This window comes from Mauremys reevesii, linkage group 1 (genome assembly GCF_016161935.1).
Source record: "Mauremys reevesii isolate NIE-2019 linkage group 1, ASM1616193v1, whole genome shotgun sequence".
Taxonomy (NCBI): Eukaryota; Metazoa; Chordata; order Testudines; family Geoemydidae; genus Mauremys; species Mauremys reevesii.
This window is the reverse complement of record NC_052623.1, coordinates 225,110,938-225,182,418: the sequence shown is the minus strand read 5'-3', so window position 1 is coordinate 225,182,418 and position 71,481 is coordinate 225,110,938. Positions and strand designations below refer to the sequence as shown.

Genomic DNA, 71,481 nt, shown 5'->3' with positions numbered 1-71,481 from the left:
GAGCCATGGAGAAACTGGTGCCCGAACACCTGCACCTGGCATGCTGAAATCAAAGGAGACTGGAAAAATGAAGACGTTTGAGGGACTGCACTAAGGAGCCTTTCACTTCTATGTCATGGCTATAACAAGGACATCAGTTTGTAGTGAACAAAAGTCATTTTCCTCACCGAAATCAGCACTGCACTGGGCATTAATGGTCCCCTTTGTCAGCTCCTTTGTCAAGATAGCCAAAGACAGAGGGTGTGCTAAATCCTGCCCCTCTCTTGGAGATAGGTGCCTAAGTCTGGGCTGCAGGGAGGTGCCTCTCTCTGGCAGTGATTCGCAGCTGTGAACCTTCTTTTGGTGTGAGGCACCTGTGACACAACAAGGTGCAATTCAGACCAGTGGCGGGACAGCCTTGGTTACACTGCAGGGTGACCCCAACACGCCCTCCCAGTCTTAGATTCCCCCCCAGTAATGTATGTCCTCTACTGCCCAGCACTCTCCTGGATGGTTCAAATATTTTTAGTCCATTATTCCTTTAAGGGAATAATATCCCATCTTATTATCTTAAATAGAGCTACCCACACACTTCAGTTTAAACACACTGGATTAGATTAAACAATAAAACAAGTTTATTAACTACAAAAATGGATTTTAAGAGAGTACAAGTGTTGAGGCATAAAGGTCAGAAATGATTACAAGACAAATAAGGATAAAAAGCTTGCGAGTGCTTCATTAACAAACTATATTAGATTTAAGCAACATTTCTCACCACATGCTTCCAGCAAGGTTATTGACCAAAACCTTCAGGCCAGGATGTTCTTCCCCCAAAGTTCAATAACTATTGTCCTTTGTCTTCTTAGGTGTGATGCCAGGGACAGACAGGAAGAGAGAGAGACTGTCTTGGAATGTTTCCCCTTGCATTTTAGACTTTCAGTCCCCCTCTTGAAAAACATTTCCAGTCCAAGTGGAAGGATGTTCCTTGCTGTCTGTTTTCATTTGTTTGAGCTTCCTTTGTTTTCCCTTCCTGCTTAATGACTCTGTTTACTGTTTAATTGAAAATTAAAGCAAAGATACACACCTTTGTTCAAAACAGGGTGGTTTGATGCTGCATGAGTTTTTAACATGCACTCTTAATGTCAGTCAGGGGAATCATATAACTTCACGTAAAGGTTGCCACACACATTTTATCAGGAGAATTCTGACCAGCAAGTTATGAGTTTTCAAATGATACCTCACAAGGCATACCTGGTACATAGATCATTACACTAGCATGTGGGATGTGACTACAGGGGTATATTCCAACACAGCTCCCAAGGAGCTATTTGTGAGAAGTTGGCGGAAGAAAGTGAGGAGGCAGAAGCCCATTCAGAACTTTGAGCCCAGTGGGTGGGAAAACTATGGCCTGCGGGCCATATCCGGCCCCTCAGGGATCTGGCCCGCGGGATTGGCACCCCGTAGCACTACAGGCCCCACACCTCTCCAAGAAGCAGCCAGCACCGCATCTCTGTGGCCCCTGGGGGAGGGGAGGCAGAGGGCTCCGCAGGCTGCTCTTGCCTGTGGGTACCTCCCCCGAAACTCCCATTGTCCGGGAACAGGGAACCGCAGCCAATGGGAGCTTCGGGGGAGGTACCCACAGGCAAGGGCAGCGCGTGGAGCCCTCTGCTCCCCCACCCCCAGGGGCAGCAGGGACATGGTGCCAGCTGCTTCCCGGAGTGGGGCGGCGCCGGGGCCAGGCAGGCAGGCAGGAAGCCTGCCCTGGCCCCAGTGTGTGCCACTGCCACCCTGGAGCCACTCCAGGTAAGTTGTGCCGTGCCGGAGCCCACAGCCTGAACGTCTCCTGCACCCTGCACCCTGACTCCCTGCCATGAGCCCCCTGCCACACCCTGCCTGCACCCCAATCCCCTGCCACACCCTGCACTGCTCCTGCATCTCAACCCCCTGCCCTGAGCCCTCTCCCATACTCCTCCCTGCACCCCTGGCCTGAGCCCCCTGCTGCACCTCAAACCCCTCCTGCACCCCAACCCCCTGGCCTGATCCCCCTGCTGCACCTCACATCCCTCCTGCACCCTAACTGCCTGCCCTGAGCCCCCTCCCACACCTCGCACCCCTCCCTGCATCACTGCCCTGAGCCCCCTCCCGCACTGTGCATCCCCTCCTGCACCCCAGTGCCCTTCCCTGAGCCCCCTTGTACACCCTGCATGCCTTCTCTGCCCCAACCCCTTGCCTTGAGCCCCTTCCTGCACCCCACACCCCCTCCCACACCCCGCACCCCAACCCCTACCCCAGCCCTACATTCATGGCCTGGCATGCAATTTCCCCACCCAGATATGGACCTCAGGCCAAAAAGTTTGCCCACCCCTGCATTATACAATACATTAACCTCCTCCAGAGGGCCTAGCGCTGGTCCAGGTACCTTGTGGTGCCAACTGGCAGAGGGTACAGCAAGGCATAAGGGTGCAAGAGATCCCCTGGGTCTGGTATTTACATATCAGGTCACCGAAGAATGTCACGTAAGGGTCTCTACTGAGTCACACTGCTCATCATCATCCTTGTGAAATGTATGTGCGAATAGTATGGAAGGAGCTATGTACAGATATAGGAAGTTATGTTCTTAAAGCCTTGAAGTTAACAGCAGATCACCCAGGAGAAGGGAAGGCCTTTGGCTTGGCTGTACCTTACTAGACAAGAGGGCACCTTGTTAGTTAAGTTTAGGCTCTTGAATGTGTGTTATGATTTTATTTTATCTGTAACCCTTTGGTTCCAATATTTCTGCTTCCTCTCACTGCAATCTCTGTGCTTTGTTAAATACATGTACACTTGCTTTCTCTATAACCAAAGTGAAGGGCTGTGTCTAAGGGTACGTCCATACTACCCGCTGGATCGGCGGGTAGCAATCGACTTCTCGGAGTTCGATATATCGCGTCTCATCTAGACGCGATATATCGAACTCTGAACGCGCTCCCGTCGACTCCGGAACTCCACCACCGCAAATGGCGGTGGCGGAGTCGATGGGGGAGCTGTGGACTTCGATCCCGCGCTGTGAGGACGGGTAAGTAGTTCGAACTAAGGTATCAGAGTAGCAGCCGTGTTAGTCTGTATCCGCAAAAAAAACAGGAGTACTTGTGGCACCTTAAAGACTAACAAATTTGTTAGTCTTTAAGGTGCCACAAGTACTCCTGTTTTTTTTGCGAACTAAGGTAGTTCGACTTCAGCTACGCTATTTGCGTAGCTGAAGTTGCGTACCTTAGTTCGACCCCCCCCCCCCAGTGTAGACCAGGCCTAAGTGGAGCTGTAGTGGCCTATGGGGTAGCTGGTAAGCAATGCAGCACTGTTCCTTTGGGAATGGCAGATCTGGGAATTCTGTGAGTGTCCAGTGGATATGGGGCAGGGCACTGCAGGGAGTTGCTCGGAGGGCTCAGTGGTTGGTGTGTACCAGTTGCTGACCTACACAGGGACAGTGGAGTCCACGTGAGCAGAAAATGGAGGGCTTGTTTTTCTTACAAAATGGTGGAGCTGGGAGCTGACCCCTGGCAGCAGTGCTTGATATTTAATGAAAGATATGCCGGGGCTCAAGCAATTTTTTAAAATTCATAACTGATGCAGCAAGTCCAGAGGTGCCAGGCTATGAACTGCCAAGCCCAGAGATGCCGGGGCTCAGCCTTGGCAAGCACTGCTGGTGCAAATTAATCATTACCTTGCAGGTACAGACCAGGCTTCCTCATGCTAAGGGCCAGTTGTGGCGAGGTGACTCACAAACCTGGGTACCTCCAGGAAACATCACACTAGCTTCTAGAATCATAGAGTCATAGGACTGGAAGGGACCTCGATATGTCATCTAGTCCACTCATGGCAGGACCAAATATTATCTAGACCATCCCTGACAGGTGTTTGTCTAAACTGCTGTGACCAATCTACAATAATGGAGATCTCAGAACCTCCCTAGGGAATTTATTCCAGTGCTTAATCACCCTGATAGTTTGGAAGTTTTTCCTGATGTCCAACCTAAACCTCCCTTGCTGCAATTTAAGCCCATTGCTTCTTGGCCTACCCTCAGAGGTTAACGAGGACAATTTTTCTCCCTCCTCCTTGTAACAACCTTTTATGTACCGTATTTTCTGCACCATAAGGCGCACCGGATTATAAGGCGCAGTCTCAATTACGGGATCTATTTCTGTACTTAACCCATACATAAGGCGCACCGTATTATAAGGCGCATGCTAAAACATACGGTCTACAAAAAAAGGTAACGGTGTTCATAGTGTAGTAAAAAGGTAACGGAAGCAAAATAGTGAGTTTAGTTGAACTTTATTCTACTATTTAACAATACACTCACATTATTTTTTAATCAATCTTCTCCCACAAATCCATCAAAGTCCTCATCTTCTGTGTCTGAATTGAACAGCTGGGCAATTTCACCATCAAACATGCCGGGTTCTGTCTCATCATTGTCGGAGTCAGTCTCGTTGCCAGGTGGCTGTTCAGCAATGATGCCGGCTTTCGCGAAAGCTCGGACAACAATTAAAGCAGATACCTTAGCCCAGGCATCCACAATCCATTCACATATGGTGGCGTAACTCGCCCGGCGCTGCCTCCCAGTGTTAGTAAAGGTGTGTTCGCCATCTGTCATCCATCGCTCCCACGCCGTTCGCAACTTCACTTTGAACGCCCTGTTTACACCAATGTCCAGCGGTTGGAGTTCTTTTGTTAATCCTCCCGGAATGATGGCAAGCTCCGAATTCATTTGCTTCACTTGGTTTTTCACAGTAGCGGTAAGATGGGAATGCATGGAGTCGCAGATCAACAGGGACGGTGATGCGTGGAAAAAACCATCCGGTCTCTTTACATACACCTCTCTGAGCCACTCTCTCATTTTCTCCTCATCCATCCAGCCCTTTTGATTGGCCTTAACGATGATTCCAGCTGGAAACTTTTCTTTTGGCAGCATCTTCCTCTTAAAAATGACCATAGGTGGTAGTTTCTGTCCATTACCGTGGCAACCAAGAACAACAGTGAAAGCCGACTTCTCATGCCCCGTGGTGCGTATCGATACCGTGCTGGTCCCCTTTTTCTCCACAGTATGGTTCACGGGGATGTCAAAAGCGAGGGGGACCTCGTCCATGTTGGTGATGTGGTTGGGCTGGATCTTTTTGTCGGTAATCTTGTTACTGCAGTAGGTGCGGAAGATGGCCAGCTTTTCTTTGTAATCCGCTGGCAGTTGCTGCGCCATGGTAGTTCTTGCACGGATGGAGAGATGACGCCTTTTCATAAAACGAAAGCACCAAGACGGACCTCCTTGAAAGTGTTCGATCTTCATGTCTTGTGCTATCGTTGTTGCCTTCAGTCGAATGGTGACTGTAGAGACGCTTCTCCCGGCTGTTCTTTGTTCAATAATCCATTGTTCAAGTTGGTCTTCTAACTGTGGCCACCTCGATTTGTTCCCGCGGAAACTCTGTTTCGTCTTCTTAACTTGGCGCAGTTCATTTTCTTGCTTCCTCCACTTCCGAACCATAGATTCATTGATGTTGAATTCTTTCGCAGCTGCTCTATTCCCATTTACAACCGCGTAACTGACAGCCTGTAGTTTGAATTGTGCCTCGTAAGCATGTCTCTTCACTGGTGCCATTTTCGGGGGTCCTTAGACAAACAAATGTTGTTTTGCAGCATACCGGTAGTATACCTACCGGAGGAGTGGAGAAGGTAAACGTACGTACTGTACGTATTACGTAATGTTCTCTGATTGGTTTATCGCTGCCAGCGTACGTAGTTTACGTATTACGTCCCTGTGTCAGCGAAAAATGGTCCGACAGTCAATCAAGCAAAGCGCTTACCAAAGTCGCACAACAACATTTTTACAGATTTTGGAACTCAGTGCACACATAAGGCGCACCAGATTATAAGACGCACGGCCAATTTTTGAGAAAATTTAAGGCTCTTAGGTGCGCCTTATAGTGTGGAAAATACGGTACTTGAAAACTGTTATCATGTCCCATCTCAGTCTTCTCTTCTCCACACTGAACAAACCCATTTTTTTCAGTCTTCCCTCATAGGTCGTGTTTTCTAGACCTTTAATCATGATTGTTGCTCTCTTTTGGATTTTCTCCAGTTTGTCCACATCTTTCCTGAAATGTGGTGCCCAGAACTGGACACAACACTCCAGTTGAGGCCTAATCAGTCCAGAGTAAAGTGGAAGAATTACTTCTTGTGTCTTGCTTACAATACTCCTGCTAATACATCCCAGAATGATATTTGCTTTTTTGCAACAATGTTACACTGTTGTCTCATATTTAGCTTGCAATCCGCTATGACACTCAGGGTATGTCTACACTACAAGACTATTTCGAATCAACTTAAGTCGAATTTGTGGAATCGACCTTATGAAGTCGAATTTGTGTATCCACACTAAATACACTAATTCGACTGTGTGAGTCCACAGTAACGGGGCAAACGTCGACTTTGGAAGTGGTGCACTGTGGGAAGCTATCCCACAGTTCCCGCACTCCCCGCTGCCCATTGGAATTCTGGGATTTCCCCCCAATGCATGCTGGTGGGGAAAACTGTGTCGAGGGTGGTCCTTGGTAACTGTCAGCATTCAACCATCACTCCCGCCGGCGGGAAATCAGTTTGCGCACTTTTCCTGTTATAAGTGACAGCGCGGACGCCACAGCACTCCACTGCGATCATGGAGCCCGCTGCGATCATCGCTGCACTTATGGCCGTTGTCAACTCCTCGCACCTTATCGTACACCTCTTCAACAGTCAGAAGCTGAGAAATCGGGCGAGGAGGCAACGGCAGCGCGGTGAGGACATGAAGTCTCAGACTGGCACAGACCTGTCAGAAAGCACGGGACGCTGCACCGTGGAGATCATGGTGGCACTGGGTCATGTTCATGCTATGGGACGGCGATTCTGGGCCCGGGAAACAAGCACGGACTGGTGGGACCGCATAGTGCTGCAGGTCTGGGATGAATCACAATGGCTGCTAAACTTCAGGATGCGTAAGGGCACTTTCCTTGAACTGTATGACTTGCTGTCCCCTGCCCTGAAGCGCAAGGACACCAGGATGCGAGCAGCCCTGACAGTGCAGAAGCGAGTGGCCATAGCCCTCTGGAAACTTGCCAGGCCAGACAGCTACCGGTCAGTAGCGAACCACTTTGGCTTTGGCAAATCTACCGTGGGGGTTGCTGTGATGCAAGTAGCCAACGCAATCGTTGAACTCCTGCTCTCAAAGGTAGTGACCCTGGGAAACGTCCAGGTCGTCATAGCTGGCTTCACCGCGATGGGATTCCCAAACTGCGGTGGGGCTATAGATGGGACTCACATCCCTATCCTGGGACCAGACCACCAGCCCAGCCAGTACATTAACCGAAAGGGCTGCTTTTCAATGGTGCTGCAAGCACTGGTGGACCATAGGGGACGCTTTACCAACATCAACGTCGGGTGGCCAGGCAAGGTTCATGACGCGCGTGTGTTCAGGAACTCTGGTCTGTTTAAATGCCTCCAGGCAGGTAGTTTCTTCCCAGACCACAAAATAACTGTTGGGGATGTGCAGATGCCTACAGTGATCCTCGGGGACCCAGCCTACCCGCTAATGCCCTGGCTCATGAAGCCCTATACAGGCGCCTTGGACAGTGAGAAGGAACTCTTCAACTACCGGCTGAGCAAGTGCAGAATGGTGGTGGAGTGTGCTTTCGGACGTCTCAAGGGGAGATGGCGGAGCTTACTGACTCGCTCGGATCTCAGCGAAAACAATATCCCCATTGTTATTGCAGCTTGCTGTGTGCTCCACAATCTCTGTGAGAGCAAGGGGGAGACCTTTATGGCAGGATGGGAGGTTGAGGCAAATCGCCTGGCTGCAAATTACACTCAGCCAGACACCCGTGCCATTAGAAGATCCCAGCGGGAAGCACTGTGCATCCGGGAGGCTTTGAAAGCTAGGATCCTCAGAGAGCAGGGTAACCTATGACTGTCCAGTTGCTTTACAGAGAAGCTGAACCTGCCCCTGTTTCTTTACCCATTTACTGTTGACTCTCCTCTGCAGTCTCATACCCCGTTCACCCCGTTTGCCCCCTTCCAACACACGTGTAAAAATAAAGGTAATGGAGCATTGTTATTTAAAAACCTTTTCTTTAATAATGATTTCGCGTCAAAGGGTTGAAACAGGGATGCGGACTGTGGTGGGTAGGGTGTGCAGTGATGTAGAGACCGCTTCTAGACTCTAGGAATGATAGCCTACTGCTCCTACAGCGGTCTCTGGGGGGAGGACGGTTACAGGTGGGTGTGCAGGAAGGGGTGAGGGGTGTAGGCTTTGGGACGGAGTTTGGGTGTAGCCTCAGGGCTGGGGGTGGGGGCGTAGGAAGGGGTGAGGGGTGTGTGGGAAGGGGGAGGAGGCGTAGGGGGTTGCGGGCTGTGGCTGGGGCTGAGGGTTTGGGGCATTGTGGAGGCTCAGGGCAATGGTAGAAGGGCAGGGTGATGGCAACCTGCCTTGCCATTTGTGGATGGCAGGCGCTAGTACCCTGGGGCAGCAGACAGCATTTGTGCCAGTAGCCGCTCTACTGTCAGGTAGGGACGCAGCGCGGGGGAGAGGGGGAGACGACACGCCGGGGGAGGGGTGGCAGGTGGGCGCTGGGACCTGCTCCAGGCAGGGAATTGATGGGACGGGGGGAGACCCGCGTGGGCCAGGGCCCGATCCAGGCTGGGCCGGAGGAGAGACCCACCTCCAAGTATACCTGGAGCAGGGCACCTGCCGCCTATGAACAGAACATTAAAAACACCTCACAGACTGACCAGGGTGCCTAGTGACTGCACTCAGTGAGTAACCTGCTGTTGATCCTGCCCCCATGTCTGTACCCTGTTCATGGTGACTGTCCTATGCAATTACCAAACCCGTCTCCCCCCTTCACAGAAAGTCTTCAGCAAACAAACATGACAGAAACAGTAATTAACAGCAAACTACTTTTAATACTCGACAACACAGTAAAGGTGAGAACTTTTCAAAATCTAGGGACTGAGAACTTTTGGGTAATTTAGCAGTCCGCTGTGGTGCAGTGACAGTTTTCACGGCCCTTGGTACCCCTCCTTCTTGTTATTCTGGAAGAGGTGGGTATTGGAGTGTGTGGCGGGGGAGGGCGGTTGCAGACACAGTGCAGGGGGGCTCTGTCCTCCTGCCTGCGGTCCTGCAGAACATCGACAAGGCGCCTGAGCATGTCCGTTTGCTCCCTCAGTAGTCCAAGCAGCGTTTGAGTCGCCTGCTGGTCCTCCTGATGCCATCTGTCCTCCCGTTCGCTGTGTGAGTGCTGCTGCTGTGTGAGGCTCTCCCTCCATTGGCTCTGCTGGTCCGCTTCTGCTCTGGAGCAGCCCATAAGTTCTGCAAACATCTCGTCCCAGGTCCTTTTCTTACGACGCCTAATCTGCGCCAGCCTCTGTGAGGGGCATGGTGGAGCAGGTCGGGATACTGTTGCAGCTGTGTGAGGGGGAAAAGGGAGTGAATTGCTTACAAAGATGCCTTTTCTTAAAAATGAAACATAGTCTACTCATTGCCTGTGAACCAGACCATGGACGGCACCTATCTCCTGAGCACTCACTCAGGGAAAGTTCGATTTCTCTGCATTCGCTTTCATTGCCTGGGGTATTGCACTGCAGACCAGACAAGCGGGGCAGGAAAGCTGAATCCGTGGAGCAGCCAGGCATGGTAAGCCAAAGGCTTTTGGCTGCTTAAAAGTCAATGTCCAGCTCTGTCCTCTTGCTGCAGGCAATCCTGAAAGCATAAACTCTGCCCCTGTTCCACCCCCTCGCGGTTTTCCCTTGGAAAAGATCCCTGTATGCTGCCACTCTGTAGCCTCCAGCACGTGGCTCTAAAGTGACGCTTCTTGTTGTTCTAAGGAACAGTGAAGCACTACCAATAGTAATAGTACACAAATCACTCTACTTCCATGCAGGAGTCTGCGCGCGAGATCACCCTGAGGAGGGTGTCACGGAGAGACAGGGAGTGCATGCTGAATGAAAGCCAGCAGAAGCCAGGGCCCTATGCTGCGATGCTCGTCAAGGCACTGGTCCCGGAGTACCAGCTGAGAGCGTGGCGTGGAAAAGTGTGCTACCTCGGAGCACCCAATAAGCCAGCTCTCCCCAGGAACCTCCTCCATAGGCTTTTCGACTACCTCCAGGAGAGCTTCGTGGAGATCTCAGCGGAAGATTCCTGTTCCATTCCCCTGCATGTAGACCTTCTGTTCGCCTAGTCTATTTTCCTGTTCCATTAATAATAAAAGTTTACATGTTTAAAGCACTTACCGACTGATCCTTCTCCTGATTCAGGGTCCGTGGTAATGGCTGCGGAGGGTTGGTAGGGGATCTCAGTGAGGGTGATGAAGAGATCCTAGCTGTCGGGGAAATCAGCGTTGTAACCGCTGTCGACTGCCTCCCCCTCCTCATCTCCTTCCTCATCTTCCCCATCTGCGAACGTCGACAAGGAACTGGCCGTCGACACTATCCCTTCATCAGAGTCCACGCACTCTGGTGGGGCGGTTGTGGCAGACCCACCGAGAATGGCATGCAGTGCCTCGTAGAAGCGGCATGTCTGGGGCTGGGCTCCGGAGCGTCCGTTTGCCGCTTTGATTTTATGGTAGCCTTGTCTCAGCTCCTGACTTTCACGCGGCACTGCATTGCATCCCGGCTGTATCCTCTGTCTGTCATGGCTTTGGAGACCTTCTCGTAGGTCTTCGCATTCCATTTGTTGGAGCGCAGCTCCAAAAGCACAGACTCATTGCCCCACACACCGATCAGATCCAAGACTTCCCTGTCAGTCCATGCTGGGGACCTCTTTCTATTCTGGGATTGCCTGGACTCCTCTGCTGGAGAGCTCTGCATCGTTGCCGGTGCTGCTGAGCTCGCCCCGATGTCCAACCAGGACACGAGATTCAAAGTGCCCAGACAGGAAAAGGAATTCAAATTTTCCCGGGTCGTTTCCTGTGTGGCTGGTCAGAGCATCCAAGCTCGGACTGCTGTCCAGAGCGTCAACAGAGTGGTGCAGTGTGGGATAGCTCCCGGAGCTACTAAGTTCGATTTGCATCCACACCTAGCCTAATTCGACATGGCCATGTCAAATTTAGCGCTACTCCCCTCATCGGGGAGGAGTACAGAATTCGAACTAAAGAGCCCTCTATGTTGAATTAAATGGCTTCCTGGTGTGGTTGGGTGCGCGGTTAATTCAAATTAACGCTGCTAAATTCGAATTAAAGTCCTAGTGTAGACCAGGCCTCAGATCCCTTTCTGCAGTACTCCTTCCTAGCCAGTCATTTCCCATTTTGTATGGGTGCAACTGATTGTTCCTTCCTAAATGGAATACTTTGCATTTGTCCTTATTGAATTTCATCCTATTTACTCCAGACCATTTCTCCAGTTTGTCCAGATCATTTTGAATTTTAATCCTATCCTCCAAAGCACTTGCAACCCCTCCCAGCTTGGTGTCATCCACAAACTTTATAAGTGTACTCTCTATGCCATTATCTAAACCATTGATGAAGATATTGAACAGAACTGGACCCGGGAACGATCCCTGCAGGACCCCACTCGTTATTCCCTTCCAGCTTGACTCTGTACCACTGATAACTACTCTGTGGGAATGGTTTTCCAACTAGTTCTGCACCCACCTTATAGTAGGTCCATCTAGGTTGCATTTCCCTAGTTTGTTTATGAGAGGGTCATGTAAGACAGTATCAAAAGCCTTACCAAAGTCAAGATATACCATATCTACTGCCTTCCTGCTATGAGCGGTGAGTGACTCTGCCATTTGGGGAGGCTGGGCTCCCTCCCCCGAGGCGTCTCTGCCCACCACTTGCACCTCTTCACCTGCTCCCTTGAGGCCCCGTTGGTCCATCTGCCATCCAAGTAGCCAGCCGCTCACCACTCATGCGCGCCTCTTCACCCTCTTCCCTGAGGCCCCCAGGCAGGTGGAGCGGAGATGGGAAGAGGCAGCGCAAGGGCAGGGCCCAAGGGATGAACAGGACGAACGGGAGTGGGGGGGATCTCGAGGTGGAGCGTGGGTGGGCCATGGCCTGGGTGCCCTTCCCGTGGCAGCAGGCTCCAAAGGCAGTGGGCCAGCTGTTCGGGGAGGCTTAGCCTCCCCTGGCCTCTAATACCTGCCGTCAGTGTTCCCCGCTAACCACAAGGCTTGTTACTCAGTCAAAGAAAGTTATTAGGTTGGTTTGCCATGATTTGTTCTTGAGAAATCCATGCTGACTGTTACTTATCATCTTATTATCTTATAGGTGATTGCAAATTGACTGCTTAATTATTTGCTCCATTATCTTTCAGGGTACTGACGTTAAACTGACTGGTCTGTAATTCCCCAGGTTGTCCTTATTTCCCTTTTTATAGATTGGCACTATATTTGCCCTTTTCCAGTCCTCTAGAATCTCTCCCGTCTTTCATGACTTTTCAAAGATAATTGCTAATGGCTCAGATATCTCCTCAGTCAGCTCCATGAAGACATCTAACTTGTCTAAGTAGTTTTAACTTGTTCTTTCCCTATTTTAGCCTCCGATTCTACCTCGTTGTCACTGTCATTCATTAAGTTAGATGTCCAATTGCTACTAAACTTTCTTGTGAAAATTGAAACAAAAAAGTCATTTAGCACTTCTGCCATTTCCACATTTTTTGTTATTGTTCCCCCCCACACACACACACACGCTGAGTAATGGGCCTACCCTGTCCTTGGTCTTCCTTTTGCTTCTAATGTATTTGTAGACTGTTTTCTTGTTACCCTTTATGTCTCTAGCTAGTTTAATCTCTTTTTGTGCCTTGGTTTTTCTAATTTTATCCCTACATGCATGTCATCTGCATATGACATGGTAATTTACAAAGGTAAGTGTCATTACTCTCACTATACAGATGGTGAAACTGAGTCACAGAGTGGTGAGTTACCCATGCTCTCACTGAGTGACAGTGGCACAACAGGGATTTCTGATTCCCAGACTCATAGAAATGCAGACTTATCTTGTGGGATTCCCATCAGCCTTCCAAGAGTGATATTTACTTCCACTGTAAACTGTCCAAACAAGCACCATCTGCTAGGGCCCTACAAAATTCATGGTTCATTTTGGTCAATTTCACAGTCATAGGATTTAAAAAATCATAAATTTCATGATTTCAGCTATTTAAATCTGAAATTTCATAGTGCTGTAATTGTAGGGGTCCTGACCCAAAAAGGAGTTTTCTCTGTGTGTGTGTGTGTGTGTGTGTGTATGTGGAGTCACAAAGTTTTTTGTAGTGGGGGTTGCGGTACTGCTACCATTACTTCTGCACTGCTGCTGGCGATAGTGCTGTCTTCAGAGCTGGGCAGCTGGAGAGCTGCTGGCCGGGATCCCAGCTCTGAGGGCAGAGCCACCACCAGGAGCAGTGCAGAAGTAAGGATGGCATAATGTGATATTGCCACCCTTACTTCTGCACTGCTGCCTGCAAAGCTGGGCCGCCACTCAGCAGCTGCCATTCTCCAGCCACCCAGCTCTGAAGGCAGCAGCATAGAAGTAAGGATGGCATGATATAGTCTTGCCATGCTTACTTCTGTGCTGCTGCTGGTGGAGCGCTGCCTTCAGAGCTGGGTGCCTGGCCAAGAACAGCTGCTCTCTGGCCACCCAGCTCTGAAGGCAGCTCAGAAGCTAGAGTGGCAATACCGCAACCCCCCTACCTTAAAATAACCTTGCGACCCCCCTGCATCTCCCTTTTGGATCAGGACCCCCAATTTCAGAAACGCTGGTCTCCCCTGTGAAATCTGTATAGTATATGGTAAAAACACACAAAAGACCAGATTTCACAGGGGGATGCCAGATTTCACAGTCCGTGATGTGTTTTTAATGGCTGTGAATTTGGTAGGGCCCTATTTATAGCCCTATCTCACGGGTTCCTATATGTGCATTACACAAGTTAGGATCTTTTGGGGTGAAAGAGTCAAGAGAAATGTATAGTACTTGTCTCATTTTACTACAGAGAGCAGCTCAGTTTCACGGGCCATTCATGGATGTGCTGCCCAGCATTGGCGCGCCCGGAAAGTGACCCTCTGAAAATGTGATAGGTTGAATTCCTGGGGATGAAATGTGCTCTTGATGACCAAAACCAAGTGTCATATGGAGCTTTTTCCTCAGGGTTGAGACCAGGTGTATCCTTATTAAATGTCCCTAACTGATGAACAAATTCCAGAAATGTTATGGTGCCACAAGCACAACTTTTCTCATTTACCTATTTTAATTAATAAAAAGTGCTAACAAAATCCATCTCTAAACTAACTAAACCACATCTTGCAAATCGCTCCAGCACATGAGGGAGGGAAGAAGGACATAGGGATTAGCCAGAAATTAGATAAAAGCAAGAGAAACTATGGGATTAGAGGTGAGGAGGCCTTTTAGACATGGGGGACTGGTGCAGGGAAAGAGACAGCTGGGCTGAGAGGTGTCAGCATGTCATACATTATTTACCTGTGCAACCTATGAACTGGCCACTCTGCCATTCATGATCAGAGAGACAGTGGTGCTGGAACAATTTTTATAGTGGGGGTGCTGAAAGAGGAAACCATGTATTTGGGTTGTTATTAGTATTTCAAGTCAGGGGGGGTGTAGCAGCACCCCCAGCAACCTAGTTCTAGCATCTATGCAGAAAAATAGTCTTGGAGGCAGCCAGGACCCAAATCATGTAGAGTGCTATAGGTCAAAGTGGCCAGCTTCAGTGAATCAGAAGCAGGGGCGGCTCCAGCGCAGCAAGCGTGTGCCTGGGGCGGCAAGTCGCGGGGGGCGGCCTGCCGGTGGCTGTGAGGGTGGCAGTCTGGCTGCCTTCGGCGGCGTTTCTGCGGGAGGCTTGCTGGTCCCGCAGTTTAGACAAAAAACATAGAGCCGCCTTGATCAGAAGCCAATGTGGATCACAGAGCTTGGGAGTCTTGTGCCCCCTGCAGGACACCACATGAAGCCAGCGGCATTCTGCACCAGGTGCCAGCTGAAGTTTCCAAGGGCTAAGTCTTCAAACAGAGCTAATTGCGGTATTCCAGCTGGGAGGTGACAAAGGCCTGCACCTCTCTGGGGAAGACAACATGTGAGAGAAAAGGTCACGACCTTCTAACCAGATGTGAATGAAAAAAGATTTTAGGCTATAACTGCTACTTGATTTTCCAAAATGAGGTGAGTATTCAACAGACCCCCCAACTAAACACCTTACTTACAGAAAACACAAGCAACTCTTCTCCACCAATGGGACAGATTCAACTGTTTTCTCTTAATATTTACCCCAGTCCCCAGCATCACTTCTGTCTTCTTGGGGCTGATCCTTAGCCAGCTGGGCCTATCCAGACCCCAGTCCCAGCTAGGCACTGAGAAAAACAAGAGACCTACTGGTCTGATTAAAAAGAAATGTCATGATGAGTTCCAGACACATACTGATGGTGTCATCATCCAAACTATTTCACAGTCTCTTTTCATGGCCTCATGCTGGACAGAAGGAGTGAGAGGCTGGAGCCTGGTGGTGGCCCACAGAGAGTTTCTAGAGAGCAGAGGCAACCAACACAAACCTGTGCTGCCTTAGAGACGAAAGAATGGAGTCACTTCACTCTCCACAGACCTTGTGATCCATGGTGTCAAAGGCAGCTGAGAGAATGAAGAAAATCAGCCTGGATGGACACTTGCACTCCAGTTGAGTTCAGTGGGGCCAGAATGTCACCGCTGATCTTTGTTCATTACCAGGAATGGGTCATCAGCCAAGGAGACCAGCGTTGTCTGTACCAAGAGCCAGCCAGTTGTTCAGAAAAACTGAGAATTCCAGATAATGCCACACTTATTTCCCCACATATTGAAGTGCAGAACTGGGAGTCAGTAAATATGAGTTGTATCCCTGGCTTTGCCACTGATTCACTGTGTGGCCTTGGGCAAGTCCTTAAACCTCCTTGTACCTTATTTTCCACATCTGTAAAACAGGCATAATACTCCCCTACATTCTATTTTATATAGGCTCTGCTATGACATTCATCACTGCAGTCTCTGAGCATCTTCCAGTAGTGCATGAAGTAACATGATAAACATATGTCATATATATGTTCTCTCATATATATGTTGCTATGTGTTTATGTTAGAGGGTAAGGTCAAACGCACCTTACAACTTGAAGCAGAAGTTGGTGAGATTTGCTGTGATATTCCCTAGGGCAGTTAAATCTGCAGTGTTGGGAAATCCCCCCAAAATCTCTGCCTCTTGCATCACAGCAGGCTGCAGGAATAAATTCATTAATGCATGAGAGGTGCTCAGGTCCTGTGTTGATGGGGGCCTATGAATTCAGTACCTAGCACAATGGGGTCCGATAGCATATCTGAGACAACTAGGTGCTATGGTCACCAGCATAATAATAATGAATCCTCATTATGATTTCCCATTAATCTTCTCCAAAAATAGGATGTTGAGAGAGACGGTGATAACTGATGCAATGATCAGCTTCAAGAGCAGGGGCCTAAGTATCGCTTTTTAAGAAACCTACAAATACTAGAGATGGAGAGAGAGAGAGAGAGAGAGAGAGAGAGAGAGAGTTACTGTCATCCTGCCCTCCCTCCCACAGTGGGGCATTGACAGTTTCTATCAATAATGTACACAGCATCTCCCTGTTACATTTTCCTAACTACACAGAAACTGCAGATGAAAACTATGGTACAGTACCGTAGGTGTTGGTTACATATTTTCATATTTTCATCCGAAGAAGTGAGCTGTAGCTCACGAAAGCTCATGCTTAAATAAATTTGTTAGTCTTTAAGGTGCCACAAGTACTCCTGTTTTTTTCCCATATTTTCAGCAGTTAACCGCACTATTCAAGTGTATCTCCAATGGACAGTGTCTGTTTGTTCTACCTCAGCCACGGAACTGAGTCACTCAGAACACGGGGACAATTTAGGGGAAAGCCTCCATGAAATGTTCAACAGTGTCATGAACTTATCAGGCACAGACTGTATTGTAGATCAGCCATGGAAACAGATCACTCAGACCCACGGGGGCTGTTGGGAAAGGTGTTTCTCTAAGCATGGTTCTGAAATATTTCCCTCTGGAAGCCCAGTGACTAGGAATCAGTGACCAGTGACTGTGCTAACGTCAGGGACAAGGAACTGGGTTTTCTCCTACATATTGCTCCTATACTCATTGTCATCCTACATTATCTGCAGAGAAGAGTTTCAAAGGAAACAAGGCTGTGCCTGAAAAAACAAACAACAGTTTCAAGTAAATGCTTTCTCTTCTCCCATCCACGAGTATCCTTCTGTCACAAAGAAACCTTCCTAGAGGCTGCTGGAGGATCCCTGTCCCAATTATAGATGACAGAGTCTTGGCCCAATTGTCTGGGCCAACTGACAAGTGCCCTCTGCAAGGTGCTCTCTACACAAGTGCCCTCCATGGTGCCTCCTCTCTGTGTGTTCTGGGGGGTGGGGGAGAATTTCAAGGGCAGTTCTGGGCCTACACTGCCTTACCACGCAGGGAGCAATGCCAGTGTTGTGGCAAAGGATGTATTTCTTCCCCTGCACTTAATATTGCCCATCTCCCTTTCATTTCTGCCATACCGCTGGGTGCCTGTGGTAACTCCAATTTGTCACTGCGAGCTGAAAGGGCTGGTGCAAGTTAGTGAGCAACAAGTACATGTATTTCCAAAATTACTACATTTTATAGTCTAGAGAAACAAGAAATGGAGGGGCCACAACTTAATAACTGTCTCTCTTGATGCCCATTCAGGGACGTGACTTCTACTGTGTTAGTCACACAGATTCTTAATGACACGAAGACTTCAGAGTGTTTAACCATGGAATTGGTTTTTGATAGGAATACTGCTGGAATTCCTTGTGTGAGCTTAAAACTTATGTTTTGTTCTAGAAAGGGAGAAGGGTTAAAAGAAGATGCTCCTGGCTCAGCCCAGAAAAATAATTTCTTCACATTCCTTAAGAGGGGGGAGGGAAGAGGGGGAAGACATCCCCTTTCCACTGTTCGTGTCTGTGTCTTACTGAGACAAAGCAGAAATAGCCTAGGAGTTTCTTTAATTAGCCTGAACACTTCATTTAATAAAACAAACAACTAAAATAGCAACAGAGAAGCTATTATTCTCCAAGCCCTGTGTATATCAAAGTACTTATAGTAAAGGTGCAGCTAAGTTTGTAACAACCTAATGTTATAAAAATACATTAAAATAGTTTATTAAGAACAATTTTGCATCAGCGTTGAGGTTTATGCCCCACATCACTCAGAGCCTAATGTCGAGGAGCTGAATAATCAGTTGCTGGCGGCTGCGTGCTACTGGTTTCTGTAATCTCCTAAGTTTCTGTCATCAGGAATAGAAACTGAAAGGGAGAACAGTACACTACTAAACCAGGACAGCACTGGATGCTGTAGTTAGGGAAAACCATGGCTTCTGACTGGAGCAGAGGTAAAGATTCAGCATTAGTGCATATGTGTGTGTGTACACATTTGAAATATATACATATAAAAGTGTGCACTTGTGGCACTATATCCATACAGCATAAATGTGCATTTGTGTGTCTTCATGGCTATATGAATGTATGAGTGTACACATGTATGTGCCTCTATATGGCTGTTGTGGATTTATGTATATAAGATATGTATATTTGGTAGATAAATCCAGTCTGTTTATCGCACTGTGTGTATTTATACATCTATAGTGTTTTTAGTTACTATGTTCTCAGGAAAGACAAACAAAATCACTGACAGTAAATGATTTTCTTACATAGGTACTAAACAGGTATTTCTTACAAAGAAAAAGGTGAGAGAATACAGCAGAGCTGAGGCAGTCTAGATTACAAGTTATAGTAGATATACATACTTGTTTTATGAAAGTTAAAGCAACAATTTTTGTAATTAGTACATCCCATTGGGCCCATCTTTCCTCAGACAGTTCCGATTTTTGTGTGTGTCTATGCATATGTGTTTGTGTCTGTCTGTATGGGCTCAAAAAAACTTGCCCCAGTGTAACTAAATATCTATATTGCTGCAAAAACCTCAGTCCTGTGTCTGTTCATAGGGCCTGATCCGAAGTCCTTTGAAGTCAAGTGAAGTATTTTCACCGATTTCAATTGTAGCCCATAGGGCCAGCCTGCTGACTTGCTTTATTATTATTCTGCCTTTATTTGCTGGTATGCTTGTTTGATTTATTGTATTTTGTATTAGATTACCTTATTACATCTGGCTGTAATGCAAGGAACCTACAGGCCTGTATCCTGTATGATTAGCTTAAGCAAGTTAGCATAAGTATTGTGAAGCAGGCTATCTTTGGCATAGATAAATGGCCTAACGGTCACCCTTTTAGATTTTCAGGGAACTAGACATGTTTACCTAGGAAAGTTGGACCTTGACAGTGACCATCTCACTTCCACTGATTTCCATTGGAGTGAGATGCCTGAATACCTCTGAGCAGTGATGAGCTGCCAAAATCTTAACAACCAGTTCCCATAGGCGCCGACTTATATGGGGCTCTGGGGCTTTAGCCCCATGAATAAATCCCAAGCAGGGGCTCTGCCCCACCAATGTTTTTTCTCCCCTGCTTGGAGCGCCCCCCCGCCGCTGCCGCTGCCGCCAGGGCTGCCCAGAGCCCTTTAAATCCCAGCCGCCGCCGGGAATCAGAGGGCTCTGGGCTGCCTGCTGCAGCGGGAAGCCCAGAGCCCTCTGATTCCCGGCTGCGGCTGGGATTTAAAAGGCTCTGGGCTCCCCGCGGTTGCAGGCAGCCCAGAGCCCTTTAAATCCCAGCAGCGGCTGAGATTTAAAAGGCTCTGGGCTCCCGGCGGTTGCAGGCAGCCCAGAGCCCTCTGATTCCCGGCGGCGGCTGGGATTTAAAAGGCTCTGGGCTGCCCGCCGCAGCAGACAGCCCAGAGCCCTCTGATTCCCGGCTGCGGCTGGGATTTAAAAGGCTCTGGGCTCCCCGCGTTTGCAGGCAGCCCAGAGCCCTTTAAATCCCAGCCGCGGCTGGGATTTAAAAGGCTCTGCGCTCCCCGCGGTTGCAGGCAGCCCAGAGCCCTTTAAATCCCAGCCGCGGCCGGGAATCAGAGGGCTCTGGGCTGCCAGCGGCGGGGGGGAGCCCAGAGCCCTCTGATTCCCGGCTGCGGCTGGGATTTAAAAGGCTCTGGGCTCCCCGCGGTTGCAGGCAGCCCAGAGCCCTTTAAATCCCAGCAGCGGCTGAGATTTAAAAGGCTCTGGGCTCCCCGCGGTTGCAGGCAGCCCAGAGCCCTCTGATTCCCGGCTGCGGCTGGGATTTAAAGGGCTCTGGGCTGTCTGCTGCGGCGGGGAGCCCAGAGCCTTTTAAATCCCAGCAGCAGCTGAGATTTAAAAGGCTCTGGGCGCCCCGCCGTTGCAGGCAGCCCAGAGCCCTCTCATTCCCGGCTGCGGCTGGGATTTAAAGGGCTCTGCGCTCCCCGCGTTTGCAGGCAGCCCAGAGCCCTTTAAATCCCAGCTGCGGCTGGGATTTAAAAGGCTCTGCGCTCCCCGCGGTTGCAGGCAGCCCAGAGCCCTTTAAATCCCAGCCGCGGCTGGGATTTAAAAGGCTCTGCGCTCCCCGCGGTTGCAGGCAGCCCAGAGCCCTTTAAATCCCAGCCGCGGCTGGGATTTAAAAGGCTCTGCGCTCCCCGCGGTTGCAGGCAGCCCAGAGCCCTTTAAATCCCAGCCGCGGCTGGGATTTAAAAGGCTCTGCGCTCCCCGCGGTTGCAGGCAGCCCAGAGCCCTTTAAATCCCAGCCGCGGCTGGGATTTAAAAGGCTCTGCGCTCCCCGCGGTTACGGGCAGCCCAGAGCCCTTTAAATCCCAGCCGCGGCTGAGATTTAAAAGGCTCTGGGCTCCCCGCGGTTGCAGGCAGCCCAGAGCCCTCTGATTCCCCGCGGCGGCTGGGATTTAAAAGGCTCTGGGCTCCCCGCGGTTGCAGGCAGCCCAGAGCCCTTTAAATCCCAGCAGCGGCTGAGATTTAAAAGGCTCTGGGCTGCCCGCCGCAGCGGGAAGCCCAGAGCCCTCTGATTCCCGGCTGCGGCTGGGATTTAAAAGGCTCTGGGCTTCCCGCCGCGGCGGGGAGCCCAGAGCCCTCTGATTCCCGGCCGCGGCTCGGATTTAAAAGGCTCTGGGCTCCCCGCGGTTGCAGGCATCCCAGAGCCCTTTAAATCCCAGCAGCAGCTGAGATTTAAAGGGTTCTGGGCTCCCCGCCGCAGCGGGCAGCCCAGAGCCCTCTGATTCCCGGCCCCGGCTGGGATTTAAAAGGCTCTGGGCTCCCTGCGGTTGCAGGCAGCCCAGAGTCCTCTGACTCCCAGCCGGGGCTGGGATTTAAAGGGCTCTGGGATCCCCGTGGCTGCCAGCAGCCCAGAGCCCTTTGAATCCCAGCCTCTGTCCGCTGATTGCCCCCTCCCCAGACCCCAGCCCCAACTGCCCCCCAGAACCTCCACCCCCTATCTAAGCCCCACTGGTCCTTGTTCCCCAATTACCCCCTCCCGAGACCCCTGCCCCTAACTGCCCCTTGGGACCTCAGCCCCTATCTAAGCCTCCCTTCTCCTTGTCCCCAACTGCCCCCTCCTGAGACCCCACCCAACTTCCCCCCCCCAGGACCGCACCCCCTACCTGTCCCCTGATAAACCTCTTAGACTCCCATGCCTATCCAATTGCTGCCTGTCCCCTGACTGCCCCTTCGAACCTCTGCCCCATCCAACTCCCCCTGCTCCTTGTCCCTTGACTGCCCCCCGGAACTCCCTACCTCTTCTCCAACCCCCAAACTGCTTACTGTGCCACTCAGACCAGCGTATCTGGCTCCATGCAGCTCCAGACAGTTGCTGCCATGCTCCGCCATGGAGCGCACAGCCCTCTCCCACCCCCAGCACCTGCCTTCCAGATTTGAACACCTCAAAATTCAGGAGTGCTCAAGCTCGGTTTGGGCAGCTTTTACTTCATTTCTCCCAAATCAGTTTCCCCTGCAAGGTGCCAACTGAAGGTGTTGGAGAACAGAGAGATCAGGTGGCCTCCTAATGCCTGGAAAAGAGACAAAGGCCGGAGGAGGGAGTGTCAGTGCCTGTGCGGACTTCTGGGAAGTGCACGGTGTGGAAGGGGATGCTGTGATGCTTTGGAACATCTCCATACAAAGCCAGTCAGGACTCTGGGGGAGCCTCCTCTCTCGGAGCATACTGTCTCCAGGGCAAGAAGCTTACACCTTCCTGGGTCTGACCTCGGAGCATTCAGCATGCCCTTCCACGTCATGCACTTTCCAAAGTGAGTCTGCCCAGGCTGGTCCTGGGGCAACCAGAGGTCGCTGCACCCCAACTCTGCAGTCAGATGTGACTCTCAGCCAGACAGTAAAACAGAAGGTTTATTAGATGACGGGAACACAGTTTAAACAGAGCTTGTTGGTACAGAAAACAGAACCCCTCTGTCAGGTCCATCTTGGGGGGTGGGGAGCCCAGAACCAAGTTCTGGGTCTCTCCCAATTTCCCCAGCCAGCTCCAAACTGACACTCCCTCCTCTGGCCTCTGTGTCTCTTCTGGACAAGGAGGCCACCTGATCTCTTTGTCCCCAACACCTTCAGTTGGCATCTTGCAGGGGAAACTGAGGCACCCACACAGTATTCAGAGAAAATATTAAGAACATTCCCACTTCATCACAACAGATGCAACAAAATATAATACTGTATATTGAAGTAGGCAAGTGCTGCTTCTGACTTTCCACTTTTAATTGACCCTTGTAATCTTGTGGCACTGACGCGTTGTAGCTTCATTTTATATGGGCTTACAGGGCGGGAGCAGGGGGGCACCACCATTTTGGGCCCCACCAAAAATTATACAAACCTGCCGCCTATGCCAGTTCCCTATAAAAAGTCCTGATTTAATGGCGGGGGGGGGGAGCAGGGGAGAGGCCGGGACAGGGGGAGACATCCCCCTACCGGCAGCCCTGGAGCTCGCAGCCCCCCACCCCTTACCTCGCCTGCAGGTCAAAGCAGCAGGACAACTCAGGAGCTCAGCTGAACTGCCCAGCTGCTGGCCATGCTGCAGCTCTGCGGGGAAGGGGCTGGGGGGGACATCCTCGTGGGGCTGGGGGCCAGGGGCAAATTGTCCCATTTCCCCCCCCTCCACGGCCCCAGAGCTCACAACCCCCGCCCCTTGCTGGTAGCCCAGAGCTCAGCTGAGCTGCCCAGCTGCTGGCCATGCTGTGACTCTGCGGGGTGGGGAAAGCGGGGGAGAGGCTGGGGGAGACATCCTCGTGGGGCCGGGGGCCCCTCCAGGGCCCGGGCCAATTGCCCCACTTGCCCCCTCCCCTCTGGCCAGCCCTGGAGCTTGCAGCAGCTGCCCCCCCACCTTGCCGGGCCACTCAAAAAGCGGCAGCAGGATGATCCCCAAGCTCAGCTGAGCTGCCCAGCTGGTGCCGGCAGGGGGGAAGAGGGGGAGGGGCCAGGGGAGCTTCAGCCTCCCCAGCTGGGAATCCTGGGAGCAACAGGATGGTCCCGCCCACGGACCGGAGTTCTTTGCCCACCCCCTGGCCCTTTAACAACCGGTTCTCCACGGAGGTCTAATTTTAGCAACCGGTTCTTGGGAACCTGTGGGAACTGGCTTCAGCTCACCACTGCCTTTGAGGATCTGGGCCTAACTGTATCTTGGTGTGGAACTGTCCGGCCGAGGTCTGTCCATCGGCGGGGCTGTGGGGTATCCCACCGCCTCTTCTAGCTCGCCGTCAGTCGGGGTTCGGCACTAGTGGGGGACCACAAACACACAGTTAGGGTTCAGGCCCTTTAAGCTGGGGCTGAGCCAAGAGTTCTAGAGCAGCCCAGGCCCTAAGTCAGGGCGGGGCCGTACCCAAACAGTCAGGCACTCCGGCCCTTAGGCAGGGGCTGAGTCAGGAGGTCCTAGCTTCTCCAGACCAGGGAAAAGGGGAAGTCTGCCACCCAAGGAGGGGGTGGCAGGGGGGACGCAGGCCCTCCCACTCCACTGCATCCCAGCCCGGGGCCCTAGCAGTGGCAGAAACTTGCTGCTGTCAGTGGGGATCCTGGCCGCAACACACCGACATAGGCTCTGGCAGTGTTGCAGCCCGACTGGGGTCGGCTGCCCATGGGCTACTTCCACACTCCCCGTCGTCGGGTACCTGAGTTGTGGTAGCGTCGGCAGCGGTCTCAAACACCATCGGTTCCTCTGGGTAAGTAGCAGATGGTAGGCTCGGCTCCTCCTCGGGGTAACGGGCAAGAGGCAAGCTCGGCTCCTCCTCGGGGTAGCTGGAACGGGGTAGTCTCGGACAGTCCTCCTCGGGGTAATGAGCGTGGGGTAGGCTCCGCCAGTCCTCCCCAGGGTAACATGCGAGGGGTAGGCTCGGCCAGTCTTCCCCGGGGTAATGAGCGAGGGGTAGGCTCGGCCGGCCCGGTGCGACCTCAGGCCGGCCGCGGCCTTCTGCTGTCTCCCCAGAGGGAGCTCGGTTGCAGACGTCTGGCCTCTCCGGTGGCTGGTTTCCAACTGAGCTTTGCCGGTGAGCTTTTATACTTCTGGGTCCGTGCCGTGACCTCTATGGGGCGGGCATAGGACCCAGTGGCTCCACCCACATTGGTGTTAGGGGAGGTCCATCCCTCAGCGGGTCTGTGGGGTATCCCACCGCCTCGCTACACTTGGGTAATAAAGAGGATTTGATGCTTCACTAGAGGCTTAACATGCAGGGTTAAACAGATCACTGGAAATGGGGTTCAGAAAGATTTTCCCATCCCTAAGGAGTATAACAGGTGGCATGTCAGAATTACATCCCGTTCAGCAGCATTGAATGTGGGTCATCTGTTAGGTTCTGAGATTCATGCAATTGATTTATGTGATCACAAAAAGGCAGAGTTATGGGATTTTGGTTCTTCCTGTCTTCCTCTGTATTTCTGCTGCCAGAAGATAGATGATTTTCTAATTATCTTTTCTAATAGGTCACTTGACTGACTGCACTATCCAGAGGTGAGAATGACCATTCTATATCCCCAAACCTGACCAGTTCCATGAAGGGTTCTGGAGGGGGATGGAGGACTCCAGATATTCTTTCTCATTCACTTTTGTTCCAAATCTCCCCATCCCTGCCCCCATTGTCCCTCCATCTATGTCTCCATGGGTCTGTGTCTCTCCTTTGGCCCCAGGATTTAGCTATGTGGAACAGGGCTAGTGAAAGTGCCATCGGCATCGGTGGACATTACATTTTCACAGTGACTTGCTCATATTTCAGGTGGAAGATACAACCAAAGGAGTTCAAGGACGTTTATGACCCGAGTGCACTTCCCAAGGTGACTTATCTGCTCTATGAAATTAAATGGGGCAACAGCTCCAAGATATGGAGAAAGTGGTGCCGAAACACCAGCACCCAGCATGCTGAAATCAACTTCCTGGAAAATGCCTTCAAGGAAAGATCTTTCAATCCTTTGACCCACTGTTCTATCACCTGGTTCCTCTCCTGGAGTCCTTGCTGGAAATGCTCCCAATCTGTGGTAGAGTTCCTGAAGACATACCCCAAAGTGAACCTAGAAATGTATGTATCACGGCTCTTTAGGCATGAAAACAGAAGCAACCGTCTAGGCCTGCGTGACCTGGTGATGAATGGAGTCACCATTAAAGTCATGGACCTCTCAGGTAACCATTCATTTTGCTTTCAAAGAAGGTGGAAGAATCAACAGGTTTGGAGGACTGGGCTATGGAGCTGTTCATTTCTATGTCATTGATTTTAATAGGGACACTGGTGTTTAGTGACCAAAAGTTATTTTCATCACAGACACCAGCCCTGCATTGAACATTAATTGTCCCCTTTGTCAGGCTCAGCTGAGAGGGCATGGCTGACTGCAACATGGAGATTGAACTTCTTTCACTATTATTCGTGGTCTCCTGGTAAATCACACTGGTGGGGAGGGCGTGAGAGGCACACCTTCACACTCACTGTGGCCCATCCTGTTCCTGTTCTGAGGATAAATTGCAAATTTCATTCTCAAGAGCAATCAATTCAGCATCTTTTATCAATATCAACATTTATCTCAGCTCTAAACTGTAGCTTTCCTATAGTCTGACTTACATTCACCTGCATAACCCCCAGCGCACTTGTCCAATTTTTTAGAATATGAACATTGAACAGATGTGCCCGGTTTGTTAGCCACATGGTGTATGTGCTGTAAAGTTGCTCACTCTGTAATATGGTAGCATTCTGTTCAATAAAGAGATCTGGTTATTCTAATACTGTATAATGTTTCTCTAAACAAAAGCTCACTGTTACAATGCCTATTATTTTGTCTCTGATATTTACATGGCAAGGATTTGTAAAACTGTTAAAATTTCCTCAATAAATAAAAAGGAAAAAAAATGCTCTATCTTAATAGCAGTTACACAACAATTTAATCTTTCTTGAACCATTTTGATCTCTCATAGAGCAGTGAGTTGCACACAGCCTCTTGATGTATCTTTTAATTTATGTGCCAGGATATTTCTATTTTCTCAGCTTACAACTATTGTTGGAGAACATTTGTCAACCTTCAAAATGTAGAAGATTACTGGCCTTGGCACCTTACCCCATGGATAATGTTCTTTTCTTTTGAACTCCAGCTTATCCTTCAGGTTAGTAGATCTTTGGGAGGAAAAGATTCGATCCAGAAGTTATCCAGAGTCATGTACAGATGAGGTATCCAAAGTGCACCACTGTGATATTTCATGGATCTCCTCTGAAGCCCTTGAAATCTTTCCTGGTTCTGAACGGCCAATTTCCATGGCTGAGCTACAGCAGTCAGTGACTGATGAGTTCATAAGGCCATTAACATTCCCCTGAATTCTCCTTGGTTCTGAATGACACGGTTCCATGGCTGGGCTATAACTTGTGGGGAGTGCCCAATGTGTTTATGGTTCTTTTGGACATGGTGGGTCTGTGTTACATGTGAAATGCTCATGGGCCTGACATACATTTGTTGAAATTTTGCAGTTGCTTGTAGGTCAGGAATCGGCAACATTTGGCCCGCGGCCCGCCAGGATAAGCCCCCTGGTGGGCCGGACCAGTTTGTTTATCTGCCACGTCCACAGGTTCGGCTGATCGTGGCTCCCGCTGTCCCATCATCTCTTGGCCCACGCCGCTTCCTGCAGCCCCATTGGCCTTGAGCATCAAACCGTGGCCAATGGGAGCCACAATCAGCCAAACCTGTGGACGTGGCAGGTAAACAAACTGGCCCAGCCTGCCAGGGTGCTTACCTGGTGGGCTGTGTACCAAAGGTTGCCGATCCCTGTTGTAGGTTTATAAAGAAATTTCCTATTGTGAACCCTACCTATTAAATACTTGAGTGATTGTAAAGTCATTATGTTTAGTTGTTAACCTCCAAATATTTTTTAAATTCATATTTTGCCTCTCCCACCAGGGCTCCGCAGCCAGTTTACAGATCTGGCCAGCAAGTAGCAATCAGATTCCGAGTTTCAGTCTTATTCCACCAGCATATTCTCACCTAATGCCTCTGCAAAGGGTCGGCACAGAAGCCAGTCATGTGAAGTCATCACATGACTTGCCTGAATCAACAGCCAGTCACCAGCAACTGCTAGTGTTTGGGCCTGGACCAATAGCCAATCACCTGCAACAGCCAATGTTTAGTCCTGGACCAGCAGTCAGTCATCATCAGCCACTAGTGTTTGGGTCTGGACCAAAAGCCAATCACCTGCAACAGCCAATGTTTAGGCCTGGACCAGCAATCAGTCATCATCAGCCACTAGTGTTTGGGCCAGGACCAAAAGCCAATCACCTGCAACAGCCAATGTTTAGGCCTGGACCAGCAATCAGTCATCATCAGCCACTAGTGTTTGGGCCAGGACTATCGACCAGTCACCATCTGCAACCTGTGTTTAGGCCAGCACTACCAGCCAATCAGTGACAGCAACAGGATTGAGGCCTAGACCATTAGCCAATCAACAGCAACAACAAAGTAATAGGCTCTGGAATAGATCCCCTTGGATCTCCATAGGAAATAAACCCCTGGGAGTCCCCTCATAGTTTGCACTTACGTAAACTAGGGGAAACACATTTTAACATACTTCAGCCAATACCCTTATTATGAATAACCCTAAACATGTATTGCTCCTATGAATAGTTTTGTGAGGAAATAATTTGTGATGCTGTGACACTCTGTACCTTGGGGGAACACCCTCATTCTCCCCATGTTCTTCTTTATAAAATGATTTTGTGGCATCCAATGCAAAGCTTGTCATGTTGGGTGTCTTCAGAAGGCTGATGATGCACCGAGCATGGTTGTTATAGTGATGTTATAGTAATTGTTACAGTGATGTTATAGTAAGGTTATAGGTTATAATTTCATGTATATAGTTATGAGGCTGAAAATGTATCCTCATGACTTAAAGCAAGCCCATGCAAAAACTCTCCAAGAACAGAGAGGCAGTTCACACCTCGGGGCATGGATGGGACAAACCCAGCCCAGCCTCACGGAAACAATGGACACTGGCTTAGGCAGCAACAAAAGAATCTATTAGATCCTCCCTTTGGTCAGTTTGGGACTGCGATGAGGTAATGCTCACCTGACGCTGAAGTGGGGGGGGGGGGGGGGCAAAGCCAAGAGGGAAGAAAGGACATGATAAAAGGGCGAGACATTTTGCCAAGTTCTCTCTCTTCCACCTACATCTACAGACACCAGCACCACCAAGCGACTGAAACGCTGATCAAAGGGGAGAGCCTGACTGAAAATAACCAGCCAGCCTATGGTGAGAAGCATCTAAGTTTGTAAGGACATCGAATGTGTTAAGATCAGCTTAGAATGGGTTTTGCTTTTATTTCATTTCACCAAATCTGACTTCCTGTGCTTTGATTTATAATCCCTTAAAATCTATCTTTATAGCTAATAAATCTATTTGTTTATTCTACCTGAAGCAGTGTGTTTGGTTTGCAGTGTGTCAGAGGCTCCCCTTGGGATAACAAGCCTGATACATATCAGTTTCTTTGTTAAATTGACAAACTCATACAAGCTTGCAGCGTCCAGAGGGCATAACTGGACACTGCAAGAAAGAGGTTCCCAGGGTTGCATCTGGGACTGGAGATATTGGCTAGTGTCATTTGCTTGCAAGTAGCTGGCAGCAGCTTACATGCCAGAGGCTGTGTGTGAACAGTCCAGGAGTGGGGGTTCTCACAGCAGTGCAGGGCAAGGCTGGCTCCCAGAGTCAAGGATTGGAGTGACCTAGCAGATCACCAGTCCAGATAACACCAGAGGGGAATATCACAGATGCATATTGATATTCCAAGGCCTGGAAGATTCTTCACTCTTCCAAGCTTATTCCTTAGTGTTATTTTTCCATTGCGGGGTCCTAGATTTTATTGTCCATCTTATTTGTGAAGTTACCTTTTGAATAAAATAAATCAAAGATTTATTTTAATGAGCTGCTGCTCTCATTGTCTAATTTTGCTGTCATTTTTAAGAGTGTACATTTTTCTGAGCCCTTATAATGAACCTGGCAGTGATAACCTGCTATTGACCTAATGTGTAACAAAAGTGTCATCTGAGTGGAATTGAAACTACAAGATAGAGACCCAGTACTTGGATTTTTTTTAAACATATTGATTAATTATTATTACATTTTGTAATTTTTATTTATACAGCGCTAACATTGTGCAAGGTGCGTGCATGTGTGAAGGCACTGGGCCAAATTCTTCTCTCTGAGCGTGACCCAAAGCCCATTGAACTCAGTGGAAGCCCTTCCATTGATTTGCAGTGGGCTTTGGATCAGGCTCTCTGCTACACCAGTGTCAAACAGTTGAAATCAGTGGATTTAAACCAGTGCAATCAAGAGCAGTATTTGGCTCAAAGTCCCTACTCTGAAGAGCTTACAGCCTAAATACAATCTATGGGCCAGGCCCCAAGATGTACTGAGCACCTGTAGTGCTCATTGACTCCAGCACAGGTGCTCAGTACCACTTAGAACTGCGAGCCCAGCAGATGGAACTCCACTGACTGAATTTCGTCCAACAAGCCTATTTTTACAGGGGGTAATTCACCCTGGTCGAGAGGGCCGTCATGAGATCTGTGCACCACTGCAGTCCCACTTAAGCACTCAAAACAGATCTTAAGGGAGACTTACATGGTGTTTAGGCTTCTGCTCAAAGATGAATTTCATTCACGCTGAGTTAAGGTTGGAGTAGAAAATCCAAGAGAAAAGTAACAGGTCAGATCTGATCTCAGTTATAGCAGTTATAAGCAGCAGTAACTCCTATGAAGTCAAGGGAGTTACTCCAGAGCCTCCCAGGTGTTACTGAAAACATAATCTGTCTCCGTGGATCCATTCTTTCCATACACTGACACCTAGTGGGATTCACAGGGAGAGTTGAATTCATTTCTAGAGGACAGATTAAATCCCTCAGCCCCATGGAACAACATTTAGGGACTACAAATCCTGATCAGGTATGAATTAACGCTCCTATATCATGCCCAGATCTACCTTCCCTCAACCTATAGTCTCTCTTGGACCAGCCTCTCCCACCCCTCTGAAGGTACCTTGTCCTCCTCCCACTCCCAGTTCCTCTCCACTGTTGTAACTGCACAGTTAGGTAGGCTGCTAAGGCAGGGCTGCCCAGAGGATTGAGGGGGTCTGGGCAAAGCAATTTGGGGGGACCCTTCCATAAAAAAAAGTTGCAATACTATAGAATACTATATTCTCATGGGGGCCCCTGTGGGGCCCAGGGGAAATTGCCCCACTTGCCCCCCCCCCCCCGCCCCGCCCCGCCCCGCCCCGGACAGTCCTGTGCTAAGGGCTCTGTCTTCTACCTCCAACAGAAACCCTTCCTAAGGGCTTCTACATCCCATGGCTTGTGAATCACCTGCATGTGCTTTGCCCTTGCTGGTAACCTATTTTCTCAGGAAGAATAAAACACTGAGGGTACATTTACATTGTAAAGAAAAACCTGCCACTGTCCCATGCCAGCTGACTTGGGCTGCAGGACTGTTTCACTGTAGCGTAGACTTCCGGGCTTGGGCTTCAGCCTGAGCTCTGGGACCCTCTAGAGACTAGGCCCCAGCTTGAGCCTGGAAGTCTATGCTGCAATTAAACATCCCCTTAGCCCGAGCCCCACAAGCCCAAGTCAGCTGGCACGGGCCAGTCGTGGGTGTCTAATTGCAGAATAGACACACCCTGAGAAACAGCCTAAAAAAACTTGCTATAATATATAAGGGTGGAGTGAATTCCCCCGTTATTTTTCAATACCGTGAGCCAAACTTGGCCCTGAAGTGAGTGCATGGAACTCCCATTGACCTCAGAAGGAGTGTACGTATTTATGCCAGGGCTGAACAGGGTCCAGTTTTTTCATTCATTCATAATATGCCATGGTACATAATGGTTTAGTGAAAGTGGAGACCTCTAAAACTCCCACTTGGTGAACCCATAGAGATGAGATCAGCAAATCTATCTCTCTGTTAAACCACCCGACAAATCGTTTCATAATCCTCTTGGCTTCTGTGCTGCTAAGTGGTGTTTTGATCTGGGAAGAAGCTTCTGGCTAATATGTTAATTACCAGTAATCCTGTATCTTTGTCATTAAATGCTGAATGCTACAGGCCATGTCATCCCTTCTAATTTTAGCCATGGAGAGGATGTAGCAAGGAGAAAAGCCAGGTCAGAAGGCCTGATAGACCTCAATGGGAGCAGGAGCAGACCCTGTTACCACTTTCTTCCTACCTCTCAGGGTTCTTCCTGTATAAATTAGGGCGTGATCCCAATGGAGCGCTGAGTTCCCTCCACTGCAGTAGAGCTGAGGTTGCTAACACTGCAGGAGACACTCAGTACATCTCAGGAGCTGAATGCTATTGTAAATCATAGGAATTTCTGCACCATTCCTTCTCCCACAATCCTCCCCCCCCCCCCCAAGAGGCTTGAACCTAAGAATGGAAGGGAAGCCAGTGAAGTACTGCAGAGAGGTTATCCCTCTTCACAGATGTGGCATATCTCCACTGGTGTCCTGAATGGCCCCACTAATCCCACAGAATTTCCCCAGGGGCTTTAAGACCTCAGTGGGATTAGTGGGCCATGGTCCCTCCACAGCCAAAAAACAGTGGACAATGCCATCCTCAAATAACACACATGCTCATCACAGCAGTGTCTCCAGAAAGTGAGAAGAGACCTAACTGCTGGACTTTGCTCTTGTTGACAGACTGGTTGTGCATCACTGTAGCATGCACACTGAAGTGCTCCTATCTTCACACCACAACAGCACACAGATTGACAGGCATGCTTTTAGGAGCACAGTTAGTGGCCAAAATAATATTAACGGACCTCCTGCTGTTTTCCATGCTGGTTCCCAAGTGTCTTATGCTTATATATATGAGCGGCTGCTGCATTTGTATTATTATTTATTCTTTGTATTACCATAGTGCAGAGGTCCCCAAACTGTGGGGCATGCCCCCCTGGGGGAGGGGGTGCGGAAGAACATTGAGGCGGGGCATGGCGGGCAAGGCCAGCCCTCACAGGAGGTAGGGAGGGAGCTTCAGCCCTGCCCCACCCTGCCCTCGGTTCTGCTCTGGCCCCACCTCCAGCTGCAGCAGCCCCCAGCCTCAGCGTGGCTCTGCACGTGGCCAGGGGACCAGCTGCCGGCCCCGCCTCCACTCCCAGCTTTGCCCTGCCCCCAACTGCTGGCCCCCCTTACTTCTGTCCGGCCCGAACCTGGCCCTGGCTCTGGGGGGAGGGCAGGGCACAGAGTGGGGGAAAGGGGGTTTTGATCCTCTAAAGTTTGGGGACCACTGCCTTACATGCTTCTGCAATAATACGTGTATATAATATGCCTTGTGAGGTATCATATGAAAGTTAATAACATGCTGGTTATTAATATAATTGTAAAATGCATGTGTTGACATTATATATGACATTGTGAATTTCCTCTGCATGATGTTACTAAAATATGTGTAAGACCAGACAGAGTAGCCTAGGTAAAGGTGGTAAACAAGTCTGTTCTAAACAAAGGAATGTGTGTTTACATCAATTTACATATTAGCAATAAATAAAGCCATTAAGCTAAACCATCTAGGTTATCCTGATCCTGAACTGGAAAGACAGAGAATTAACATGGCTCCAATACCCCAGAGAGACACAGGAGTCTAAATCCACAGGAGGTCTTCCTGACTTGTAAGACAAAGGCCTTGGCTACACTGGCGCTTTACAGCGCTGCAACTTTCTCACTCAGGGGTGTGAAAAAACACCCCCCTGAGCGCAGCAAGTTACAGCGCTGTAAAGCGCCAGTGTAAACAGTGCCACAGCGCTGGGAGCGCGGCTCCCAGTGCTGTAAGCTAATCCCCACGAGGAGGTGGAGTATCTGCAGCGCTGGGAGAGCTCTCTCCCAGCGCTGGCGCCGTGACCACACTCGCACTTCAAAGCACTGCTGCGGGAGCGCTCCCGTGGCAGTGCTTTGGAGTTTCTAGTGTAGCCAAGCCCAAAGATATCCCTTTGGGAATATAAGGACCAGGGAGAGACTTCGTCTTTATCCTTCACATTCTGTAGACAAAGAAACCAAGCTCTTTGATGTCTGTGATGGGTCCTGGCCAGGCTATGAGGTAAATAGCTGAAAAGAAGACTGTGGGTAAAATAAACCATTTGAACAAGGACTGTATCTGGTTAGATTGTTTTAGACTTTTAGATGCATGTTTTCACTTTTATTTCCTTGCAACCACCTCTGCCTTTATCTCTTTCACTGGGTATCCCTCAGTATCTGCTCATTTGTTAATAAACTTGTTTTACTTTTTCTAGTATAAACCAACTCAGTGCAGCGTTTCAAGGGAAGTACATAATAACATAACAATGAACATAGTGGCTCAGACCAAGGGTCCATCTAGCCCAGTATCCTGTCTTCCAACAGTGGCCAATGCCAGGTGCTCCATAGAGAATGAACAGAACAGGCACTCGTCAAATGATCCATTCCCTGTCGCTCATTCCCAGCTTCTGGTAAACAGTGGCTAGAGACTCCATCTCTGCCCATCCTGGCTAATAGCCATTGATGGACCTATCCACCATGAACTTATCTAGTTCTTTTTTGAACCTTGTTATAGTCTTTGCCTTCACAACATCCTCTAGCAAAGAGTTCCACAGGTTGACTGTGCATTGTGTGAAGAAATACTTCCTTTTGTTTGTTTTAAACCTGCTGCCTATTAATTTCATTGGGTAACCCCTAGTTCTTGTGCTATGAGAAGGAGTAAATAACACTTCCTTATTTACTTTCTCCACACCTGTCATGATTTTATAGACTTCTATCATATCTCCCCTTAGTCGTCTCTTTTCAAAGCTAAAGAGTCCCAATCTTATTAATCTCTCCTCATATGGAAGCCGTTCCATATCCCTAATTATTTTTGTTGCCCTTTTCTGAACCTTTTCCAACTACAATATATCTTTTTTGCGATGAGGCGTCCACATCTGCACACGGTATTCAAGATGTGGGCATACCATGAACTTATATAGAGGCAATATGATATTTTCTGTCTTATTATCTATCCCTTTCTTAATTATTCCCAGCATTCAGTTTGCTTTTTTGACTGCTGCTGTACATTGAGTGGATGTTTTCAGAGAACTATCCACAATGACTCCAAGATCTCCCTCTTGAGTGGCAACAACTAATTTAGACCCCATTGTTTTATATGTATAGGGTGGGATTATGTTTTCCAATGTGCATTATTTTGCATTTATCAACACTGAATTTCATCTGCCATTTTTTTGTCCAGTCACCCAGTTTTGTGAAATCCTTTTGTAGCTCTTTGCAGTCTGCTTTGGACTTACCTATCTTGAGTAGTTTTGTATCATCTGCACATTTTGCTGCCTCACTGTTTACTCTTTTTCCAGTTCTTTTATGAATATGTTGAATAGGACTGGGCCCAGTAAAGTTCCCTGGGGGAAACCACTATTTACCTCTCTCCATTCTGAAAACTAACCATTTATTCCTTCCCTTTGTTTCCTATCAGTTACCAATCCATGAGAGGACCTTCCCTATTATACCATGACAGTTTACATTGCTTAAAAGCCTTTGGTGAGGGACCTTGTCAAAGGTCTTCTGAAAATCGAAGTACACTATATTCACTGGATCCTCCTTGTCCACATGCTTGTTGACCCCCTCAAAGAATTATAGTAGACTGGTGAGGCATGACTTCCCTTTACAAAAAACATCTTGACTCTTTCCCAACAAATTATATTCATCTACGTGTCTGATAATTCTGTTCTTTGCTATAGTTTCAATCAGTTTGCCCGGTACTGAAGTCAGGCTTACCAGCCTGTAATTATCAGGATCACCACTGGAGCCCTTTTTAAAAATTGGCTTCATATTAGCTATCCTCCAGTCATTTGGTACAGAAGCTGATTTAAATGATTGGTTACACCACAGTTGGTAGCTGTGCAATTTCATATTTGAGTTCCTTCATAACTCTTGAGTGAATACCATCTGGTCCTGGTGACTTATTACTGTTTAATTTATCAATTTGTTCCAAAACCTCCTCTAATCACTCCTCATTGTGGGACAGTTCCTCAGATTTGTCACCTAAAAAGAATAGCTCAGATTTGGGAATCTCCTTCACATCCTCAGCCATGAAGACTGATGCAAAGATTTCATTTAGTTTCTCTGAGATGGCCTTATCGTTCTTGAGTGCTCCTTTAGCATCTCGATCGTCCAGTGGCCTCACTGGTTGTTTAGCAGGCTTCCTGCTTCTGATGTAGCTAAACAATTTTTTGCTATTACTTTTTGAGTCTTTGGCTAGCCATTCTTCAAACTCTTTTTTGTCTTTCCTAATTTAATTTTTATGCTTCATTTGATGGAGTTTATGCTCCCTTCTATTTTCCTCACTAGGATTTATCTTCCACATTTTAAAGGGTGCTTTTTTGCCTCTGACTGACTTTTTTTTAGTTTGTTGTTTAGCCACAGGGGCACTTTTTTGGTTCTCTCACTATGTTTTTTAACTTTTTACATTTCAGTTGAGCCTCTATTATGGTGTCTTTAAAAAGTTTCCATGCAGCTTGCAAGGTTTTCACTTTTGGCACTGTGTCTTTTAATTTCTGTTTAATTAACTTCTTCATTTTTTTGTAGTCCCCCTTTCTGTAATTAAATGCTACAGTGTTGGGCTGCTGTCGTGTTTTCCCCGCCACAGGGATATTAAAATTTGTTATATTATGGTCACTATTACCAAACTGTTCAGCTATATTCACTTCTTGGACCAGATCCTGTGCTCCACTTAGGACTAAATCAGGAATTACCTCTCCTCTGGTGGGTTCCAGGACTAGCTGCTCCAAGAAGCAGTCATTTAAGGTGTCAAGAAACTTTATCTCTGCATCCTGTCCTGAGGTGACATGTACCCATTCAATATGGAGATAGTTGAAATCCCCCATTATTACTGAGGTTTTTTTATTTTTATAGCCTCTATAATCCCACTGAGCATTTTGCAGTCACTATCACCATCTTGGTCAGGCAGTCGGTAATATATCCCTACTGCTATATTCTTATCATTCAAGCATAGAATTACTATCCATAGAAATTCTATGCTACAGTTTTGTTCATTTAAGATTTTTACTTCATTTGATTCTACGCTTTCTTTCACATATAATGCCATTCCCACACCAGCACAACCTGTTCTGTCCTTCCAATATATTTTGTACCCTGGTATTACTGTGTCCCATTGATTATCCTCATTCCACCAAGTTTCTGTGATGCCTGTAATATCAATATCCTCATTTAATACAAGGCACTCTAGTTTCCCCATCTTATTATTTAGACTTCTAGCATTTGTATATAAGCACTTTAAAAAATTGTCACTTTTTAGCTGTCTGCCATTACATGACATCATTTGACTGTTTCTCATCAGATCCTACCTCTATTTTATAATCTTCCATCCTCTCCTCCTTACTAGGACATAGAGAATCTCCATTAATAGATCTTCCCCTAAGGGATGTCTCTGTCTGAACCATGTGCTCCTCCACACCTGTTGGCTTTCCCCCAGCCCTTAGTTTAAAACTGCTCTACGACCTTTTTAACATTAAGTGCCAACAATCTGGTTCCATTTTGGTTTAGGTGGAGCTCATCCTTCCTGTATAGGCTCCCCCTTTCCCAAAAGTTTCCCCAGTTCTTAATAAATCTAAACCTCTCCTCCCTACAGCATCGTCTCATCCACGCATTGAGACCCTGCAGTTCTGCTTGTCTACCTGGCCCTGCATGTGGAACTGGAAGCATTTCAGAAAATGCTACCATGGAGGTCCTGGACTTCAATCTCTTACCTAGCAGCATAAATTGGGCCTTCGGGACCTCTCTCTTATCCTTTCCTATGTCATTGGTACCTACATGTACCACGACTACCAGCTCCTCCCCAGCACTACACATAAGTCTATCTAGATGTCTCAAGAGATCCGCAACCTTCAAACCAGGCAGACACGTCACCATGTGGTTCTCCTGGTCATCACAAACCCAGCTGTCTATGTTTCTAATGATCTAATCGCCCATTACTAATACCTGTCTCTTCCTAATAACTGGAGTTCCCTCCCCCAGAGAGGTATCCTCAGTGCAAGAGGATACCACAACGTCATCTGGAAGTAGGGTCCCAACTCTGAGATCGTTTCCCTCTGCTCCAGTTAGATGTTATCCTTCGCTGAGACTTTCATCCTCCTCAACAGCACAGAAGCTGTCAGAACAGGGCTAGAACCATTCTACTGTGTCCTGGAAAGTCTCATCTGTGTACCTGTCTGTCTCCCTTAGCTCCTCCAGTTCAGCCACTCTGGTCTCCAAAGCCTGTACACAGTCTCTGAGGGCCAGAAGCTATTTGCACCGAATGCAACATATGTCACCCGCCCATAGGGCAGGTAATCATACATGCTGCACTGAGTGCAATAAACTGGATAGCTCCCACTCTGTTGCTGGACTTTGGCAGGCATTCTCTTTTTACTCCTGCAGCTCATTCCTTTGTTGATGTTTTGTTTTTATCAGGGGGTGGTTTTGGCCTGAAGTTTAAAGAATGTTAAGAGTATCTAGTCCCCCTTGCACTCCCCCTCCAAACTCCCTTGCAAAACTCCTCTGTTAGCTGCTCCTGCTCGCTAGCTCCAGTAATCCCAATTAAATTACCCCACTTAAATTAATAAATTGTGATGTACTGACTCTTTAACAGAGCCGTGAACTTAATATCTTTTGTGAATGTACAGGGGTAGAGGCTGTGCATTGCAGAGAAAGATCTCCAAGTAGCTCAGACCTGGAGCTCACTGATTGTTACCTGCTTGGCAAGGTTTGATAAAATAGATTTAAATGATTCTCAAGTGCTAAGGCTGGAAACAGTCAAAGAAAGGTTACAGTTTTATTATTTTGTTTGTTTATTTTGGGCAAGGGAAATAGAACAAAAGACATTTAAAATGAATGACAATCGCTAAATTAGAACTGGCTAAATTGGATAAGGAGTAAAAAGCCCTAAAAAGAGGCCGAGAAAGCAGCACAAATGGGAAGCAGAACAACGAGAGAGAGATTGTGAATACCAAAAATAGGGAATGGACAGAAGAGCCAAAGAGCAAGAAGAAGCTCACAAGTGAGCCCAAGAAGAAGAAGCAACTGCCCATCAATGAGCCATGGAGCTGAAAGACAAAGAAGCTCTTGAAAAAGAGGAGAGGCTATGTAACCTGGACGTCATGCAAAGGCGTGGATAGACCCCACTGGTGCTCTCTTTCCCCAAGGGACTCCCTTTGTGTACCCTGCATACAAAGAAGCAGACTGTACTGAAGAATGCACACTCCTTTTGAAAGGTTGTGTGAGGTGCATAAAGATCCAGAGGACAAGAAATTCTCAACTTTGGTGACTACGCTCTCAGGGAAAACTTTACATTTATTTAATGAAATGGAAATTGAATAAGCGTTGACGTATGGTGAATTTACAAAGACTGTATTGCCAAGGTTCCAAATTGCCCTGGAGGTCCATAGAACAAAATTTAGAACCTTCAAACTGAATGACAATATGAGTCATGGAGAATATGTGTATACGTTGTGTGATTTGATGCAAAAATGGGTCGGGGGGAGGGGACAGAGAGTAATAAACAGCTGCACTGGAGCAGTTCCTAAGCATATCTTCTGAAGAAGTTGAACAAGCTATTTGGGATGAATGAATCCCTAGGCCCTCTCCAAAAAGCAGCAGATGTGACTGATTCCAGTGCATACAGTGGGCGCAAGCCACAGAGGGGAGGGACGAAGTCCAGCGTTAAGGAGGCAGGGGAGTTCTGTTTTGTCCCTGTGAAGAGAAAGGGTAGTTGGGAGCCCAGGCACTAACTTCCCCAGAATGGATCCCCTCCTAGAAATTATGCTCACAGACCCCCTCTGTACTGGAGAATGGTCCAAGAAGATGTTTCATGTGTGAGTCCACTGAACACCTGAGGAATAATTGCCCTACAATAAGGGAAGTTAAGCTCACCCCCCACCGTATAATGCACCTGTCATTATAACAAAGTACCTCTGGGACCCTGATTAATTCTGTGAGGTCTGACCCATTGGAGAAAGACACCAAATTTATTAAAGTTGCCAAAGTGAATGGCAAAGAACGTCTAAGGTGCAGAGATACTGGTTCCCAGATCCCTCTGGTCTGGGAAAGCATGGTCAAAGATGTTTCCTGGCTAGGAGATAAAACTCCTGACTTTGGAAAGATTTTAAAATTCCTATACCTTTGGTTAAGGTACATTTGGAATGGGAAGGTTTAGTGGGTACCTTAAAAGTTGGGGTGCTGCATTGTATTCCAGCAGCAATGCTTGTGGGAAATGATATTTTGTCTTTTTTAAAGCGGTGAGTGGAGTAACTCACACCAAAAAAGAATACTGTTCTGTGATCTCAGGAGAGAACGGTGCAGACAAAAAGGGTTTTGTGGGGGGAATAGAGAGCCCCAGCTCAGCAGGAAAAAGCAAGGTGCTTTCAGGTGTGCGAGGGGCCTGTAGCCTATAGGTATTTGCTAGGTATTGCATGGGTATAAGACAAGTTAAGACAAGTAATGTAATGAGCCTACACAGCTTGTAAGACAATAGCTTAGCTAAACAAGGCATAAGGCCCCAAAAGCCTTGGCATAAGCAGCTAACCAGGAGTAACCCTAGATCATAACATATCACAAGAAATGACAACACCCCTCATCACTCTCTGAGATCCACAGAGGAAAAGGTTTTCTCCAGATGATAAATTTGTGGCTGAGAAATAAACCACAGGTTTCAATTCTCTGTCTCTCCTCCCCACTCTTTCCCACAAGATGAAACCTTTCTGGAAGCCACTGGAGGATTAACCCCCAGATTATAGGTTGCTTAGTCTCTGCTCATTTGCCAAGACTGTCAGTGCAGGGCCCCGTGCGTGGCGCTGTCTGAATGAGTGCTCTGTATGGTTCCCCTGGAGAGGTCCCTCTCTGTGGCTGGGTGTGTGTCCGTACCTGGGTTAGCTAACATAGGTTAAAATAGCCAGTGAAAACACAGCATCCTGGGTTTTAGCTCAGTTTAGCAGCTCACGTTAAAGCCTACAGGAGAGCTTGGGGTTGAACTAAAGCTGCTAACACAAGTTAAAGCCAGAGTTGCCCAGTCTTGAATGCTATTTTGACCCAAGTTAGCTAACCTGAGTTAGCCCCAATTTCTGGGGTCGTGTCTTCCTTTACTGGGATGCTTTCCTTCTTTAGCTCGCTCGAGGGCTTGTCTACACATAAACTGCGACACTAGCACCGCTGCAGCTATAGCGCTTCAGTGAAGATGCTACCAACAGGAAGAGTTTTCCTGTTGGCATAAATAATCCGCCTTCCAGAGAGGTGATAACTAGGTCGACTGGAGAATTCTCCTGTCAATGTAGTGTTGTCTTCAGCAGGGGTTAGGTCAGTTTACCAGCGTTGCTCAGTGGGTGTGGATTTTTCACACCCCTCAGCGACATAGTTATACTGACCTAATTTCATAGTGTAGGCCAGGCCTGAGTTAAGAACATGCTTTTTTTATTTTTCCCCAGTGAAGACATATGCTGTTTGTTCTAGCGGGTGAAGGATTCCATGAGCATTTCTGGTGCTGGGCGGCCCTCTGCAAGCAGGAAACAATGTTAAGAAGGTAGCAAGAGCTGTATTCCTAACCCTGCCAGAGCCTAGACTCAAGGGTTTAGTCACTCACTTCAGAGTAGTGACTGTAATCTCTGAGGGTCAGAAACAGGTTACTTTACTCTGAGGGCCTAATTTTGCCACCTTCTTTACAATGAGTAGTGCTGTACTCTGTGAGTAGTCCCACCTACGGGTATATCTACACTTAAACCACTATAGCAACACAGCTGCACCGCTGTAGCATGTCAGTGTAGGCACTCCCTACACTGACAGGAGGGGTTCTCCCATCAGCATAGTTAATCCAGCTCTCCGAGAGACGGTAGCTAGGTCGATGGAAGAATTCAGGGGCTGTGGATTTTTCACCCCCTGAGACACGTAGCTTTGCTGATGTAAGTTCCCAGTGTAGATCAGCCCTTGGTCAATGGGACTACAGTAACTCCTCACCTAACGTTGTAGTTATGGTCCTGAAAAATGCGACTTTAAGTGAAACGATGTTAAGCGAATCCAATTTCCCCATAAGAATTAATGTAAATGGGGGGGGTTAGGTTCCAGGGCAGCTTCCCCTACTCCGCAAGCACCAGGGGCTCAACCCTCAGCCCACCCACTGCCCCCCTTCCCCCAAGCCCCCACCTTTGACCCGCCTTTTCTCCCCCCCACCTCCTCCCCCTTTACTTCGCACACTGTGTCCTGGCTCCTCACCTCTCCCTTCCCTCCCTTCTAAACTTTGCAAGCCAGCTGATTGCTGAGTTCAGGAGGCAGGGGAGGGAGAGGGAGCCTGTGCACTGAGTCCTCCCTCCTCCCCCCTCCCTCCAAAACCCCGCAAGCCAGCTGATTGCCATGGGCAGGAGGCGGGGATAGGAGGGGGAAGGTGCTGATCCATGGGGTCTGCTGGCGGGCAGGAGGTGCTGGGGTGGGGGTGTAGGGAGGCTGCCAGCTGTGGAGAAAGCAGGCAGCCAAACAATGTAATAGTGGAGCATTGCATGACTTTAAATGAGTATGTTCCCTAATTGATCAGCAACATAACAATGAAACAACGTTAAGCGGGACAACTTTAAGTGAGGAGTTACTGTAATTGCTCAAAGTAAGGTCTACACTACAGGCCTATATGGGTATAAACACCTTGCACAGAGGTGTGAAAAATCTATACCCCTGAGTTAATGTAGTTATACCGTACTGACCTAACCCCTGCTGAAGATAACACTACGTTGACAGGAGAATTCTCCAGTCGACCTAGTTATCACCTCTCTGGGAGGCGGATTATTTATGGCGACAGGAAAACTCCTCCTGTTGGTGCAGGTAGCATCTTCACTGAAGCGCTATACTGGAGTACTTCTCCTGTCGTCATAGCTACCGCCTCTTGGGAAGGTGGATTAACTACACTGATGGGAGAGCTCTCTCTCATTTGCTTAGGCCACGTCTACACTACCACTTATGTCGGCAAAACCTATGTCGCTCAGGGGTGCGAAAAAACCACCCCCATTAGCAACATAAGTTTCACCGACAAAAGCACTGGTGTGGACAGCACTATGTGGGAGAGCTCCCGCCGACGTAGCTACCGCCACTCCTGGAGTTGGTTTTATTATGTCAACAGGAGAGCTCTCTCCTGCCCGCATAGAGTGGCTCCACGACAGAACTTACAGCGGCGCAGTTGCAATGGTACAGCTGTGCTGCTGTAAGCTCTCTAGTATAGACATAGTCTTGGAGCATCTTCCTTAAAGCACGATAGCAGCGCTTTACGCATAGACTTGCCCCAAGATACTGTAGCCCCACCTAAGCCAATGGGACTAATTCAGTGGTGCACAAACCTTTCCAGTCACGCCCCCGTTTACCGTTTATGGAATTTGTCCCGCTCACCCGCCCACACAGCGCTGTCCGGTGTCACTTATGTCCGTCAGGGGGATGGCTTTTTTACTTGTAGTACAGCGGTTCCCAAACTTTTTTTTGCTGAGCCCCACTTCAGAGCTTCATGCCCCATGCACACACCCCTCTTTTTGACAGGGTTATGTACTCACAGGGGCTGGGGGTGGGGTGCCCAGTACCCCAGGGGGTGGAGGGTACTAACCATGGGGCAGTTGAGGAAACCTTCCACTCCTTGCACCAATCAGGCAGTCTTGGCTGCTTGGACTCAGCTCCCTACCTGTCTTGCTCCCCATCTGAACAGGACATCACTGAATGACCAGGGACTCCAGGAGAGTGAAAAGATGCACTCTTGAGCACTGGCCTCCTGCTGAACAGGGCTCCCTGCTGACTCCAGCCTTTCAGCATGGTCCCATCAGGGCTTTGTGCCCCCGATAACCTTATCACGCCCTCCCAGGGGGTTGTGCCCCAGAGGTTGAGAACCTCTGGACTAATTGCTCAGCGTAAGGTGCTACTGAACATGCGTAAGCATGGTTCGAAAGCTTCAATGCTCAGGAATAGAAACTGAAAGAGGGAAAGCATCTCAATAAAAGAAGAGAGCCCCAGATGCTGGAAGTATAACGAGAAGAAGCCATGGCTGCTGGCACAGAGAAAGGTAAACAGACAATACTAGTGTGTGTATATTTCTATGCACATATTAGTATATGTGTATTATTATGTGTGTGTGTAGCATGTATCTTTGTGTGGGTGTAGGTGTGTCTCTGGGTTTTTTTGGTTATATATCAGTTAATATATTTTGAGATTTCCCATATGGTTTTTAACTTATGAGATTAAATTTTAAAATGGTAGGTAATGGCTTTCGGGAGGGGGAGGAAGTTTCATTTTGTTAAACATTATTTAGAAATATTCAGGACACATTCAGGTTCCCAAGATCTTCTCAGAGATTTGTATAAAACAGAACAATGATTTGATTTATTTTTGATCTATCAAGAAATCTAAATGTGTTTTATTTAAGTCATTAATTTGAGAGGAGGAAGGGGTAGGTGGCTGTCTGGCTGACTTCTGGTGGAACAGATGATTTAGCTGCTGCTGAAATGTATGTTAATTATATGTAGGGCATAATTCATTGTGTCAGGATGCCTAGGACCTTGGACAGGCAGTTTTCTAATTTTACTTCTAAATAAATAAATAGAATTTTCCTCTGTAAAGTGAACTGGGGAATGTGAAACAACTCCTGTCTCAACCATAGCGGTTGGCCCCCCAGGTCAGCGTGAAGGCCTATTGGTGGAGTCATTTGGGGGGTCTGCCCAATGTGAACCTGTCAGTCATTAATGGGCCATGAGTCCAGAGCTTTTCGTCAGCACTAAACTGATACCAACAATTTTTAAAAAGTTGTGAATGGCCAAACTCAGGTGAAAAAAAACAAACAAAAAATCAATGGAGAAAACAAAAGGTTTGATTCTCAAATCTACTTCTGTCTGTCTCCTTATTACTGCAGCCAAGGAAGAAACAGACCAGTCCCTGGCTGCCATTTGTGTCTTGGACCATGACTACACTTGCAGGTGTGCAGCGCTGGGAGTTACAGCTGTCTTCATACAGCTGTGTAGGGAAAGCGCTGCAGTGTGGCCACATTTGCAGCATTTGCAGCGCTGCTGGGAGTGGTGCATTATGGGCAGCTATCCCAGCGTTCAAGTGGCTGCAACGTGCTTTTCAAAAGAGGGGGGTGGGGTGGAGTGTGACAGGGAGCGTGGGGGAGACAGAGAGAGTGGATTTTTGGAGACGATTTTTGTGAGCTCCCTGCCTTGCAAGTTCTAAGGACTGGAAGATACACAGCACCAACCTTCAATCATTTTAAAACTTTCGACCCCTTCCCCCACCCCTCTCTTATTCACTAAATGCAAATAGCCGTCAGACCACATAAGCAGCTGTTTCAAAACGGACCCCCCTCCCCCCTCCCCCCACTTCTCTCCTCAAGCAAATTATCTCTCTCCTCAAGCAAACACTAGCAAACACTAGCTGTGCACATTCCAAAGGAATTCCCCTGCCTGCCTCTGCTCCAGCAAACAGGAGCTGTGTTTGTTTTTTAGATAAGCAGCTCCAGGAGCCCAGAGTTCACAACAAAACAAAGAGTGTTATCTGGTACTTACAGCATTTTGGGAAGGTTCCGGAGGTCAGTTACAGCGTAGTAAGATTAATCACTGTTTACACTGGCACTCTAGCGCTGCAGCACCAGTGCTGCACTCGTTATACCTGAGGCAGATCAGGTGTACGGCCAGCGCTGCAGCCAGGGAGATGCAGCGCTGGATGTGCCTTGCAGGTGTGGACAGTTACTAAGTTGCAGCGCTGTAAACCCACCACCAGCGCTGCAACTCTCCAGTGTAGCCAAGCCCTAGGACTATAAACAGGGGTTGAAGACCAGATTCTGCTCTCCAATATGCTGGTGTAAATTAGAAGTAATGCCACTGAAGTCAATGAAGTTCCGTAGATACAAAACTGGTCTGAGATCACAATCATGTCAATGTGTATAAATAGCTGAGATTAAACTCACACACAGTTAAACTGATCATCAAATTTAAGCTCAGTGAGGCATTTCTCCCCAGGAATTCTGGGTATTAACAGGGACCTGGAAGCTCCATTTTTTCCAAGCCTGAGCTTGAGGATGATAGATAAATAGATTTGGTGTGATGCGCTCTTGTGATCAAAAGGGTTAAAGATGAGAAGTAGGTGGGTTCCTGGCTTGTTCTGAGTTTCTGGCTCCACCAGATGACAGGTGACTATCTCATCTTTTTCCAACAGGTGACTCAGCCAGAGGCACCAACCCAGGGTGAGAATGACAGTTCCATAACCCCGTACTGGCTGACCTCCCAATGATTTCCAGAGACAGTCGGAGCTGGGAAGTTGTGAAGCTCCTTTCCCGTTCAGCATTTCTATCCTAGATCTGTCTCTCTCCCTTTCTCTGTTGCCCAGTTTCACTGCTTTAATCAGTACTGACCTCAGAGCCCCAGCGTGGTGCTAGAGGATGCTGTGCTGCAGCGAGTGGGGTGGGTGACTCAGCGGGAGGGGCTCTCTCCTCTGAGTCAGTGCTGCCTAATGCCACAGTGTGGTGCTAGGGAATGCTGTGCTGGAGGGATGGGTGACTCAGCAAGTAGTGTGGTGTTCAACAATCACTCTGGTCCCAACATGCTTGAGGGAGATCCACTGTATTCAGTGACCAGGTCCAGGCTCCTCTGCATGACAGGTCATGGGCTTCTGCAGCGCCCCTCTTCCAGACTGCCTGTCTGGGAAGCTAACACTCTTCTAGGTACAATTCCCAATAATACGTCTTCTCTTCCCAGACTAATTTAATAAATAATAAATAATAATAATAACAACACTTAACAAACCACATTGAAATAACACCCAATTCCAAAACCTTTTAATCAACCTACTAACTGAACTTAAAAAGTGTTCAATTAACCTCTGACGTGCCCTGCACCATTGCTTGGGTCTCCTGTGAAATACCAGTGCTGCTGCTGTCAGGAGGCAATGAGTCCATCTCTTTTGGTGGTGTTATGTCTGGGGTTCAGTTGTCTTAACCTCTTCTGATTGTTGCTTACTTAGGCCTTCACCGGCAAAATAGCAAACTCAGGGCCCCATATCTCCCTTCCTTTAAGTTCCTTTCTCCAAGTTGGAGAAAGTATCACCTATTCCTCCTCCATATGTGTCTGTCTAGGGTGACCACCTCATACAACTGCATGGCAATCTCTTGTGACATCATTTCTGTTTGTGACCACTGACTCCCTTCAGAGATGCATCATGTTCATGAAGTGGTGGCAGTTCCTGGGACCCCAAATCATATTGATTTTTGTTTAGCTTTATCTGTCTCTTTATATATTTTTTGCAAATCCCAAGTTCTTCTGACATCAGCTTCTCTCATTCCAGGCATTTTAGTTCTCAGCTTTCTGTTAAACAAAATGTCTGCAGGTGGCCACATGTGATTCATTGGTGGAGTTCTGTAATTTAACAGTGCTAAGTATGGATCAGAGCCTGACGCTGCAGCATCTTCCAATAGCCACTCCATTATTTTAATGCTGTTTTCCACCAACCCATTGGATAAGGCCCAGCTTGACAAAGCCCTGGTCGAGGTTGCTCCAGCTTTGAGCAGGGGGTTGGACTAGATCAGAGATCTCAAAGTCAAATCACCACGAGGGCCACATGAGGACTAGTACATTGGCCCGAGGGCTGCATCACTGACACCTTTTTATATTAAGGTACAAAAGCCCCCACACACTTCCCCCGGCCCCGCCCCCACTGCACCCCTTCCATGAGGCCCCGTCCCTGCCCCATCTCTTCCCATCCCTTCCCCGTCCCCATTCCAACCCCTTCCCCAAATCCCCACCCCTGCCCTGCCTCTTCTCTGCCTCCTCACTTCTCCCCCCTCCCTCCTGGAAAACGCTAAGCGCCGCCAAACAGCTGTTTGGCAGCAGGAAGTGCCTGGAGGTAGGAAGAGGAGAGGAGATGGGGAGGGGGGCAGCGGGGGAGGGAAGCTTGACGGCCGCAGGAAATAACTCGGGGGGGCAGGGGGAGGGTGCGGGGAGCTTGGCAGGCTGCAGCAAATAATTCCGCTGGCCGCGTGTTTGAGAGCCCTGGACTAGATGACCTCCTGAGGTCTCTTCCAACCCTAATTATCTATGATTCTATGATTTGGGATAATAGGAGCTGATGGTTACATGTCTCAACCCAAATCCCACTGCAACCTGCTTAAACTCATGCTTAATAAACTGTGGCCCATTGTCAGACATTACTATGGCAGGTATACCGTGCCTAGCAAAAAGAGATTTGATATGCACAATCAGCTGTTTAGCGGTACTATCTTCTAGTAAGGCTATCTCAGGGAAGTGAGAGTACACAGTTTTTTCCAAACAATGTAAACATTGCTCTGGGGCGAGGAGGGGGGCAATTTTTCCTGTGTCACCAACACGGGCTCTTTTGTTTGACTTGGTCTGTATTCTTAGATATGTGTCAAGTTTTGACAGCTTCCTCAATATTGTCGTTCATTTGAGGTCAGTATGAAACATTGTAGGAGCAAGTATCAGAGGGGTAGCTGTGTTAGTCTGGATCTGTAAAAAGCGACAAAGAGTCCTGTGGCACTTTATAGACTAACAGAAGTATTGGAGCATGAGCTTTCGTGGGTGAATGAATACCCACTTCATCAGACACTGCCATGCGTCTGACGAAATGGGTATTCACCCACGAAAACTTATGCTCCAATATTTGTTAGTCTATAAGGTGCCACAGGACTCTTTGTCACTTAAGGTAGGAGCAGAATTTTATAATTGCACTATAAGAATTAATGTATGATTTGATTTCATCCTGCCAGCCACCCTTTTTAAATAGCAGAAAGACCCTCTGGGACTACGGAATTCTGTTTCCCATATGCATTACAAATTGGGCCCTTTTAATTCTTTGTTTTCAGGTTTAGTTAGTAAGAGACAGAATCCTGTATTGTGTCTATGTTAAGTAGATTAGAGGAACATTGAAGGCCTGGGCCTCAATGTAAATTGTTTTGGTTATAAAACTTAGCAAGGTTTAATTTACAATGTCTTTTTGCTCAATATAAAATACTGCTGTTTGTATTCTCAAAGGTCTCTGTAAAAAACGGTGTAAATAAAAACTGCATGCATCAGGGGGAAAATAATGTGTAGAAGCCATTATTAACCAAATAATAATAATTAAAAAAGCAAAAACACTTATCAAAACTTCTTAATGCCAAAAAACCATCAACACGCATCCAGAATGAAAAAAGGGCAAATTAATAACCCTAAGGTAAAAGCTAGCATCCCTAACAACAATTAATTGAATCAAATCCAAAATAAAATAACCCTCTCAGAAATGTTTTAAAATATTTACATCCAAAAATTATCCCAATTAAAAAGTAACCGGTCATAAACTAACACAGCAAAATCCATGAACTTCAACAACAAAAACAAACTATAAAACCAAAATGCTTTGCCATAAAACTTTGGGTTTGTCTTGCCACTACTCCAGGAGCATCAAATCGCAACTAACAGAGTCCAGCTCCCCTCTGTGACTAATCTGGCTAGCCACTAAATTAATCCAGACTCTGGACTGGTAACTATAAACATCGACTGGTGGAACTATGTGCATAGTGTGCGTGTGTAACTAAAAAACATATGCTAACTGCTGTATTCTCAGTAATGCAATGTGTTGCCTTCTCCCTATAAAAAAATCTTGTGTGCTTTGTTTAAGTATAACAACATGTCTAGGCCTTCTCTTAGATTTTTCAATCGCTAAATGACCATCATGTATTCTTTTTAACATATTTTTCTGTAACAACTTGGGGTTCACCATCCTGGTGCCTTTAAACTAAATTCCATCTAGGACTCAGATGTTCCCACTGAATTGGTACTAGGGAGTGTGAACATGCTGTCCCAGCCACCCTGTGCTAAAAGCCTTCATCGCTTTCTACAGAGTCTCATCCTGAGCAGCAACTCTGGCGATCACAGCCCCATTTTGACTGAGATTGGACAAGATTTTTTTAATCAGGTTGACATGTACAATGCCTAGCTCTGGACTTTGCACTACTGCACAATTGTCTAAAGGGTATGTCTGCAACCACCATCTCTCCCCCAGGTTTGGATTTGATTTGCATATCTTACATTTGTACCAGGTCAGTTAATTAATCGCAGTTAACTCATGCGATTAACTCAAAAAATTAATTGCGATTATAAAAATTAATCACAATTAATCACAGTTTTAATCACACTGTTAAACAATAGAATACCAATAGAAATTTATTAAATCTTTTGGATGTTTTTCTACATTTTCATATACATTGTATTCTGTGTTGTAACTGAAATCAAAGTGTATATTATTTTTTATTACAAATATTTGCACTGTAACAATGATAAACCAAAGAAATAGTGGGTTTCAGAGTAGCAGCCGTGTTAGTCTGTATCCACAAAAAGAACAGGAGTACTTGTGGCACCTTAGAGACTAACAAATTTATTTGAGCATGAGCTTTCGTGAGCTACAGCTCACTTCTTCAGATGCATAGAATGTCTATATGTTCCATTCTATGCATCTGAAGAAGTGAGCTGTAGCCCACGAAAGCTTATGCTGAAATAAATTTGTTAGTCTCTAAGGTGCCACAAGCACTCCTGTTCTTTTTTCAAAGAAATAGTATTTTTCAGTTCACCCCATACAAGTACTGTAGTGCAATTTCTTTGTTGTGAAAGTGCAACTTACAAATGTAGATCATTTTGTGACATAACTTCACTCAAAAACAAAATAATGTGTTGGACTAGATGACCTCCTGAGGTCCCTTTCAACCCTAATCATAGGTGTGCGCAGCACATTTCATTAGGGTGTGCATCCAGGGAGCCCCGCCCTAGCCCTGCCCCTGCCCTGCCTCATCCACTCCCTCCTACTTCCCACCCCCTGACTGCCCCCCTCAGAACTCCCAACACCCCTGCTCCTTGTCCCCTGACTACCCCCTCCTGGGACCCCTGCCCCTAACTGCCCCCCAGGGCCCTATGCCTCCCTGCTCCTTGTCACCTGACTGCCTCCCTAGGACCTTACCCCCTACCTGTCCCCTGACTGCCCCGACCCTTATCCACATTCTCGCCCCCAGACAGACTCCTGGGACTTCCACGCCCCATCCAACCACTCTCTGACCCATGACAGGACCCCCAGAACTCCCGACCCATATAACCCCCCCGCTCCCTGCCTGCCCCAACCTCTCTCCACACTCCTGCCTCCTGACAGCCCCCCAGAACTCCTGACTCATCCAACCCCCCAGCTCCTTGTCCCCTGACCATCCACTCCAGAGACCCCCCCATCCTATCTGCCCCCCCGGACCCTCCTTGCTCCGTCTCCTGACTGCCCTGACCCCTATCCACCCCCACCCCCTGACAGACCCCAGGACTCCCATGCCCCATCCAATCCCCCCTGCTCCCTGACTGCCCCCTCCAGAGGCCCCCCCCCGCCCAGGGGTGGCAGTTTGTAGAAACTTTAGTGGTGCCCAGAACCCGCCCCCACCCAAACTCTACCCCCCACCTGCCCAAGGCTCTGGGAGGGAGTTTGGGTGAAGGAGGAGGTCTGGGGTGCAGGCCCTAGGCTGGGGCAGGGGATTGGGGTGCAGGGTGCAGGGTCTGGGAAGGAGTTTGGGGATGGGAGGGTCCGCGGAGGGAGGGGGTGCAAGTTCTGGGAGGGAGTTTGAGGATGGGAGGGGGTGTGGAGGGAAGGGGTGCAGGTTCTGGGAGGGAGTTCGGGGCTGGGAGGGGTGCAGAGGGATGGGGTGCAGAGGGATGGGCTGTGGCTGCAGATGAGGGGTTTGGAGTGTGAACATAAGAACATAAGAACGGCCGTACCGGGTCAGACCAAAGGTCCATCTAGCCCAGTATCTGTCTACCAACAGTGACCAATGCCAGGTGCCCCAGATGGAGTGAACCTAACAGGCAATGATCAAGTGATCTCTCTCCTGCCATCCATCTCCATCCTCTGACGAACAGAGGCTAGGGACACCATTCTTACCCATCCTAGCTAATAGCCATTTATGGACTTAGCCACCATGAATTTATCCAGTTCCCTTTTAAACATTGTTATAGTCCTAGCCTTCACAACCTCCTCAGGTAAGGAGTTCCACAAGTTGACTGTGCGCTGTGTGAAGAAGAACTTCCTTTTATTTGTTTTAAACCTGCTGCCCATTAATTTCATTTGGTGACCCCTAGTTCTTGTATTATGGGAATAAGTTAATAACTTTTCCTTATCCACTTTCTCAATATCACTCATGATTTTATATACCTCTATCATATCCCCCCTTAGTCTTCTCTTTTCCAAGCTGAAGAGTCCTAGCCTCTTTAATCTTTCCTCGTATGGGACCCTCTCCAAACCCCTAATCATTTTAGTTGCCCTTTTCTGAACCTTTTCTAGTGCTAGAATATCTTTTTTGAGGTGAGGAGACCACATCTGTACACAGTATTTGAGATGTGGGCGTACCATGGATTTATATAAGGGCAATAATATATTCTCAGTCTTATTCTCTATCCCCTTTTTAATGATTCCTAACATCCTGTTTGCTTTTTTGACCGCCTCTGCACACTGCGTGGACATTTTCAGAGAACTATCCACGATGACTCCAAGATCTTTTTCCTGACTCGTTGTAGTTAAATTAGCCCCCATCATATTGTATGTATAGTTGGGGTTATTTTTTCCAATATGCATTACTTTACATTTATCCACATGAAATTTCATTTGCCATTTTGTTGCCCAATCACTTAGTTTTGTGAAATCTTTTTGAAGTTCTTCACAATCTGCTTTGGTCTTAACTATCTTGAGTAGTTTAGTATCATCTGCAAACTTTGCCACCTCACTGTTTACCCCTTTCTCCAGATCATTTATGAATAAATTGAATAGGATTGGTCCTAGGACTGACCCTTGGGGAACACCACTAGTTACCCCTCTCCATTCTGAGAATTTACCATTAATTCCTACCCTTTGTTCCCTGTCCTTTAACCAGTTCTCAATCCATGAAAGGACCTTCCCTTTTATCCCATGACAGCTTAATTTATGTAAGAGCCTTTGGTGAGGGACCTTGTCAAAGGCTTTCTGGAAATCTAAGTACACTATGTCCACCGGATCCCCCTTGTCCACATGTTTGTTGACCCCTTCAAAGAACTCTAATAGATGAGTAAGACACGATTTCCCTTTACAGAAACCATGTTGACTATTGCTCAAGAGTTTATGTTTTTCTATGTGTCTGACAATTTTATTCTTAACTATTGTTTCGACTAATTTGCCCGGTACCGACGTTAGACTTACCGGTCTGTAATTGCCGGGATCACCCCTAGAGCCCTTTTTAAATATTGGCGTTACATTAGCTAACTTCCAGTCACTGGGTACCGAAGCCGATTTAAAGGACAGGTTTCAGAACTCTTGGGTGAATGCCATCTGGTCCCAGTGACTTGTTAATGTTGAGTTTATCTATTAATTCCAAAACCTCCTCTAGTGACACTTCAATCTGTGACAGTTCCTCAGATTTGTCACCTACAAAAGCCAGCTCAGGTTTGGGAATCTCCCTAACTGAAGACTGAAGCAAAGAATCCGTTTAGTTTCACTGGTTGTTCAGCAGGCTTCCTGCTTCTGATGTACTTAAAAAACATTTTGTTATTACCTTTGGAGTTTTTGGCTAGCCGTTCTTCAAACTCCTTGTTGGCTTTTCTTATTACACTCTTGCACTTAAGTTGGCAGTGTTTGTGCTCCTTTCTATTTGCCTGACTAGGATTTGACTTCCACTTTTTAAAGGAAGTCTTTTTATCTCTCACTGCTTCTTTTACATGGTTGTTAAGCCACAGTGGCTCTTTTTTAGTTCTTTTACTGTTTTTCTTAATTTGGGGTATACATTGAAGTTGGGCCTCTATTATGGTGTCTTTAAAAAGGGCCCATGCAACTTGCAGGGATTTCACTTTAGTCCCTTCTAACTTTTGTTTAACCCCCTCATGTTTGTATAGTTCCCCCTTTTGAAATTAAATGCCACAGTGCTGGGCTGTTGAGGTGTTCTTCCCACCACAGGGATGTTGAATGCTATTGTATTATGGTCACTATTTCCAAGCGGTCCTGCTATAGTTACCTCTTGGACCAGCTCCTGTGCTCCACTCAGGATTAAATCTAGAGTTGCCTCTCCCCTTGTGGGTTCCTGTACCAGCTGCTCCATGAAGCAGTCATTTAAAGTATCGAGAAATTTTATCTCTGCATTTCGTCCTGAAGTGAAATGTTCCCAGTCAATATGGGGATAATTGAAATCCCCCACTATTATTGGGTTCTTAATTTTGATAGCCTCTCTAATTTCCCTTAGCATTTCATCATCCCTATTACTGTCCTGGTCAGGTGGTCGATAATAGGTCCCTAATGTTATATTTTTTCTAGAGCATGAAATTTCTATCCATAGAGATTCTATGGAACATGTGGATTCGCTTAAGATTTTTACTTCATTTGAATCTACACTTTCTTTCACATATAGTGCCACTCCTCCCCCTGCACGACCTGTTCTGTCCTTCCGATATATTTTGTACCCCGGAATGATTGTGTCCCATTGATTGCTCTCAGTCCACCAGGTTTCTGTGATGCCTATTATATCAATATCCTCCTTTATCACAAGGCACTCTAGTTCACCCATCTTATTATTTAGACTTCTAGCATTTGTGTACAAGCACTTTAGAAACTTGTTCCTGTTTATTAGCCTGCCTTTTTCTGATGTGCCAGATTCTTTTTTATGTGACTGTTTATCATCTGATCCGGCCCTTACGTTATCCTCTTCCGTCCTCTGCTCCTGACTATAACCTGGAGATTCTCTATCATCAGACTCTCCCCTAAGAGAAGTCTGTGTCCGATCCACACGCTCCTCTGCAGCAGTCGGCTTTCCCCCATCTCCTAGTTTAAAAACTGCTCTACAACCTTTTTAATGTTTAGTGCCAGCAGTCTGGTTCCACTTTGGTTTAGGTGGAGCCCATCTCTCCTGTATAGGCTCCTCCCATCCCAGAAGTTTCCCCAGTTCCTAAAGAACGTGAACCCCTCCTCTCTACACCATCGTCTCATCCACGCATTGAGACTCTGAAGCTCTGCCTGCCTACCTGGCCCTGCACATGGAATTGGGAGCAATTCTGAGAATGCCACCATAGAGGTCCTGGATTTCAGTCTCTTCCCTAGCAGCCTAAATTTGGCTTCCAGGACATCTCTCCTACCCTTTCCTATGTCATTGGTACCTACATGTACCACGACCACCGGCTCCTCCCCAGCACTACACATCAGTCTGTCTAGATGCCTCGAGAGATCCGCAATCTTCGCACCAGTCAGGCAAGTCACCATACGGTTCTCCCGGTCATCACAGACCCAGCTATCTACGTTTCTAATAATCGAATCTCCCATTACTAACACCTGCCTTTTCCTAGAAACTGGAGTTCCCTCCCCCGGAGAGGCAACCCCAGTGCGAGAGGCAACCCCAGCACCATCTGGAAGGAGGGTCCCAACTACGGGAAGGTTTCCCTCTGCTCCCATTGACTGCTCTGCTTCCCTGGGCCATTCTTCCTCCTCAACAGCGCAGGGGCTGTCTGAGCGGAGGTGGGACAATTCTACAGTGTCCCAGAAAGCCTCATCAACATACTTCTCTGCCTTTCTTAGCTCCTCCAGTTCCGCCACCCTGGCCTCCAAAGTCCGTACATGGTCTCTGAGGGCCAGGAGCTCCTTGCACCGACTGCACACATACGCCACCCACCCACAGGGCAGGTAATCATACATGCAACACTCAGTGCAATAAACTAGATAGCTCCCACACTGCTGCTGGGCTTCTTCCTGCATTGTCTCCTAGTTAATGGAAGGGTGGTTTACAGAACGAGGTTTTGGAATGTGGTTTGGTTTATAGGTTTTAAGGGGACTACAGGGAAAGGGTTAGAGCCGACAAGGGACTCCCACTCCCTTCCCACTCCCCTTCTAAACTCCCTTGCGAAACTCCCTTGCGAAACTCCCTGTTAGCAGCCCCTGGTCGCTTGTGCACGGCTTTATAAAGCCCTGGCCTGGGTGAATGCCCCGCCCACTGATTAAGGCTCAGCCAATTACCAGAGGCTTCAAGCTTTCAACCCTTTGTGGGGGGCGGGGTTCAGGGTGGGAGTAGGAGTGTGGGGGTGAGGGCTCTGGCTGGGGATAAGGTGTTTGGGTTGCTGGAGGGGCTCAGGGCTCGGGTAGAGGGTTGAGGGTGAGGTGGGTGGTGAAAGCTCAGAGTGGGGGTGTGGGCCTGGGGTGGGGCAGGGCTAGGGATGAGTTTGGGGTGCAGGCAGGCTGCCCCAGGGATGGGGCCAGAGAGGAGGACTCCCCCCAGCCCTTTCCCTGCTGGCAGCAGCAAGCTCTGGGGGAGGAGCCCCCCTTTCCCACCTCCCCGGCAGCACACTCACCCCAACCACTGTCACTGCATGTGCTCCTAGGGCCCCTCTCAGGTCCAGGAATCTCCCTCGCCGCCCCTGTGGTGGGTGCTGGGGGGTGCTGCGTGCACCTCCTCCCCTGCTGTTGCCCCTGACTGTAGCCTCACTGGTGGTGAGGGATGGGGCTGCCTCCTTGCCCAGCATGGGGCAGGAGTGGTGATTGTGTGGGGCAGGGGCTGTGCTGCTGGAGGGTCCTGCCAGAAAAAGGAAGGGTTTGAGGGGGAAGGGCAGGCTCAGAGTCAGTCTGCCCTGGCAGTTGACAGGTGGGGAGTAGGACCCTGTGGCAGCAGTTGCTGCAGGAAGGCAGCTCTGCTCCGAGGCCCTGGAAAGGTGAGCGGGGGCAGCAAGTTGGGGATGCGGGGGGGCCACAGGTGGGGCCAGGGGGACACCCGGCCCCAAATATCCTGCCCCCTGTCCCCTGACTGCCCTCACCCCTTATCCAATGCCCCCAGGCCCTGACCACTTACCATGAAGCTCCTAGCAGCATATTCTTCTCCATGCAGAGCCAGACATACTGCCCCATGGGAGTGGACAGCCCCGCCCCTCAGAATGCTGTGAGTGCGGCGGCATGGCTCCAGGGGAGGGGGGGAGGGGGGGGAGCTTACTGCATTCGGCCAGGTGCTCCAGCCCGGGAGTGCAGACCCTGCGGCTTGCTGCACCGGAAGGGTGGAGCCATTTGCCCACCCCTGCATTAGGGTGTATTCTATGTTTCTAAAACTTCAGAGCCTACAAGTCCACTCAGTCCTACTTCTTGTTCAGCCAATTGGTAAGAGAAACGAGTTTGTCTATATTTACAGGAGATAATGCTGCCCTCTTCTTATTTACAATGTCACCAGAAAGTGAGAACAGGCATTTGCATGGCACTTTTGTAGCTGGCATTGTAAGGTATTTTCATGCCAGATATGCTAATGTGGAAGTAGAGAAAGAACTGACAGGAAGTTGTAGGGGATCTTAATGCAAGACAGTCTCTGTTAGCAAGAGTTAGGCTAGCTGTAACCTTACTAACATGAGGTTTGTAGAAGCAAGGATTGTGTGAAGCGAGTGGGAAAGAACTGTGGGAGAAGTCGTTGTGATCTTGTGTCAGTAATGAGGAATGTAAATTGGCGTCTAAATAGAAGTGAGAAAAATAAGATATCAGGATGACCTATGTATAAACAAAATGCAGCTGTTGCTTATTATTGTATGTAACAAAAGGTATAAATGCTTGCTTGTTTATCTTTTGAGAGACCTGCCTAGGGGGGGGGGAAACCCTGTGACCTAGGGCACTCCCTCCCTCTTTGCAATTGCTTGAGAATAAATAAAGTATCTGATTCTGCTGCACCCAACCAAAAAGAGAGAACTGAGGTTTTCTCCCACACTAAACATACTTTGGCCACCATTCCAGAGGACATGATTCTATGCTGATGGTGCTTGTTAAAAAATAATGCATTAATTAAATTTGTGACTGAACTCCTTGGGAGAGAATTGTATGTCTCCTGCTCTGTTTTACCCACATTCCCCCATATATTTCATGTTATAGCAGTCTCAGATGATGATCCAACACATGTTGTTCATTTTATGAACACTTTCACTGCAGATTTGACAAAACGCAAAGAAGGAACCAATGTGAAATTTCTAAAGATAGCTACAGCACTCAACCCAAGGTTTAAGAATCTGAAGTGCTTTCCAAAATCTGAGAGGGATGAGGTGTGGAGCATGCTTTCAAAAGTCTTAAAAGAGCAACAACTCCAATGCGGAAACTACAGAACCCAAACTACCAAAAAAGAAAATCAACCTTCTGCTGGTGGCATCTGTCTCAGATAATGAAAATGAATATGTGTCATTCTGCACTTTTTGGATTGATATCAAGCAGAACCCATAATCAGCATGGACACATGTCCCCTGGAATGGTGGTTGAAGCATGAAGGGACATATGAATCTTTAGAGCATCTGGCACATAAATATCTTGCAACGCCGGCTACAACAGTGTCATGTGAACACCTGTTCTCACTTTCAGGTGACATTGGAAACAAGAAGCTGTCAGCATTATCTCCTGCAAATGTAAACAAACTTGTTTGTCTGAGTATCAGAGGGGTAGCCGTGTTAGTCTGGATCTGTAAGAGCAGCAAAGAGTCCATGTCATGCATCCAGCGAAGTGGGTATTCACCCACGAAAGCTCATGCTCCAATACGTCTGTTAGTCTATAAGGTGCCACAGGACTCTTTGCTGCTCTTGTTTGTCTGAGTGATTGGCTGAACAAGAAATAGGACTGAGTAGACTTGTAGGCTCTAAAGTTTTACATTGTTTTATTTTTTAATGCAGGTTTGGGGTTTTTTTACATAATTCTACATTTGTAAGTTCAACTTTCCTGATAAAGAGATTGCACTACAGTACTGGTGAATTGAAAAGTACTATTTCTTTTGTTTTTTTACAGTTCAAATACTTGTAATCAAAAATAAATATAAAGTGAGCACTGTAAACTTTGTGTTCTGTGTTGTAATTGAAATCAGAATATTTGAAAATGTAGAAAACATCCACAAGTATTTAAATAAATGGTATTCTATTATTAACAGTGTGATTGATCGCGCAATTAATTGCAATTAATATTTTTAATAGCATGACTAATCAGAATTAATTTTTTAAATCTCTTGACAGCCCCAATTTGGAGCTAAAAAATAATCTCCGTATTCTAAGATGTGTGGGGTGTGAGGAAGGGTGTTTCCCAGACCAAGCTGGCAGTGGCAATGGCTGGTTTATGGTCACTTTCAGCTAACACAGGCCTCCTATAAATAAAGGCATGATACTTTTTGCACCCATGTGCTAAGGCCAAAGCCACTTCCTTTGTTTGGGGCTCTTGAAACTCAGATTTTGCAAGTGCCTATGATGCGTAAGCCACTAGTCTCCAGTTTTGGCCTTGCTTCTGTAAAATGCCTGTCCCAATACCCTCCTTGGAGGTATCTCAGGCATAACTTTGTTTTGCGCTTACTGTCTAGTACCTCAGGACTCGGGCCTCTTTATTAACTCCTCCAGTTTCTCAAACTCTTTATTAAGTGTGGCATCCCGTGTCCGTTGGACATCATTGCACAGTAGCACGCTCAGGTTGCTGGTTTGGGAAGCTAGATTAGGCACATGTGCTCTGCTTTTCTAAGGGCACCTGCCAGAACCCTGCTGACACTTCCCATGTAGAGTTCACATCCCCATCAGCCACATCCCCCAAATGTCTCCTCTTTTGAGGTTGTGGGAAATGTTCCCTTTTTACATATTGATTTAACTCTTTTGTGTCCATACAGAAGTGAAGGGTTCCCTCCTTTTTTTTCCAAAATGACCAGTGAGTGTACCCCTCTGTTGGTTCCTCTACTTGCTCTATGATTCCCAGAGCAAAATGCCTATCCCGCTCCTCTTTTAGCCTCTTCCTTAAGGTGAGGGTAACATGCCCCTAGGAAAGTTTGTGGGGCGGTTGGGCTCTTCAGCTCTGCTCTGTATTCTGTTGAGAATTTCCCTGTCCCCTGGAAGACATCCTCAAACTCTTTCTCAATTATTTTGATCCCCTGCCCTCCAATGAGTGCACCACTTGATGAAACCCAGGACTAGACATGCTTTTAACCCAATAACAGGGGCTCTTTATTACAAAATGTACCTTTTCCCATGTATTATTTATCCGTACATCCAGTTCACATATGCCTTTAGTGGGGATAAGCTCACCATTGTAAGCCATGAATTGTACCTGTTTATTTTTCAGTACTTGTGCCATTTCTTATAGTGTTAATATCACTGGGGTGGGGGGGGGGTTGGCACCACATTGGCTTGTGCACCTATGTCCACCTTATTAACCTATGTCCCATCTGCTTGCAGGCTGGCAGGCCAATCATCTTCTGCTGCAATGCTGCCCATTAGTCCTATGACGAATTCAGCTGAGCTAGTGGGTCTGTGATCGTTTTCTTTGTCTATGCCTGTGGTTCTCAACCCATTTATCATTGTGTTATCTGGGCGCAGGTTGAGAAACACAGCAGACCCCCCCGTCCTCGAACCACCCTCACAGACCCCTCTGCCCAGCGCCTCCCACCCGGAGAGCTCTCCACAAAGTGGAGCCAAGAGTGGAGCCCTGGGTGGGGAGGTAGGTGGCAGTGACACCGGACCCTGCTGTGCAGAGGCGGGTGGCAGCCCCGACCCTGGACCTGGCTGCTTGGGGCTGGGTGGCAGGGCAGCTGGGTGGCAGGCCAGACCCCGACCTCACGGGCCGGTCTGCAGCCCCAATGCCGATCCTGGATTCCGACCCCATGGGGCAGCCCCCAGACCCCACAGGGCCAGCCGGCAGCCCTGGGCCCCCGCTATGCGGGGCTGGCTGGTGACCCTGAACCCACCGCGCCAGGCTGGTCAGCCTGGACCCCACTGCACTGGGCATCCAGGCAGCCAGGAACCCAGACCCCACACAGCCCAGTGGCCTTTAGCACACAACCAGGCCACAGCTGTGTGATAATTGGGCCGTATGCGGCCCACGGGCTGCAGGTTGAGAACTGCTGTGCACATTCTGCTACTGCTTGCAAACGCCTGCAGAGTGATGTAATTCATTGCATTTCCTGCACCTTTTCCCATATGCCGGGCATTGTCCTGGTTTGTGCTGGCTGTCACAGCGTGTGCAGCTCCATGTGCTATTCTTGCTTGACTCTGACTTGAGCTCCCTGTGTCTTTCTGCCTCAGGTATATATTTTTGCATTATTTTGGATTCTCTATCATGTCTACTGTAGTAAGATGGGGCCCCAAAACAAACTGTTGTGTCAGAGGCCCAGTCTGAGGCCTGAAGCCTGAACCAAAGTACCTCCAGGCACTGCTAAGCAAAAGCTGGGCTGTGAGCCTGAGGCAGGCCCCACTCACAGAAGTTGGTGAGAAGAGGGTTGTTAGAAGCAGGTGCATTCAAATATAAGTGCTAATAAGAGGAACTGGTGCCAATATGGCACCTGGACAGCCCGATACAAGGACACTCCACAGACATAACAAGGAACAGGCAGGTGCATCTTAAAGATAGGATCAAAAGGACAGCATGATGGATAGATCTGTTTGTCTGAAACAACATGATCAAAGGGGGAGACAGCACCCTAATGAGCCAAGGGGCTGTACCTCAGTATGTCAGGAGGGATGAGTAATCTGTCCTGTAACTGTATAAAAGTAGGTCCCGGAGTGCGCATCTTTGTCCAGCCTAGGGGGCACTGGAGAGTCCCGCCACTGACTGAGCTGTGTCCATTGCCAGGGGGCACATATTCGTAGTATGTCCTGTAGAGTCTATAGGAAACTATTACTGTGCTTCGTTTGACAATAAACCTGGCTCGGGTTCCTTCATACCTTACTAGCGTCTGTGGTCTTTGGGGGTTCTTTCGGGGTTTGCTGTGTCAGCTATCTGCACAGAGCCGGGGCAGCACACAGAGGGAACACGCATACAGCCGACTGTTATCATCATTGAACAAGAGCAGAGCACCACACCGGTAGCTACTGACAACATCTACAGTGTCAGAGCACTGTCCAGCCTTCGTAAGCTTCATTCTACACTGGGTGTCTTCCATTCCTTGGCAAATTCTAATTGCCTTGACAAGGGTTAATTCTGGGTCTCTCAGAAGCTTTTTCTGAGTTTTTTTGGTTCATATTCCAATCACAATCTTGCCTCTTATCAGGGGCTCAGTTAGCTCCACAAAACTGCCAGGCTGGTTCTTCAGTCTTACATCAGTCACAATCTCTTCTATAGATTTATTTTCCCTTTGTACACCTCACCCTTATGTCTCATTTTTACATGGTGTGTATTGCACCTTCAAAGCTGGCCCTTTCTGCCTGTGATAACTGAACACGGGTGAACACATCAAGTGCTTCAGAACATGCTATCATCAGAAATAAGGCTGCCTTTTGAGTGGCTTCCTTTTCAGTGGCTCTCATTGCTTGCATATACAGAATGAGGCACTGTTCAAATCTCTTAGACTCATAGAATCATAGAGTATCAGGATTGGAAGGGACCTCAGGAGGTCATCTAGTCCAACCCTCTGCTCAAAGCAGGACCAATCCCCAACTAAATCATCTCAGCCAGGGCTTTGTCAAGCCTGACCTTAAAAACCTCTAAGAAAGGAGATTCCACCACCTCCCTAGGTAACCCATTCCAGTGCTTCACCACCCTCCTAGTGAAATAGTGTTTGCTAATATCCAACCTAAACCTCCCCCACTGCAACTTGAGACCATTACTCCTTGTTCTGTCATCTGCTACAACTGAGAACAGCCTAGATCCATCCTCTTTGGAAACCCCCTTTCAGATAGTTGAAAGCAGCTATCAAATCCCCCCTCATTCTTCTCTTCTGCAGACTAAATCAGCCCAGTTCTCTCAGCCTCTCCTAATAAGTCATGTGCTCCAGCCCCTTAATCATTTTTGTTGCCCTCTGCTGGAGACTCTTTCCAATTTTTCCACATCCTTCTTGTAGTGTGGGGCCCAAAACTAGACACCGTACTCCAGATGAGGCCTCACCAATGCCAAATAGAGGAGAATGATCACATCCCTCGATCTGCTGGCAATGCTCCTACTTATACAGCCCAAAATGCCATTAGTCTTCTTGGCAACAGAGGCACACTGTTGACTCATATCCAGCTTCTCGTACACTGTAACCCCTTTTCTGCAGACCTGATGCCTAGCCACTTGGTTCCTAATCAGTAGCAGTGCATGTGATTCTTCTGTCCTAAGTGCACTTGTCCTTGTTAAACCTCATCAGATTTCTTTTGGCCCAATCCTCTAATTTGTCTAGGTCCCTCTGTATCCTATCTCTATCCTCCAGCGTATCTACCACTCCTCCCAGTTTATTGTCATCTGCAAACTTGCTCAGAGTGCAGTCCACATCACAGGGCCGCCCAGAGGATTCCGGGGGGGCGGCGTCGGGCGGGTGGGGGTTTTCCGCCCGGGCGCCCGCGCCCGAAGATCCGCGGGGGCGGCCGACCCCCGCCGCCCGCCGCGCCCCGCCGGGCCGGCGCCGCCCGGTCTTCGGGCGGGGCGTCGGGGCGGGGGGGGGCCGCCCGGGCGGGCCTTGGCGCCGTCCGGCGGTCCCGGCCGCCGAAGCCAAGGCGCGGCGCTTCCGCGGCGGCGTCGCCGCCGCCCGCCCCTCCCGCCCCGCCCCGCCTCCGGCGGGCCGGGGGCTCCCTGAGCCCGCCCGGGGGGAGGGCGGGGGGGAGCCGCGCTCGCCCCCTGCCCTCCCCCCCGGCCCGGCAGCCCGAGGCGAGCGGCGGCGGGCGGGCGGCTGGCTCGCTGGCCGCTCCTCGGGCGGGAGGGGCGGGGCGGCTCTCTTGGCTCTCTTGGGGCCTCTCTGGGGCCGGGGCCCCGGGCGCCTGCCCCCTTCTCATCCTCCAGATCATTAATGAAGATATTGAATAAAATCAGCCCCAAGACCGACCATTACGGCATTCTGCTTCATACCAGCTGCCAACTAGACATGGAGCCATTGATCACTACTCGTTGAGCCCGATGATCTAGACAGCTTTCTATCCACCTTATAGTCCATTCATCCAGCCCATACTTCTTTAACTTGCTGGCAAGAATACTGTGGGAGACCGTATCAAAAGCTTTGCTAAAGTCAAGGAATAAACACGTCCACAGCTTTCCCCTCATCCACAGACCCAGTTATCTCATTATAGAAGGCAATTAGGTTAGTGAGGCATGACTTGCCCTTGGTGAATCCATGCTGACTGTTCCTGATCACTTTCCTCTCCTCTAAATGCTTCAAAATTGATTCCTTGAGGATCTGCTCCATGATTTTTCCAGGGACTGAGGTGAGGCTGACTGGCCTGTAGTTCCCTGGATCCTCCTTGTTCCCTTTTTTAAAGATGGGCACTACATTAGCCTTTTTCCAGTCATCCGGGACCTCCCCCGATCGCCATGAGTTTTCAAAGATAATGGCCAATGGTTCTCCAATCACATCTGCCAACTCATTTAGCACCCTCTGATGCAGTGGACCCGGCCCCATGGACCTGTGCTCCTCCAGCTTTTCTAAATAGCCCTGAACCACTTCTTTCTCCACAGAGAGCTGGTCACCTCCTCCCCATACTGTGCTGCCCATTGCAGTAGTCTGGGAGCTCACCTTGTTCGTGAAGACAGAGGCGAAAAAATCATCGAGTACATTAGCTTTTTCCACATCCTCTGTCACTAGGTTGCCTCCCCCATTCAGTAAGGGGCTCACACTTCCCCTGACGACCTTCTTGTTGCTAACATACCTGTAGAAACCCTTCTTGTTATTCTTAACATCCCTTGCTAGTTGCAACTCCAATTGTGATTTGGCCTTCCTGATTTCACTCCTGCATGCCGGAGCAATATTTGTATACTCCTCCCTGGTCATTTGTCCAAGCTTCCACTTCTTGTAAGCTTCTTTTTTGTGTTTAAGATCAGCAAGGATTTCACTGTTAAGCCATGCTGGTTGCCTGCAATATTTACTATTCTTTCTACACATCAGGATGGTTTGTTCCTGCAACCTCAATAAGGCTTCTTTAAAATACAGCCAGCTTTCCTCGACTCCTTTCCCCCTCATGTTATACTCCCAGGGGATCCTGCCCATCAGTTCTCTGAGGGAGTCAAAGTCTGCTTTTCTGAAGTCCAGGGTCCATATTCTGCTGCTCTCCTTTCTTCCTTGTGTCAGGATCCTGAACTCAACTATCCCAGGTTCCCATCCACTTTTGCTTCCCCTACTAATTTTTCCCTGTTTGTGAGCAGCAGGTCAAGAAGAGCTCTTCCAGTTGTCTTCCACCTTTCCAGAGACTTTCAGCTCTGGTGGAGCTTTCAGCTGTTCCATTCTTCCACAAGGTTCTTTTTGTAATTTCTATTTACTCCTGATACCATGTGGTGTTCACTAATCCCTCGAGACCTAATGTGTGTGAAAGAGATCCTCTTTATTCAGTGACATAGCTCCTCAGCTGCAGCTACGTAACAGAGCATTCACTTCTGCCGCTCCCACGTCGCCCCCTGAATTCCTGTCCGGAAAGTTAAACATAATTAAAGGTACAGTGGGTGGTCTCCCTTCTTGAACCAGCACTGACCCCAATGCCCCAGGTTGATCCTAGGGTGCTATGCTGCAGGAGGGGTGTGGGTGACTCAGTAGGGGGCACTACAGAAGGATCGTAATGGCAGGCTAAACCGTATTATACTGTTCAGCCGCTAGGTGGCACTGTGCGTGAAAATATCTTATTTAAAATGAACCTCAGCCATCCCTAGCAGAGTGTTAAAGGATTCTATGATGATCACACCTGATGTGTATAAGCCAGCTCTGCAGCAAGTCCATAGCTGGTACAGAAGTACATGACAAGGATCCCTCAGGTGTCTTTGTCTAATTCAGCAAAGAATCCTGTGGCACCTTATAGACTAACAGACGTTTTGCAGCATGAGCTTTCGTGGGTGGCTTGCATCCGAAGAAGATTCACCACATTCACTGCTCATGCTGCATGCATCTGTTATCTATAGGCCACTTGCTGCTTCTAACTACTCTCAGAGACACAGAACTACCTACCTCTCTGATATTTGTCTAATTCCAGATTGAGCTCATTAGATTCCAACTCTTCTAAAATTCCTTCCAGTTTCAACTGGATTTTGTACCTATTATTTCCTTCCAGAGAGTGATACCTGTATATGCAGCCTGGAGAGTGTTTTGGGTTCTTCTGGGATGAAGAGCACTTGTGAATTGTGAGGGTTTTGCATATAATACACAGGATGAAAAGGGGGCAGTAAAAGACATCTGTGCCCATCATAACATTTGTGTTTCAGGTGGAAGATACAACCAAATGATTTTAGGGCGAATTACATCCCAGGTATACGTCCAAGAGTGACGTACCTGCTATACGAAATCAGGTGGGGCAGAAGTACCAAGTTCTGGAGGCACTGGTGTCGAAACACCCCAACCCAGCACGCCGAAATCGCCTGCCTGGAACATGACTTCAAGAAGTTAAAGTTCAGGCCATCAGTGCACTGCTCCATCACCTGGTTCCTGTCCTGGAGCCCCTGTGGGAAATGCTGCCAGAGTATAATGGAGTTCCTGAGGGCACACCCCAGTGTGACTCTGAAGATAAAAGCAGCGTGGCTTTTTAGGCATATGGATGAACGCAACCGACAAGGCCTCAGGAATCTGATGGAGAGTGGAGTAGCGCTATACATCATGAACCTGCCAGGTATCCTAACCATGCTTTGGCCCTGTCTAGGCTAGGATCAAAGGCGTGATGATAGGATAGGTTAGCTGACAGGTGCTAACACATTTGAAAAGCCTAGTGCAGAAAAGACAAGCCTTTAACCTGTGCTAATCTGGTCCAGATGAGGTCTAGGAGGGAGCCAAGGTGTTAACATGACCAGTTTTCCACGTGTTAAAGTGTACATTGCTGTGGCTACACTAGACTTTTAGAACATGTTACTGAGCACATATTAGCAGACACATTCCATTGTCACAACTTTTATCCCAGTCTAGACAAGTAGGCTTGCCAGGTGTCCAGTTTTTAACCAGAATGACCAGTCAAAAAAGGACCCTGGCAGCAGTGCCGACTGGGTCATTAAAAGTCTGGTTGGCGGCACAGCAGGGGCCTGGGGCTAAGGCAGACTCCCCACCTGACCTGATTCTGCATGGTTCCCAGAAACGAATGACGGGTCTCTGTAGCCCCTAGGTGCATGGGCAGCCAGGGACGTTCCTCGTGGTGCCCTCGCCTGAGTGCCGGCTCCACAGTTTCTATTGGCTGGGAACCGTGACCAATGGGAGCTGCGGGGGTGGTGCCTGCGGGCGCAAGGGCAGCACGCGGATCCTCCCTGGCTGCCCACGCGTATAGAGGCTGCAGGGACCTGGCAGCAGTTTCCTGGGAGCTGCAGTAAATGCCACTGGGACCCCACACCCTGAACCCTCTCTCCCGTACCCCAACCTCCTGCCCCAGCTCGGTGAAAGTGAGTGAGGGTGGGGGAGAGCGAGCAACAGAGGGAGTGGGGATAGAGCGAGTGGGGTTGGAGCCTTGGAGAAGAGGCAGGGTGGGGCAGGGATGTTTGGTTTTGTGCGATTAGAAAGTTGGCAACCCTATAGACAAGGCCTTTGCAATAGCTGGGGACTGGATGGCTCAGGGGTGTCAGAGACTGGCATATGCAGCCTTTAACTTATAGGGCACCATTTCCAATTCAATTCCAGGCCAAGGAGGCTGGCTGGGTGGAGGAAGTCGGGGAATGGAACATGGAGCCTTTAATCTATAGGGCAGCAGTTCCAGTTCAGTTCCTGGGCTGTAGTGACCAAAAGTTCAGGTCAGCAAGGAGCCAATCAGAACAGTTCTATGAACGGAGTTGAAAAACCAGCAAGTCAGTAGCAGCCACTTGTTAACAAGACTGAAAACTAACCAGTCACAGACACTGCTGAGTTCCTAGTGTTGCCAGCACTAGCCACTCTCTGTGGGTGGGTTGTGTGACATGAGTTGGTGGTGGTGGGTGGACAGGACAAGCACCCAGTGTCACGCCCTCGTTGGCAATCTGAGTGAAGAGGCCTAAGCTTGGCAGGAGTGCAGAGGGTCTCTCCGCCCTTGCCCAGGATGCCAGATGTAGCGGTATGGCACAGTGCCAGGCTGACAGCATGCCCACACCTCTGCACCTCTCTGCCGTCTCCCCCTGCTGCGTCAACCTGCATCACAGCAGGGGGCAAACAAGTAAACTGACCAAGACCAGTGTGGTGGATATCTGGCCTGCCGCATTCCTGTGGGAGAGTGAGGTGTGCAGAGCAGGCCTGGGGAGTGACAACGTAAGCCCCCAAGCGACCCCCTCCCTGCAGCAGAAGGGCTCCTTGGCAAGCAGATAGCAGGGAGTGGGGAGGCGTTTGGAGGTGCATCAGCAAATCTCCCTTCTGCCTGCTTTCCTTTTCTCCCCCTAACCTAGCCAAAAGAGCAGCACCGCTGCCTATCATCCCAGCTCCTTCTGTTCACTCTGCAGAGCAGTGGGGCAGCATGTGCACAGAGGAGCAACCTCTCTCTAGAGCCGGGCCCCTCCCATCTATATCCTCCTTGGTTCCAGCAAACAACCCCAAGCACATCCATCCTCTCCCCATTCCCTCCCCATCTTGTAAGTGGCAGAATGACAGAGGAGTATGTGGAACAACCCAAACTGGGCCTTTCCCGGGATGTAACTGCTATTCTCTCAGGCTGATGATGAATGAGGGGCTTGCACAGTTCTTTGCTGAAACGATCCTTTCCTTCAGACAGAGTGCAGAACCCTGATGCATTGATTCCATTCTTGTTGTGTAGGGTTGGGCCTTCCAGGAGACATGTGAGCTTAGAACAGTGGCTCTCAAACTTTTGTACTGGTGACCCCTTTCACACAGCAAACCTCTGAGTGCGACCCTCCTTGTGAATTAAAAACACTTTTTTATATATTTAACACCATTTTAAATGCTCAAGGCAAAGCGGGGTTTGGGGTGGAAGCTGACAGCTCACGACCCCCCACATAATAAACTCACGACCCCCTGAGGGGTCCCGACCTCCAGTTTGAGAACCTTTGACTTTGTTCATATAAGCTGTGATATCTTCTATGTGACTGACTGATTACTAATTGACAACTTAGACCTTTTGGTCAACACTGAGTTCAGTATAAAACTCAGATTCTGCCTTGAACTTTACTGATCTCTGACTGAGCAAGGAGGGGCTCATTGATCCCCTGGACGTGTCCCTCAACAGGCGTGATGGGATATTTATTTCCTCAGATTACAGATACTGCTGGAGAACATTTGTTGTCCATCAAAATGGAGAAGAAGATGACTATTGCCCCTTGGTGCCCTCTCTGTGGATCATTTTCTATTGTCTAGAACTCCAGCGTATCCTTTGGGTGAGTAGACATTTTGGAGAAAATGTTGGATCCAAGAACAATCCTAAATCATATGAGAGTTAAGTTCGAGTGACCCAGCTGTGAGCATCTCCACTGAGGCTATGGCTACACCACAGAGCTTACAGCAATGCAGCTGCACCTCTGTAGCACTGCTGGTGCAGATGCTCTAAGCTGATGGGAGAGAGCTTCCCTGTCAATTTAATCACTCCAGTCCCCGCGAGCGGCGGTAGCAGCTATGTCAGCGGGAGAAGCTCTCCCGCTGACATAACACTGTCCACAGCGGCACTTACATCAGTATAATGTCGCGGGGCGGGGAGGGCTATTCACACCCCTGGGCAACATAACTTATACTGATGTAAGCTGTAGTGTGCACAGAGCCTGATATTAGCAGCAGGACCAGGCAGGGCTCCAGTCAGGACAAGGTCAGTTCCTAAACAGGAGAGGCAGGGCAGCCCAGTAGAACTGGAATGTCACACTCTGCTCTGAGTAGTGCAGGGGCAGCCCAGAGAATTGATTGTGTTCCCGCCTTGCTCTAGGGAACAAGTAAGTTATTTCACCCCTTCTCATGGAAGAGGTTACTGCCCCATGTGCCCAGCCTGCCACTCGATCCAGTCACCCTGCCTCTCACTCCTTGCCCACTGGTCTCTCTCCACCCACTTGCTGGTAGGAGGGAGGATCAGGAGCGAGCTCTCCCCCTCTGCCGTATATCTGGAAACACAATCTGAGCAGGGGAGTACGGACTGTGACAATCTACACCAATCTACACATGGTCTGTACATAACCAAAGAATCCAGAAAGTGCAGAGTTAAAGGAGATACTGGCATCCCCTGATCATGCCTAAGGCCTGGTCTACACTACGAATTTATCTCGAATTTAGCAGCATTAAACTGAATTAACCCTGCACCCATCCACACAACGAAGCCCTTTATTTCAATATAAAGGGCTCTTAATATCAATATCTGTACTCCTCCCCAACGAGGGGAGTAGCGCTGAAATCGGTATTGCCATTTCAGATTAGTGTTAGTGTGGCCGCAATTCGACGGTATTGGTCTCTGGGAGCTATCCCACAGTGCACCATTGTGACCAGGGGTGGCTCTAGCAATTTCGCCGCCCCAAGCACGGCGGCACGCCACGGGGGGCGCTCTGCCGGTCGCCGGGCCCGCGGCTCCGGTGGACCTCCTGCAGACGTGCCTGCGGAGGGTCCGCTGGTCCCGCGGCTCTGGTGGACCTCTCGCAGGCATGCCTGTGGATGCTCCACTGGAGCCGCGGGACCAGTGGACCCTCCGCAGGCACGCCTGCGGGAGGGCCACCGGAGCCACCTGCCACCCTCCCGGCGACCAGCAGAGCGCCCCCTGCGGCATGCCGCCCCAAGCACGCGCTTGGCGTGCTGGGGCCTGGAGCCGCCCCTGATTGTGACCGCTCTGGACAGCAATCTGAACTCGGATGCACTGGCCAGGTAGACAGGAAAAGCCCTGCGAACTTTTGAATTTCATTTCCTGTTTGCCCAGCATGGAGAGCTGATCAGCACAGGTGACCATGCAGTCCCAGAATCAAAAAAGAGCTCCAGCATGGACCATACGGGAGTTACTGAATCTGATCTCTGTATGGGGAGATGAATCTGTTCTATCAGAACTCCATTCCAAAAGATGAAATGCCAAAACATTTGAAAAAATCTCCAAGGCTATGATAGACAGAGGCCACATTAGGGACTCAACACAGTGTTGCATGAAACTAAGGAGCTGAGACAAGGAGCTGAGACAAGCGTACCAGAAAGCCAAAGAATCAAATGGACGGTCATAGAGGGAGAGGTGACTGACGACTGTAGCTATCCCACAGCTCCCACACTCTCCGAAAACCATTTGAATTCTTGGCTGAACTCTCAATGCCTGAAGGGTCAAAAACATTGTTGCGGGTGGTTCAGGGTATGTGTTGTGCCCCGCCCTCCTCCCCTCTCCCCCCGTGAAAGCAAAGGGAAAAAAATCCTGTCTCACCTTTTTTCAATGTCATCATATGTCTACTGGATGCTGCTGGCAGATGCGGTGCTGCAGCGCTACACAGCAGCATTCCCTTCCCTTCCCTTGCGGATGGCAGACAGTACAGTAGGACTGTTAGCCGTCATTGTCGTCCCAGGAGTGTTCCTGGCTGGCCTTGGTGAGGTTGGCCAGGGGCGCCTGGGCAAAAATGGGAATGATTCCTGGTCATTCTCTTCTTTAAGTTTTGTCTAATGGAGATTCACTCCTGTCTGGAATATCATGGCAGCTGGAGGCTGCCCTCCCCTCCCCGCTTTGATCTCTGCTTGCAGAGGCAATAAAGTCAGTGTTGTTTCTTATTCATGCATTCTTTATTATTTCATCACACAAATGGGGGGATAACGGCCACGGTAGCCCAGGAGGGGTGGGGGAGGAGGGAAGCAACAGGTGGCGTTGTTGCAGGGGCACCCCCTAGAATGGCATGCAGCTCATCATTTCTGCGGGATGTCCAGGGCTCTGACCCGGAGCAGCTGTTTGCCTCTCTGGTTCTTTAGTAGGCTTGCCTGATAGTCTAGGCAGGACTGACTCTCCCTTTAGACAAAACTTAAAGAAGAGAATGACCTGAGGAGTCATTCCCATTTTTGTCCATGCGCCCCCAGCCGACCTCACCGAGGCCGGCCAGGAGCACCCATGACAGCAGCAGATGGTACAATATGACTGGTGACCATCATTGCCAACTTGCAAAGCAGCAGACGGTACAGTAGACCTGGTAACCGTCTTTGCTAACTTGCAAAGGCAAGGGGATACTGATGTGTAGCACTGCAGTACCGCGTCTGTTAGCAACATCCAGTAGACATACAGTGACAGTGAAAAAAGGCTGAACGGGCTCCATAGTTGCCGTG

At 48.6% G+C, this 71,481-nt stretch overlaps 2 protein-coding genes across 2 annotated transcripts; both read left to right on the top strand.

The window, feature by feature from the left end:
• The first annotated feature begins 18,340 nt into the window (after positions 1-18,340).
• Positions 18,341-27,011, top strand: LOC120372216 (C->U-editing enzyme APOBEC-1-like). Its single transcript, XM_039489155.1, is given in 6 exon segments — positions 18,341-18,397; positions 24,886-24,913; positions 25,176-25,576; positions 26,430-26,555; positions 26,558-26,609; positions 27,002-27,011. Coding segments are annotated over 6 exon segments (639 nt in total). The 5' UTR covers positions 18,341-18,375.
• A 16,449-nt stretch (positions 27,012-43,460) lies between these two features.
• LOC120372170 (C->U-editing enzyme APOBEC-1-like) lies at positions 43,461-68,672 on the top strand. Its single transcript, XM_039489046.1, has 4 exons — positions 43,461-43,488; positions 45,630-45,657; positions 65,547-65,947; positions 68,488-68,672. The coding sequence occupies exons 1-4, from the start codon at positions 43,467-43,469 to the stop codon at positions 68,670-68,672; spliced, it is 636 nt and encodes a 211-aa protein (XP_039344980.1). The 5' UTR covers positions 43,461-43,466.
• Positions 68,673-71,481: the final 2,809 nt, after the last annotated feature.

Coding starts and splice junctions, on each gene's coding strand:
- LOC120372170 (XM_039489046.1), top strand. CDS start 43,467: ATGGCTGCTGGCACAGAGAAAG. Junction 43,489..45,629: donor GGCTGCTGGCACAGAGAAAG/GTAAACAGACAA, acceptor TTTTTCCAACAG/GTGACTCAGCCAGAGGCACC. Junction 65,948..68,487: donor ATACATCATGAACCTGCCAG/GTATCCTAACCA, acceptor TTATTTCCTCAG/ATTACAGATACTGCTGGAGA.